This window comes from Passer montanus, unplaced genomic scaffold (assembly GCF_014805655.1).
Source record: "Passer montanus isolate IOZ18808 unplaced genomic scaffold, ASM1480565v1 scaffold1, whole genome shotgun sequence".
Taxonomy (NCBI): Eukaryota; Metazoa; Chordata; class Aves; order Passeriformes; family Passeridae; genus Passer; species Passer montanus.
In genome coordinates this window covers 2,299,321-2,362,477 of record NW_024356504.1, presented here as the reverse complement: position 1 = coordinate 2,362,477, position 63,157 = coordinate 2,299,321, and the positions used below count along the sequence as shown (strand labels likewise).

Genomic DNA, 63,157 nt, shown 5'->3' with positions numbered 1-63,157 from the left:
GTGAAGGAAGGCTGCCTGCCCCTCCAGCTCTCAGTCAACCCAAGAATAATTTTCAAAAGTCATGTTATATCCCTTTCAAACTGCCAACCATCCCTTTGAAACACCTTCATTCACCCTGCTCTAGGCTTAGCTCTAGTTAGTCAACCATTTCCCACTGCTAGTTTTGGCTTAGAGTAACCCCTATTGGTAAAATGCTCTAAGGATCATATATTTCTAGATCCTTCTGTTCTACAGGTCTCATTGTTTTGCTTTAAGTGCCATCATCAGTCTGGCTAACTCTTCTTTCTGCATTCAAAATACTCAAAGCCTCTATCCTTACTCTAACTTTAGTTCTGGGATTTTGGTTTTGCTTTATCAGTAAACAAAAGATCCATTTTTGGATGAATTACCTCCCTTACAAAAACTGGTGACCCATAGTTCAGGCTCTACATAAATGTCTTTGATGCACAATTACTCCTTACAGGAGAGGCTACACAAGCCTCAAATCTACTGTAAAAAGATAAAAGGTTTGGGTCTCAATTAAAGACCTATCACACTCCTTATTTAAGAATCACCATTTCTCTGTACAAAGAGGCTGTAATATTTCCCAGCTATAACTGTAGCCTTTATTATTATTTTAAGGTGCAAGACTACATGAATGCCCAAGCCATCGTTTGTGGAAAACCATGCATGAGAAAACCAATCTTACCAGCCTGAACTGATAAGCAACCTGAAATGCAGAGACCTGTTCTACAGTATGCAGCCTATGACCACTGTTTATTTTCATTGATCATATTTAGCCAAGCCATCGTTTGTGGAAAACCATGCATGAGAAAACCAATCTTACCAGCCTAAACTGATAAGCAACCTGAAATGCAGTGACCTGGCCTATTTTCATTGATTATTTATCACTTAAGCTGAAGACACTTCCCAATGTTTCAGCAGTAGCCCTTGTGGATATGCAGCTCACTGTTCTGAAGATGAGGAGTTTAACAGCTCAAACCAGAACCCAGAGTACTAATCCCTTTACCTGCTTAAAAGAGGTGATGACACATAAGTGTATGGTCTATCCAGCACTGAAAAACTTCAAATTTGGTTTCCTCTTCTCCATCCAGTATTTCTGGGTCACATTTTGAAAGAGAATAAAGTAGAAGCTCTAGTTAATTGGGCTCCAGTGGGCTGCCTTTTGAGATGGAAGCTGATCTGCACTGGACATTGGCTTCCAATGATAAACCACTAAAATGTGCTAGATAAAGAAAGAGGAGAATTTCATTCCCTTGTTATCAAAGGAATAAGCAGAAGTGGCCATGCAAAAATAACCTCTCCATTTCAATCCCACTGATTAGACCTACTAGCAAGTGATGTTCATATAAATTTTCTGATTAGGGTAAATTATACATGACAGTTTCTTGAACAGCACATACATAATTTATCTGATATGTTTGAAGAAGCAACTGCATTAATAGTTCAGAGGAAACTGAACTTTATGTTTGGTAAGGACTCCTGTTTGAAAATGCATTTACAATAAGAAAACCTAAAGGCACGAATAGTCAACTCTTCTATTTCATTATGAATACTTTTTAATACCTTTGCTGCCCATTTAAACATTTCAGCTTATATTCATCTTACTTGCCTACCAAAAAGCAGATAAACTGGAATGGTCTCAGTATGCCCAGGCAATCTCAATCAGAGCAGCTAAACTCACTGCAACCTTCCTAAGGGGAAAAAAAAAAAAGCAGTTCACATTCTTGATACTGATAGAACAGTGCATTAATAACTTGCTACCAATCTTGTCAGGGATCCACTTGCTCTTACAGGCCATGGGCAGCTCAGTACCACAGAGCTGCTCAGTAATCAGCTCCAGTATGCCAGAGAAAAACACCAGCTACACTGGCTGGAGTTACCAAAGGTTACTCAGCTGAAGAAACTCCTTTTTGTTCAGGTAATACTCTACCACTACACAGGAGGGAAAAAAAAATCTTCATAACAATTAATAAACTGAGTGCTAAGTACAGTTAAAAAAAGTTTCCTTTTGCACCATAAGAGCTTTAGAGTATTGATCACATGATGCTACTTCAGTGCATCTGTATTCCCACAAGAATGGCAGAATTAGCAAACGGCTGATTTCTGCTACTAATAAAACACTTGTCTTTTCCGCTTCATTATCAGATAGCTGAAGCAATTTTGCCTTGGGTTTGGCTTGGTTGGGATTTGGGGTTTTTTTCCTTGGATTTTTGTTTGTTAGTTTCAAGGGTTTGTTTGGTTCTTGCTTTGTTTTTAAATCAAGTGAGGGAAATTGCTACAATCACCATGAAGCAATTTCAAAGCTACCTCACATTTGTTCAAAACATGCATCTGAATTTTGTTAGCCAGTGCAGCAAAACCAAAACATTTGGAAGATAGTTAAAAAAGGCTTTAACAAGAGAACTACAGTGCAGACTCAGTAACACACCTCAACTATTCAAAGCACCTTTGATATCATACACAGATATTTGTATCCAATCTATGGAAAATTTAAGGATATTACAACCTTTGAAATCTTTAAGAGAATAAACTGCAACAGAACATTTACACATTTAGAACTTTAGAACTGATTAGTAATTTAAAACAATACATCTCAGAAATAGTCCTAATAATGGCTAGAAAAACCAGCAAAGGTTTAACAGACAGAGGCACAAAATCTCCATAAAAATGTTTTTATTCCTTATCAGTGGAGACTGGTTGTGCAAAGAGGATCTATTGTGAGCTTTTAAACAAAAGAAACCAGTAATCCTCCTAGTTATCAAGAGACACCAGGGTATCCTGTTCCAGGGAGAAGACAGCTATCAAATCCATCTCCTTGCCCTCCTGCAACACAGGGAAGTTAGTTTTCAGCAAGAGGCTAAACAAATTATGTTAAGAAATGCTACTCCAAAGCAGCTGTCCAAGGGCCAGTGTTTTCCCCTGTTCCACATCAGTCTTCAACCTCATCTTTCATTTTCTTTTTTTTCTTCTTCTTTTTCTCTGTATTCTGCAAACAAACAAATGTTGCCATGAACAAAGCATAATGGAAGAGCAAAGCAACACGTGTAGCTAGGCAACAGGGCTCCCAGCAGAAGCAGCACCCTGCTGCCATGCTCAGCAGAGCACAGCCCAAGCCATGTCCCCCCTCAGCTGCTGAGTGCACTGCCTGCTCACAGGGCCAGGGAGGCTGTGCCACGCTGTCACAGCTCAGTCCTCAGGCCTGCAGCTGACATACACAAAGGGCACAAAATTAAACCCTCTGTTAGGAACAGGACTTTAGAACTGAGCAAAAAGCTGGGTTTGGTCGCATCTGCTCGACTGTTGCTAGAAGGTATCAAAGCAGCAGGTACAGCCTCTGCTCCCTGCAAGTCCCAAAGTGGAGACAGATGCCTGTGGATTGGCACCAAGGGACACTCTTCCCACTAGAAAAGAGGCAAAGAGGGGGAAGACTAGAGCTGGAGGTGGGCAGAGGACAGGAGGAGAATGGAGGCATTGCAGCCACAAACTTTACAGATCTTATTTTGTAATGCAAATCTTCTTGGACATTACAGTGACGGATATCACAAAAAGTTACTAGAGCAAAACTATTTGCACGCCATGGATTATACATACAAGAATTTCTCCCAACCCCTCACACTACACTATGTTTGGGAGAGAACATTCCCAGAAAGGATCAGGTAGCTGTGCAATTCTCACCTCAGTTACAGGGCTGGTGGGGAGTTCCTCACTCACTACCATCTCTTCTTCAGCTTGCTTTTCCTTATCCTTTTTCTTTTTCTTCTTTTTGACAGGTTCACCATCTTCTACAGCTGTCCCTTCTGTACCACAGAAAGGACAAAAAGAGAAGGCAAGTTGTCAGTTATTAAGAATGCAAAGGGAAAAACTGCAAGATGTGAGAGGATGCAATGACTCCTATTTCCCTTCTGCATTAGCTCACCTGCAGAACTACTCCCTGCTATAATCAAAATACACAATTACTTCAGACACGAGTTCCAGTGTTCAGGCAGCACTATTCACATCTCCTGGTGAATCCACAGCATGCTATTCCTATATGCTGCTCCCAGAGTTTAAAACAAGCGGGCATGTTTTCCTTTGTTTGCCAAATTACCTTCAAGTACTTCATCGGAAAAGCAAATGCCAGAGTTTAAAACAAGCGGGCATGTTTTCCTTTGTTTGCCAAATTACCTTCATTGGAAAAGCAAATGTCCAGTTTTTTTGGACAAAATGGCAAGTATTTTTACCACCCACACAGGAGCAGCAAAAGGACTCTAAATGTCCCCTTAAAAATACATTTAGCCAGCAGTAAGCTTGTTCACAACTGATTTCTCCATCTTGATGTTGGCAATTTGTTAAGAAGCAGGCCAGTTTTCTTTACTGTTTAAACTGGCAAACACAAAAGATCTCAATGCAACTTCAAGCATTTAATGCAGAAACACTTTCCTATCCCGGACAACAGGAATTATTTATAATATTATTTATATAAGCTGAGAGGAATGTCAACCCAGGGAAAGATTTACTAATGACCTTACAGTTACTTTTCAGAACAATTCATCAACAGCTGCCCTATCTAATCACAGTGGTAATGGAACTGTGATTTACCACTCACTTCCTAGAATACATCCCACAGTCTTAGGAATCTCGAGGTAAAGAAACCAAGCAGAAATCATTACCAAGCTGACAGCCTATGCAGCAGCCAGGCTGTTACTGGAGCACACCCAGGTTAAATTTGCACAGCTGAGTCAGTGCTGGATACCAAGTTTCACACAGTACCCATGACTAAGTTCATAATATAGCAAGCACTGTCCTTCAGTAGCTACAAAATTGATGCTGAAACCAGTGGTGTTTGTGGTATGTATAGCTAGCTGCTACTGGAGGTATGCCTCAAGATGTCATTTTCTCACCATATGTCCCCCAGGAAAGAATCAATTTAATTTTCAAGAACACTCACTCACCACTTACAAAAGAAACAAGTTCAATTTAAAAAAAAAAGACCCAAACCACACAACCTCCTAACATCTTGATTGTACTTTGTCACAAGTTCAGCTCCTCAAGCCAGAAGAAGGATTATATGAGTCAAAAATAACACTTCAACTCTGCCTCTAACATTAGTTTCAGATAAAAAAAGTTGGCTTCAGGGTAAAAAATTTCTAGACATGTCTACAGAAGAATACAGCCAACACATGCAGTTTTCTGACATTAAAAAACATACCAGAAGCAAAACAGCAAAAGATTCTAGATAAAAAAACCTGGTAAATATAACTTCAAGTGGATTTTGCCATACACAAAATTCACAGAGAACAGTGTGTGAGCATAAGGCATTCAAAGCAGGTATAAAAATAAGTGTCCTCACCTCCCTATGTATGACATGGGAAATTAAAAGTAGCTGAAAAATAAGCATAAACTACATTAAAGCCACACTGTATAACAGGAACATACACATTGTATTTTGCTATGCTACATGTTTTTACTCAGATGGATTGGTAAAACACGCAATTCCAAGAAAAATGTTGGGTGGTAACCTTGAAAAAATAATTTCTTGTTATTACCCTAGATGCCATCAAGTCTGAGACACCAGGCAGTGTCACAATTTACAGTGCAGATGATGGTGCACTGGGTGCTCACAGGCACTGTCACTTCTCACAGCAAGGAGTGCCCTTCCTGGAGATTTCAGCTGCTGCCTTCTAGCAAAGCTCATCACAAGACTTCACATATTTGTACCTAGCAGAATGAGGATAAAGGCTCCAGGGGTGCTGGTCTTTCCCTCTAGGTGCAATACTTCCAAGTCAGTCAAGGCCAGTGGGAGTTTCTTTGTGATAAACAGCAACTGACAAGAAAACCAATAGCTCTGACTGGGGCACAGAGGCACAGAAAGCAGCAGCCTCAAGAGCAGTTTGACTGATGGCCCTGGGAGTGATGAACATCACCAGCAGTGGTTCCACTCACCATTTTCCACCATTTTTGTCTAAGCTTTTACACAGAAGCCTGATGTCCTGATGTACCCTCCCTCCTCCAGACAATGCTCCACGTGTACAGAATGAAGTCACACTGCCTATCAGTAAAGAACACCCTGTCAAGCTGTTGTATCTTGCAGGGTTCACTCCATTAACACCCTTCACTGAAGATATTTCTCTTTTCAAGAGATACCTTCCCAAGTCACTAACTGCTATTATATCCTGATGCTAAATGCAAGCTGAAGGCTTCCCTGGGGACACTGGCTAGCCCTGCTGGTGGTACGCATTCTGTTTGGCCACATCCAACTTCAGAGACCACAGTCACAGAAACACCTGCCCTATTTCCCTTCACCAACATGAAAACAGGTTTTAACAGACAGCTCCTGAAGTGGATTATAACTTGTTTCAGGCACTAATCCTTCCACCTGGTTTCCTGACAGGTATAAAAGGTGTGTGTTTTGAAGTCACACCTCAACCCCCACCACCCCCTGCCAGCTCCCACTCAAAGTACTGCCATTCATGCACCCCAAACTGAGAGAAAACACCTCACATCTCATCTTGCAGTAACATTCATGCTTCAGGCTGGTATAATGCAAAATACTGACCCTCTTTACAAGATATTAAAAGCAATGGTTTGACCAAAACTTTTCAGTGGCAGCTTCCCAACTCCTTCCTGTCCTTTACCTTCTTGTAATACAAGCCCAACAAAAATTTTTGGCAGAAGAATGCCTTTTTTTCTGGGACTACTTTTCCCACCACCCCCATTTTTTATTCAGCTGCACAAACAGCATGGGGAAGGAGGAGGCAGAAACTTCTTTCACAACACACTGTCTGGATGTGTTATCTCTGACCAGGCAAAAGCTGAAGAGAGCACTGCAGCAAAAAACAACAGAGCCAAGAACAGCACACATTAAAGGCTCACATGTATATTCAAGTGGACCTGCAACATAAATCTTAATGCTGGGATGTACTCTGCACCCTTCTGTGTATTATGTGACTTGCTGAGCTCCTCAACCTTCTAGGACCACCAAGCCCCCACTAGCACACTGTGCAATCAGAGAAATCATGCTGGAAAACAGCAAGGCTATGGTTTGTCTAGGAGGTGTTAGAGAAATCCATGTACCCATGCTGGGTGCTCAAATATAATTTGCAAACATGAAGCAATGCTATTTTCAAGGGTACAAGAGGACAGGCTGAAGGGATTAATTCTGCATAGAGGTGACATAAGATAAATAAACTCTCTGGAAACATTTATTCTACAGTCTGAAGCAACTGGCATAGTTGTCACTAATGCCCAGGTAGTCAAATAAAATAACCCAGTTGATAGAAAGAACTGGGAAAAAGTAGGAGCTGTTAACCACACATTTGAAGAATTACCCATCTTTTAAGGAAGAAAAGCAACACATCTGAAGCCTGTACTTCAGGTTTGGGCAAATTTGAAAAACAAGCAGCAAAACAGCACAGATTTCAGCAGTCCACAAGTATTCTGGACACTACTTCCAGCTCAATGATATCTGCTAAGCTCCACCCAATCCCCAAATCTGGAAATAAAGTAAATGAAGCAAACATAAGCAGGTTTGTGAATAAAAGCACCAACCATTGAATAATATAACTAATAACTGAAATATCCTCCTCAAACTATAAAAGAGGAGGCTGGAAAGCAATGTAATATTTCACCTGCAATGAGCTCCAGCCTGTGAGATGCCAACACTTGCTTTGATAATGCAAGGGAAGCCCAAGGGAACAGTTCTGGCTGTAGCAGGGGAAGTTGGTTCAAAAGCAGTCACTGTGAGAACACCCACATTCTCCCAAAGCAAATGGGCAAAGTTCAAGCCTCCAAAGTACTCATGTCCTTTGCTCATTATTTTAAGTATAAGAGAACAAGGTGGAGCACAGATCCCAGCTTTACAGCACAAAGGATTCTCCTGCCCTCCAGTGTAACTTTTCTCAGCTATGTTTAGACTCCTGCAAGTTGCTCCCTCCATGAACACAGACACCATGGACTAAGTGGTGTCTGGAATGATCACACCTACCATCACCTAAGCAGGAAGAGGCATTGAACCAGGATTTCCACACTCTGATCCCCTAGAACAGAGCAGCAGAGATGGCAGAAAGGGAAGGCTCTGACAGCCCTCACCTGCTGCAGCTGGCAAAACATGTGAGTAGTTTGTGCCCAGATCTGGCTCTGGATCTCACAGAAATTACTAATGGCATCTTTTTTTTCCCCTCTCAAGTTAAACACTGGTGAGAATAGAATGTTTCTTAGAAGGAACCATAATGTTGAACTAGGTTATTTTGCAGTTGCAGTTCAAAAATCTTTCTTGCCACAGTAACTTATCAGAGAAGGAAAGAACAACTGTGGACATAGTTCAGTTTTAGCTCCCCAGAGAATAACAATTGTTCATGTATTACGTAAATTCAAATGGAAATTTCCAAGTGTCATTTCACATCAAATTCTGACCTTTTTATATGTTGAGAAATGCCAGAAAACACTTCTACACAGAATAAAATAGTATTCTTGATAGAAAATAGGGCAAGTTCTGGTTTTACAGAGAGCAGCTTTTCTGTCTTCAAGATACTAAATACAAACCTGCTGAGCAAGAAATTCTGCAAGAAAATGAGTAGAATTTTGTTTTTAAATGTTCTTATACATTTACAACTGCTTGTACATTGATTGCAGTCTGGTGTCAGTCACTTTTTAAAACACACTGCCATTCTGAAGGAGAATACCCAGGTACTGTGGCTGGCTGGAACTGCTAAGGCCAACTGCACAATGCAAATGGTGATATGGCAGCAGCACAGGTACAGCAACCAACCTTTCATCTCTGCTTTGAACTTCTTTGCTTTCACTGCAACCTCTGTGTCTTGTTCATCCACCTCCTGAATTTTGCGCTTCTTGGAACCCACAGGAAGTGTTGAGTCACCAGAGGGGTCAAACACTTTTACTTCACTGTAATGAAGAAAAAAGTCAGTTTATGTATTAAGAAGAGCAAACCTTCAGGGAAGACCCCGCAGTTGAACAAACTTTCCAAGGCAACCTACCAAGAATATTTGAAATCAATCTTGCTCAGCTAACAAAGCATCTACAGGTAGTGAGGCCCTCCCTCCAACACACAGTGCCTTTATCAGTAATCATGACTAGGGAAGAGATACCCCACAAAGTACAACTGTCTGATCTGAAAAGAAAACACCAGTTAACTAAGAGTTTGATCCTGATTTATACCTGTTCAAGGCTCCACAGAGCACTTGAATTAGCCATTACATTGATTTCTCTGATGCTGAAAGCCTATCCAGCATAGCCATATGTCACAGCTCCCCACCATTTGGTGTATCATTGTATTATATTTGGCATATTACCCCATAATTGTACCCTAGGGGTAATAATAAACACACACACACAAAGCATTAGAAGTAGCTTTACTTCTGCTTTTACTACACTGCCTCTCCACCATTAGAAGGCAAACTCACAAGGCAGGGTAATGTTATGGCTCATTGCTGTAGCACCTGTATCACTGAATTTATGTGATAATATAATATCTGTGTCTGAAACTGCCTCTTCTCAGTTATTGCATGCTCATTTGTTCAGTTCCAAACTCCTCCACAGGCTGTAGAGAACCAGCCACCCTGAAATCCAGTGCTCTTTAATTGGAACTTGTAATGGGCAACTGAATCATCAAACAGAAATGAAGCAGTTTTCTTATTCAGAACAGAATTCCTACTGAAGAAAGAAGTTTTAAAACACTAAGTCTAAAATATTTTGTTCCCAGCCACATAATGGACATCTGAACTTTTCTAAAATAATCTGAAGATGCCTTGCACAGGTTATAAAAGCAACTGAAGCTGAGTAACTGAGCTGGGAAGCATGTGGGAATGCCAGCAGACAGTACCATCAGCTCATCCTCTACACATGGCAAATTATTTTTATGGGTATTAACACTGCATATTGATTTAAAGAAATTGATTATGCAGCCTTTTGCAAAAGGTGGTTCTGCTTCAGATAAACCCAAGTGAGTGCTCACTGGCTTCCTTGTCATTATCATAATACTGCTAATTAAAAACAAAACAAAACAAAAAACCGGAAACAAAATCCCAAACCCATAAATAAGACAAATACAGCATCTCTTGCATCTTTTTTGGAAAGCATACAGAACTGTTTCACTTGAATCTCATCTCTAAAAACTAACTCGCATTTAACTTCTGATACATTACTTTAATTTAGCTAATTCATACAAAATCCATGGTTCCATACAAGACTAAGATTCTTGCTCATCTCCTTAAAACACTATTTTAGCCTTTCATGCCCATGCAGCAGTACTGCCATTTTTGTACAAGGACAATTTGACAAGTACTGAATTAGTTTCCCTTTTAGGTAGCTAGACTATGCCAAACAGCCAGGAATTATCTTCAGATTCTCCCCAAGCCTAGACATGTTTGCAAAGCATGTCTAACAGCAGAAACATGTCCTGGCAGGAGTTCCTGATTCCTCATTTCCAGAGGTCAAACCTCAGCATCTATGTTGTCTCTTTAACAACCTCCTCCCTCAGCTCCTGCCTCCTGCCACACCCTGATGCTTCATTTACTGACTGACACTGTCTGCAAAAGCTGCTCCAGAAATCACAGCCGTCACTACGCTTGGAAATGCCTGGCATATGGAAATAGAAGTTACAGCTAGACTCCAGAAAGATGTTTGGGGGCTGCAGATGGGTGCAACAGTGCTGATTTTTCCTCACAGAATGAGCGCTGAAACCTGATTTTGCTGAGCTCTTGCTCTCTCTACACCAAAGGCTCAGCAAAATAAGCAGGGCAAGCTAAGCAAGAAGCCTGCAACCAAATTAAGCAATAAACCCAGATGTCACAGCACAGACTAATAATACCTTGTTCAAATCCTCAGATGTTCAGCTGCCCCAGTTGCAATTTACAGTGTCACTCTGGGCACCCGAAACTGTTCTAACAGTGTCCAGAGTACAAAAACACCTTATCTATTGTTTAACACATGTTACTTATAACATGCAAGACTTAAATAAGGAGATGAAGATTTGCTCAGAACAAGTGCTGTCTAGTTTTTTTCCTGTTTTTAAGAATAAGATGCTTAAGTAGGTCTCTAGGACAGCTTCCATGTCAAAGAAATTAATTCAAACTCTGATTTTCTCCAATTTATTTGGAGAAAATTTGGAATTTTAATAAATAAAGCTGCTATACATTAACACCCTGCTTTTTGGGGGGCTGCTGGTAGCACTTAAAGTACTTGCTATCTGATGATGTCAATAATTTACTATTAGAAAATCTGGAAAAAGGAAATTCTTATTACTGACAGAACTTATTATCAATGTTTAAATGGCACAGAAAATGCTTTCTGGATTTTAGGTCAACCCAACCCACAACCAAAAAGCTTTTCAGAAATAAAAACATAGAGAGTTATTTTTACTCAACCAAGCTGAAAGGAAAAACTATTCACCTCTTGTTTTGATACTTGTCTGTCTTGGCCAAGGCTTTTCCAGTGCCACTTATTCTTCTTATCTACAAGAAAAATTCAGATATGAAAAACAAATTACTCATAAGGAAAAGAATTCACAACGCAAGTTATTCAGCTCTTGAAATGGAAATAAAGACATGTATTATGGGTCAAGCTCTTGTGTACTTGCATTAGCTTTACACCTGAGTGTAGAGCAGTGACAGGGAGTGTAACTAAGGTGAAGAAGGCTGAGGTGAGAATGGCCTTCCTAATGCTGCTCTTCAAGGGCCCAATTCCAGGAAGGGACATCTACTACTGGATCAAATATACAACAGCAACATGACATAATATTGTACCTCCAAATTCCCAAAAGCAGCTCAAATTTGTGCACTTTTTTCCTTTGGCAAGAATAACTGCAAGTCAGGACAGGTATCACCCTATAGCTGGCATAGAGCCACCCTTAAAGCCACAACACAGGCCCCAAACTAAATTAAATGTGTACTTGTCAGGTGACTGGTTTGTGTTTTGGTGTTAACATGTTGCCTTTGTTCTGATGGGAAGTTTCACCTTCCATGGAGAGTGGGCAGGTTTTTCTGGACTGTTCTTTTCTGTTCTAGTGATGCCAGTAGTAGAGCACTGGCATCAGATCTAGCTTGGAAGGCTGAACCTAGCTGTCATTCACAAGATCACATGCAGCAGCTGCCTAAAACAGGAAAGGGTCTCTGTGTTCTCCCATCACCCTGTGCTGATGGCAACACGGAACAGCAGGTGTGGAGAGCCAGGATATGCATCAGGTGGTCGGAGGGCAATGCAGCAATTTGCAGAATAACATCTTGCTTTAGCTACAGAGAAAACTCCCCAAGCACCACCAGATTCTGTCCAGATTCTAGGAACCAGGGTGGAAAAAATATTGACACAAATACTCCTTCTAAGGTAAAGAGAAAGAAACTATGAAATAATAAGCCTGTCCTTGGAATTCATAGAGATGTAGGGAATGTAAAGGTATAATCTTAATAATCTTGGTCACTATCAAGATTCTTCAGTATAAAGCAAATAAAGACAACCCTGTAAACAAGAACAGCTGACACACAAATGCCTGCAGCCAACTTACACACCTGGCCACTGCAGCCAAAGCTGGGAAAAACTACAGGGTAAGAGTGATATGCTACTGAGAGAGAAGAGTCAAAATGCAGTGTCAGGAAATCACACCCTGAACAAGAATGACAGCTTCATGCAGCTCTCTGCAAGACTTACCCCTCTCTCTTCCAAAAGCCTCAGTCTCGTCTCTACTTTTAGTCTGTTCTCAGCTCCCATTTCAGCACTGGTGTTCTCTCCCAGGGCATCGTAACGAATAGTCAAGGCAGTCTTTGCTGCCAGCATTCGAGAGATCTGGAAAAGCCAAAAATAATATTAAATGCTAAGACTTAACATAAGGCAATGATTCACTCTGATCTGGAAATCATACTCACGTACAAAAGAACAAAGTAACCATTTACTAGTAGTGTTTAGTCCAAAAAGTAATTAGTGTCTGATTCTTTCAACACTGAAATACTGTCAATGTAACACCTTGCTTCCTTGATAAACAGAGGGAAATGTCTGAGACAGCAAGTCAGTTATACATATCCTACTCTACCCCAATGTTTAGACCAGGTTGGTCTGAGGCATAATTTCCAGCTTTCTCTACAATTCCAACACACATTCATCCACCTGCATTATGAAAGAACAAGCATTAAGACCAAGCTGTAAACAACCACTACAAAAAGAGTCCAATTTCCAAGCAACACTAAAGCCTTTAACACCTTAGTTTTCTATCACATGGAAGAAAATAGTAACATACCCCTTGAGAAAGCTGGTGTTACATCCTAACTCATCTGGAATACACCTGCTAGTGCTCAGGTATGTCAAACAGACAATCCTATTCCCTTTATTTGAACAGGAGTGAACAATAATCAAAGATTTGTAGGACAGTGGTATTCTCCATGTCATCATAAAGCAATACAGTAAAGCAAGCCATGGGAAAGCCTCACTGTGAAGCTCAAGCCATCATGAAGCTCAAGATATTAATGCCTTGAAAAAAGCCAAGCCAGTAAAGAACTATGCAACTTACCTTTCCTTTATTTTTGGCATTGCTCTGTCCCACCAGGGAGGCATGATAGATAAGGCCAAACTTAGGTGTGTCCCTTTTAGTCTTCAGTGCTCTGAAGAGTGCCTTCTCAGCACCCAGTAACTGAACTGTAGAAGCTGGATGTTTTGCCAGATTCAGGAGGGAACCTAAAAAGAGGTGACAGAGCAAGAGTAATTTGTCAGAAAAGCAGCTAGGCTAGATTCCTGCTTCTGATTAGTGTAAGAAGCTCAGATCTATCTGTTTTCATGTGAGCTGTTTCCCATTTGTTTCCTGAAGGACAGGTAAACCATTTCAGTCTTTCATGCCTCAACTGTCTTGGTTTGAGCATCAGGAAAGAAGTCTGACTCAATAAAACATATTCCATTGGAATAATGCCTACTCCTGACAGTCTGACAGCAAGAACATTTCATCACGGAACTGCAGCACAGATAACTGAAATAAGGCTGCTATCTTGAGCCAGTCTGACTATAAATACTCAGTGTTGGTTTTTTACCTCAGAAGTGACTGAACAATCAGCAGGAGGCTCAGTAAGCGTCTCAGAAGAGGTAGTGACTTAAGTTGCCCTCATATTCCAAAAAGAATTCAGGCCAACTGAGAACTTTGTCATCATAGACTACTACCAAGCTCCTGCTGGTATTCTCAAGATTCCTGAAGTGCTGCATTCACCCCATTTACCACGATATGTTCACCAGGCCTTACATAATGCTTTTAGCTCACCAGCTCCTTGGAGAAAACCTCTGACGAGGTCACCTAAGACTTATTTATGTTGATCACTGTAACCCACCTGCATGAGCAATGAGCCTTGCTCCCACTAGCTCTCCCACCATGACAGTGAGATTGGGAGCAATGGCCATCATTCTGTTCTTCAGGTAGTCATAGAGCTGCGTCCGATACTCAGAGATTTCAATCACCTGGCACAGACAGAGTTTGGTTACAGGAGTCAGTATCAGCCGACCAAAAAATAGTAAGAGATAAATATACTGACACAAGGAAGTGCTGAGAATTCCAATGTAGGAGACTGACAAATTGCAAAATGCAAACAGCCAAGAGCCAGAGCTGCGGAAAGCTTTATACAGGGCGTATTCCCAGAGCAGAGCTACATCCACAAAGAATATTGTGAACATCTGTTCTGCTTATTCCCTTATGCAAGTTATTTTCTCAGCAAAACGCCTGATAAAGGAGCTAACAACATGCCAAAGACAGAGAAGCAGAACAAAAATACTTAGTAAGGACATTTTCTTTAGGACAAAACCCTGAACATATTTTTACATAAATCTCTGCCACCATTCTCTTGAAATGGGATACATGCTCTTTACTTGTTTCATTCAATTATACCCAATTTGAATGCACATAAAAAAGCAGCCTGGTCTAGACCAGGAACTCCTAACCCTGCTGCACCTGGTTAAGTCACAAAGGGATCCAACTGGCACAACTGAAGTCAGAGGGTGTTTTTTCACATGCAGCCCACATGAGAATAGGGTAGACCTCCTAAATCTTTTGGGGCTTCAGTGGTCCATTTTTAACCCAGGGTTTATCACCCAGCTTCCACAGTGACAGATTAAAAAGAGGCTATACAATGCTATTATCTCAAATACTTGAAAGTACAATGATAGCAAAATTCCTCCCAAAAATAAGACTGCCACTTTCAGAAGGCCTTGTGCAGATATCAACAGCCTGAGATGGCTCAGATGAGGTAGTGACTGTGCACCCTCATGTCTGAACATCAGGAAAGCAACAATATAGGAATCATCACTGCCATCACAAGAGTTAGCACTGCCCTGGGAAAAGCTCTCCTTGGCACAAGTGGCTGTGAAACAGCTGAAATAAGAGTCCTACTCCTATCCATTCATGTGTACATACCTGATCACAGAGATGGATTATGTTGTTTATATCTTCTTCTGATACTTCTGTCCCCATGGAAATCTCAGCGGCAGCCTTCACATCCTCCTCAATCTCTTCTGGTAGGATGTCAGAAACATCAGAGGAAGCAAAATTGCTTCTGTCTCCTGTGGGGGACAGATGAAAGCATGTTTGTGCTGGGGGTGAGATGAACTAGTAAAAAAAGCACAGAAACAGATGAAGATGAAAGGCCAAAATAAAAACAGTGAGTCAAGTCTGCCATCACACTATTCCGAATTCCTAAAATATATGTCAGTGCTCTGACTTTGTGCTCATACCAACTAGGAATGGTTGGAAACATTAAATTTGAAATTAGAAAAAGACGCAGAAAACCTATACTGCATACTTCACCTTTTCAGTAGCTGGTTGCTGCAAAATTTTCATTGACAATATTAGAAGAATAGAATTCCAGGAAGCAGCCACTTACCACTAACCAAATCCATTTAATTGTTTCTACAACTGGGGGGAAAAAAGCTCCCTTAAAACCACAAGTCTCTCTCTAGACTGCAAACTTCAGTATTACAAAAAACCAACCAAGCAAAAAAATAAATCAATATAATGCACATGAACCCAAGAGGTGAGGCAAGTGTCCAAAATATAGCAGTCATTCTTCCTGCTCTTACAAGTAATTCTAGTAGCTGCTCTCTTCAAGAACATAAAGAGACAGGCAACACTTCTCTTTACATCAGTTTTTTAGGACCTCATTTCCAAACTGGTCTGCTGACTAATTATGATCCTAAGATGTGCTGGTGGTCCATGAAGGACTGGTTGGTGATGTGGCATTAGCTTTCACTTAAGTTTCCAAATGGCAAATTGCACCAAGATCCAGATGCAAACATACCCTCCTGTATGTACCATGTACCCTGCTGCTGAAGGCAGCACCGCTCAGGGCGATGAGCGGTGAGTGGGTGTCACACCAGTGCCACTCACTGGCGCTGTGCCCGCTGCCAGGGCCAGGCTCTGCTGTCCTCTCCACTCACCGACTTTGCGCACGCATTTACAGTACGTCAGGTTGTCCGTGATGATTTTGCCCAGCTCAGGGAAGTGCCAGCCGTACCACTCCCGACAGCGCATGATGTAGTTATTCAGCTCTTTGTCCAAGTCATCAAGAAGCGCTAAAAGAAAGGAGGACTGAGTTCTTTTTCTAAAAGGGCAACCTAAAAATGTGGCACTCTCAAACCAACCAATTTAAATAGTGTAAAGAGAGAATACCTGAAGTATTTTGCTCTGTAAATATTGGATTAAACCAAACTGCAGTAACTAGAAGTCTTTACTTTTCAGAGAACTGCATAATATCAGGCAGAAATGTTAGAATTCCCATGAGTGTGGCCTCAAAGTTTTATCACTGGGACCATTTTGGACAAACTCCCTAACAGCTGCAAAGCACACTCCCCTAGAAGGAGTGAAGCAGCCAGTTCTCCTTCCTCTTAGTTAGCCAAAGTGCTACACACAAGGTTGATGTAAAATCTAGGCATCCTACTAAATTTGAGGAAAAAGTGTTTTACTGGTAACTAATTTATCTTGTATTTCATTAATTGATTTAAAAGAGCAAGCCTTTTAGTTGCTGTTGTAATATAAATGTACCAAATTCAAAACCAACGGGCTCACCATTTACTAGATATGACAAGTAACCAGATTTATAGTTTATTAGATATACCTACAGTATATATTGCTAGAGAGCCCTGAGGCTAAAATATTTCCTGCTAATGCAATACCAACATTCCCATCTGTTGTCTCAGTGGTAGTGACGAAGGAACTGAATTACATCATTAATTTCAGTTTAACTATGTTTCATCATTGGCAACAGTTTGGGAATTAATATTCCAAATAGGATTCCTCACCACTGCTTCAAAGCAAGCATGCAGATTACCATGTGTGTCTCTCCAAGGAAAAATGAGGAATGGGCTTTCCTAGCTGCTTTAACAACTTCAGTCTGTTTTCCATTCAGGAAGCAAGGAGACAAAATGCAGCATTACACATTGCAATGTGATTTACACACCTAATGTAGGAGTCTATTTCTACATTGCCCTCTATGCAAGACACCACCTAAATGATGGGTCAGAAAATGCTACCCTGTGGGGCCCATTCTCACAGCACCACTCAGAAGGGAGGCATGTTGGGAAGGAAAGCCCTTAGAGGACTGAACTAACACTGCCTGTAGTTGAGCTGATTTCTATGCTAAGAAAAAGTGCACACCAGTTTATGGTATCGCCCTAGAAATGCTCCTGCTTGTGGAAAGCCCTACTGAGGAAACACACTTTAAACCTAGATGAGCATCAGTGCCCAATTTAGTAAGACATCCTAGGAAGAAATTGACAGCACTACTTCTCTTTAGCCAATGTAAAGAAAGCAGCTATCCTAAGCCAAATCCATTAATAATTTAAGCTCTAAATATACTTACAAATTGCCTGGATAATCATGGTATCTACTTTGTCTGGGCTGAATTTCAGCTTGTATCGGGAAAGGCTGAGGAGACACAAATACAGTTTCATCAGCATCCTGACATCCTGTTGCAGAATATGCCCCACCTGCTCCTTTTTAACATGAACACAGTTGTTCACATGTCCACTGAAACCAAGCTCAGTTCTGTGCCACTGACTGCTCTCAGCTGTGGCCAGAAGCCACTGACACAAGCTTCACAACAGCCCTGACAAGTGTCCCTCCCACCACTGTCACCAGGGTGAAAGTGAAGGTTATTTGTACCACCTGCTGCACACTGAACATGAGTGCTGTGGCAGGAAATTAATTGGCTCTTGGTTTTTCTGCTTGGTTCCCCACAAAATGTATTTGTCAACTGCACTTCCAGTTGGGCAGCAGCTGGAAGCAATCCACAAAACTGCAGCTCCCTAGCAGCAAATACCAGCAAGACTAATGTGAAGCAACAAAAGAAACTTCCTGGAACAGATTCTCACTGTCTGAGAAAGCCCATTACCATCTGGCTTTAATGTCATGTTAACAATTTCTCTATATGCTACAGTGAAAGACACTTGGTATCAATGAGGATTTGCATCTTAAAAGTCCTTTTTCAATATTAATGCCCATTTTCTAAGCAAACCCACTTTTAAGGAATTGGCTACAGCAAAGCATTTCTCTAACTTGCCAATGGCTTGTGACAAGACAAGCTCATGTCAGAATATGGATTAAAATGTTACTCACTAATGGATGCTTGATCCCTTGGTGATCCAACAACTTTGTATTTAACTACTACTCCATTAAATCTAAAAAGCAGCAAGAACAAGGAGGGAAGAACAACCCTGCCTGTAATATTTGCATTATCTATGATATGGGTATTAATTGTAGCACAAATCATCAAATTGTGGTCTCCACCTTGTCTCTTAGTGGCAATGGAGCTTTAAATGACTCCCTTGACTGCTCCAGACACATTCCAGAAGTATATCTGAAGTATATTGAAAGGAAAGCTACCAGCTTCAACTTTGGGTGAAGATGAAGCCTTTCCCTAAAGGGCGGGTGCAAACTGAAAGCCCTTCCTTTGTAAAACAAGGTTTCACATACAGAAGTATCTTGACTTAGAGTATGAGACCATGCCACATACTCAGGAACACTTCAAGCAGCACAGCACAGCCAGGGACACAGAGAGGGGGCAGACAGGATGAAACAGCTGTAGGAACTGACCTGTGTGCCAGACCCAGGCACATAGCTGCCATCTCTCGAGAAGGAAGGCCTGTTATGAGCCCTTCAACCTGGGAGCGGATTCCTCTCATCAGCTCTGTAACCATTGGGCTGTGTATACAACTCAAATTCAGCTTCTCCTGCAGTGTGGAAATCAATGGTCCAAAGTCAGGCACAACACAACATTCCTCTGAAGTCCTTCTTCCAGCAGCCTTACATCATTTTAACTGGTTTTCCCACTGCAATCCTGTGATCACACAAGTTTCATCCATTTTTGATGCTCAAGGTAGTGATACCCCCAGTTCCCCAAAGTTAATATTCCACTTTGAAGAGCAGATTTATAATTAATGCTCTATCTGGTATGTAGAACATTCAACTTAATATTCAAGATTTTGAAGTTTACTACAAGCAGTTTGGTCACAAAAAGAAAATTTGGAAGTAGAGGATTAGGGGCTTTGTGTCTTTTTCAGAGAACAAGAGTGAATAATTAGTTCAAAGTCCTTGCTATTATTCACTTTAACATTAAGCCCCCATCTTGCAGCCTACACAGTCTCCTAAGACAGCATGAGGAGGTTGTCAGAATAAAGTTCAGTAGAACAGGGAGCAATTGGACATGAGATGGGAAACTGGTATTTGACACCCAGGAGACATTGGAGAAAGCCATCCACCTTCACTGAACCTCTGGGCAGGCAAGGACTAAGTGGTGTGCACAGCTGCCTGCACACTGAGGAAGGCACAACAACGTCCACTTCCAGAAAGACAATAAATCATCACCCTACTATTGTTGCATCTGTTAGTGAGGAATATGTGTCTGCCTGGCTCAGGTTTTTTGGTTGGTTCCTCCCACCAATCTTTTTCTGGATTGGATGATTAGAAAATTAATTTTTCTACTTGCTGGGTTTCTAACCAATATTTATGAGAGAAATCAAGCAAACCTGAAGACCTCAGTGCATTCTTACCATATGAGTCACCTGTGCTCTCAAAACATCTTCCCTGTAAACATACTAGGATTAACTATCCTCTATGCTGCAAACACAGCACTGGCAGCACAATCCATTGCTAGCAACTGCAAAATCTCTGGAATCTGACTACAGCATTTCAGTAGCATGAGACAAAAGGAAAAACAGCAAAATCAGTTATCACCTTTATAACACCTCCAAGTTTGGCATCTGCCACAGCCAACTGCTCGTGGGCATCTTTTGCCACTATCTTCTTGAGAATCTTCTTCAAATTCTTGCTGAGCTTGCCTTCTACAAGAGCTGTGGATGCTGTATAAAACAAAAAGACCAAAGATGTTGTTTCTTTCCTCTCCTAAAACCTGTAAAAATATTACTCCTAACTTAATGTATTTATTTTAATTGTCCCCAGTAGCTCTAGTCTGAGCTGCAATATTACTTTATCATGCAATAGCTAAAACTCAAAATAGAAGAAAATTATACACATCCTCCTCTGAAGGCCTAAATGAAAAACCTTTCTCCCAGTTGCCTCTCCTTTCTCCATATGTTTTCAGTTCTATTTTTGCCAATTTTGTTTAAGGATCTCTACAAACAGTATGCCATATGCTTTAGATACATGTTTAACATTTCCAACGGCAAAGTTATATTTTGTGTATCATTTAATTAACCAACCATTTGCCAGGTCCCTTAGGCAGCAATCATGATATCCTAAATTGAGTAGTGGCTTATTTGCATTCTCTGGTGATGATAATGTACTGTCTAAAGCCCAGGAATGATGCCAAACTGGACAGTCAGACAGACCCTTTTAATACAGCATGTAGACAGGAGAATCTTTAAAGGCTGTTCCTCATTCTTAAACATTAATAGCTCTGTAAAAGCTTTACAATCCCACACAATGTATTTTAAGCAAGCACTTATACAACTCTGAGGGTCAGCTCTGTGCTCCACTGAACTTCTGGGACTGCTAAGTCTCCATCACAGTAACAGAGCAGCAGTTAGTGATTTTTGGTTTCCAGAACCTAATGACATGTAAAAGTAAAATCAAAGTGCTGTGCTGAGTTTCCTCTCAATCCTTCTGCAATGCAGATAATTTTCTACCCTGCAAGCTGGCCAATTATCAAGCATCTAACCCCTTGAAACAGTACATATATAGTCCTGCTTCAAAATAAATGAGCCATAAGAAGGCTGAAGATCTGCATTTCACAGATAAACCAACTTGAAGCAAAGTAGTAGAAGGTGTTGGATGTTTTGAGATTTTTTTAAAACAGCCTAACTATACATGAACTGAATCCAAACCTATGCAAAAGCAACATAATCCAAAAAATATGCCACAGAGAGGAGCATACAACAATTCTTTTACTTGTATCTCATGTTTGATGGTTGCATCTTCATTCTTGCTTCTTTGCTTCCTTTATAAGCTATCCCTACTGCATCAGAATATGAAGAACTGATCTTTAAATGTGACCTGGAACATTCACCTACTTAAATCATACAGCACATTCAGCAGTAATTGTCACACCATTTCTGAATTATTGTCTAGAATTCTTACCATTTCTGTTCACACCAGGCCACACATCAAGCATTTAAGTGCAGAATTCGTAAAAATTATTGAATATAAGGCTTTCCATTTTGCTTAAACTCCTGAATTTGAGGAGAACACAGACTTTTCTTAAGCTGAAACAGGCACAACATGTATCCATAAAACCCAGGTGGTTGTAATAATGAATGTTCTCTAATACCTGTCTGTTGTCTCAGTGGTAGTGACGAATTGTTGACTCAAATCACTGATATTCAGCTTCAACAAGAATCCATCATTGACAACAGACAGGCTACATGTGTCAGTCACAACTTATACAGTGCTCATTTGTAAACTGCTTAAAAATATGGACTGAAGGAAAAAAACAGACTTTATTACATCTTTACTGCACTACAGATAGGTGACCTCGTAACCATCAAAACCAGCTCACTTTTAAAACCCTGTAATTTAAAAGCTAAGAAAAGAAAAAGAGCATGGACACAGACAAGTAATGAGTGAACTAGTGCATGACAAAGATTTGATTTTTTGTAATAATAGTGTTAACTCACTTACCAGCAAGTGCTTCTGTTGTGTCCTGAAATTTTTCAAAGTGTTTCAGCTTTACTCTACAGAAATAAAATAGAAGTGTGTAAACAAGTGTACATAAACCACATGCTAGAACCACTTTTTCTGCCACTGCTACTACACCTCCTCTCTTTTCCCTATGGCTTCAAGAGAGCAAAGATCAATATGCAGACCCTCAAAGAGGACTGAGAGCACTAAACTGACCAATTGAGTCTGGTGTGACATTTCAGCTGGGTCCCACAATAATTATAGAGGAAGGAAAAAAAAAAAGGAATTTTGATTTGGTATTTCTTGGACCACCACCACCAGAAAACCTAACCCCCCTTTTTCCTTTGTAGTTCATATTTAAAGACAGATATCATCCATTTAAATTTCAACACTGCACCCTGATTGACTGATGATAGCATCTTCCCACTCATCTTCAAAAGGAAATGTTCTGCCTCTGTGGAATGCAGAGCCTGCACAGCTCAGATTTAACATGCTTTTCAACCAAATACATCTTCAAAGACTTTAAATTTGAACTGATTCATTGCCCATGAATCCTCAAGTCCTCCCCTGTAATTAGATGTTAGAATACAAGTTCTGGGCTGAGCTTAAGACAAACAACAAAGATTTCTTTAATGCCCTAAGTGCTGACCAGAGCCAAGACTCAGATGAAGAGTGTTTAACCACACAGTGTCAGATCTTTAGGCTCAGCTTCCCCCTACCCCTCACACAGTCTGTGGTGCTGAGATATAGTTACAGTTAAGAAGTTATCTCAATCCAATAAATTCCTTGTCAGGGACAGGCATTTAACTAATCCAGCTCTGATTAACCACTGCTGGTTGTGAGTCAAGTATCAGCAAAGGAAGCAAGGTCACAGATATAGCTGAATACTTGAGTTAAGCATTTGCAGATCCAGCAAAAGCTTCAGGCTTACACTGATGCCTTTTCAGAAAGGCAAAAGAGGAATTATTTTTATCAGAGTAGAGATCCCATTAAGAGCCACATCCTGTATAACAAGTGGCCAAGACAATGTTTCCAGGATGAGATTAACCACACTACAAACAGGCAGATGTGGGATATTCTGGCCTCTGCTCTAAGTACTGTTACAGAGCAGGATAAATATGAAATGCATAGCTTGCCCAGATGCATCCATTATAACCAAAGCTGGTTAGAAATCTTCCAATAAAAACACCAGACAGACTTGGAAGGAATCCACCATTGTCCCCAGCTTTAGGGCAATTTGCTAGAAAGGCCAGCTTAATTAATGGATGCTGCAATCCCTGTGCAAGCCTGCAGTGGTGCTAACTCTCACCGATGGCATGGGCAACACCACTAGCTCTCAATTCAGTGATTTACATAGTTCCACCTGCATTAAGCTTTATTTTTCCCAAAAGAATTTCCTGTGAGCACAAAACCCTGTCATTTCACTGACACTTGCAGCATGGCAAGCTTGGATGTTCTTGTCAAAGCACCCACATCACCTTAAAATATTGTTCCATTTTTTTGCTTTGGTGACACATGGTAATGACTTCTGCTACTTAATTACCCCATAAGGTATTTCCTTCACTTTGATATTCCATTGTAAGCATCTCAGAGTATCTAATTTCACATTATCATTGTTCACAGCTTTTACAATACTGAAACCCAAAAATCAGTACTTCATTCTGAACCTCAGCTGTGTGCAATTACAGGCAGCCATGACTTCCCACAAGCCCAATCCACACTGCTATCCCCACATAAAGCTGCTTACATTTTGTTTGCTTTTTCAGGAGTTTCAAATTCTTTCCACAGACTGTCAACTTCTTGAAGCTTTTTCTCATTCAGAACCTGCAGGAAAAAAAAAAACCCACAACACACAACTATATTTAGTTCTTCAAGCCAGGAGACCTGAAACATTTACAGTAGTTAACACTGTAGTTAACACTGATTGAGTCAACAAACTCAACTTCAGTCATCTCTGTTTCACCATTCTCTCTCAGCAGCTTTACCCTACTAATAGACAATAGTGCAACATTTTTACTTTCCCCTGAATTACAGAAGTTCTTCAATAATGGCTGTGTCCTCCAGGACCTGGCACATTAAAGTAAAACCCTCTTCTTCTTTATTGAAATTGGGCTTGCTCCACCTCCTCTCCAGGATTCACTCATAACCACGGTGACCCAAACCCAAATTTACCAGTGCTTGGGAAAAATAAAACATCTGGGAAACTTAACAGAAAGCAGTGATCCCCTAAGTTACTTTCACCAATCAGAGCTAACCCAAACAAAAAAAGAAAACATCCCTGTAAAGAACAGTCGTCACCACAGCTTGGTCATCAACTGCACCAACAATTACCCAAGAGGCAGCAATGGCTTAATCCCATCTCTGTACACAGGGAACCCCCTCGGCTTTTAAACAGCACGAGATTACTTGCATCACTCTTGGAATCTACATACATTTCACAAAATGCAGAGTGCACGGCAAATTCACAGAAAATTGCTCAGGGGAATAGTCGAGATCTTTACACACAGTGTTCTTTACATCTCACTCAAAAATCTTGTGGTTTTGTCCCCACGACCCAAATGCAATGCAACTGCAATTTAACTCCATGCAGAAATCATTCCCAGTATTATGAATTTTGCTCCCTGGCAGATTTTTAAGCCCTGGTTGAAGGAGAATGTCTTTTTTTGAGCTCAATTAGTAGCTAAGCAAATAAACCTAGCAATTAACGTCCCACATGACTGTGAGGCACAGCAAAACCCTGGGGCAACTCTTCCTTTCCTCAGCCAGATGATTCTTTCCTGCACTTCATTTTTCATACACCAGGACCTACAGAATTGTTAGCCTCTATAAACAGACATGGGCACATAGGGAAAATTAAAGACACAGAAACTGCTAAAACCAAGACTGTTAGCATATAAAAATGACACGCCTGTGGGTAACTGCTGACACCTGCAGCAAACACTGCAGCACCTCTGCAGACACCTCCCTGCAGTTCTCTCTGTTTGCCCCTCCTCCTACCTTTGCTTCATGCCTAGCCTACCTTCAGAAACTGAAATATTAAAATTTATATTTAAATACTGCCTGAACTGCACGGCTTCACCCCAATGAGGAGAGAAGGTTTCAGGGCAGAAGAGTGAAATACTGTGCGCCACAAGCAGCAAGGGTGCAACTGCAATTCTGCTGCAGGCAAAGGAAACCAGAGCCTTCCTCTCTTCACACTTACACTCACGTTCACACAAGCTAAACCCTAGGACTAAGTTGGAGGGGGAAAAAAAATAAGGATGTTATGATCACACTGTGAGCAAGCTGGTAAAACTGTACATGAATCAACACCCGAGCACGAGAAAAGCCAGAAAGGAGCACGACACTGCAGCAACTCTAGTTTAGGCTGGCTCAAAGCCCCAGGAAGCTGCAGCCGGAGCCACCCGGTCCGGAGGCTGGCAAAGCGCTGGGCAGCTGGCCGCGTGTCCCTCGGGGAGAGCGGGAATCCTGCGGGAATCCCGCGGGCACGCACCCTCACCTTGCCCCGAGCCCGCACCCCGCGGAGCTCCGCCCGCCTCCCGCACCGCGGGGCCCTGCGGGAGCACAGCTTCGCCCCGCACCCCGCGGGCAGAGGGGAGGAAGCGAGGGCCGCAGGCCACGCTTGCAGGCCCCGAGGAGCTCCCCTTCTGCCCCCCTTCCCGGGGCCCCGCTCACAGCGCGGCCCCTCGGCTCCCACCGCCGGCCCTGCTCGCCCCGCAAGGCGCCGCACGGGATGCGGGGGCCCTCACTCTCAGCCCCGCCCGTGTTTGCCCGTCCTGCCCGCCGCAGGTGGCCCGGGCTCACCTTGAAGATGGCGTAGCCGGCGGCGGTCTCGAACAGCACCAGCATCGCTGCGGCGCGCGGGGCGCCACGTGCGCGCCGCCACCGACCCGCTCCGGCACGCGCGCCGCGCAGCGGAACCGGAAAGGGGAAGCGGCGGCAGCGGAAGAAAGAGCGCGCGGGGAGCGGAAGCGGCGGGGCCGCCTTCCGCCCGCGGGCCACGTGGCGGGGCCGCGCCCGCGCCCCCGGCCCGGCGCGGGTTCGAGTCTGCTGTCCGCAAAGGCGCGGGAGCCGCCGGTGCGCCCCCTGCCCTCGCTTCCCCAGGTGCCGCAGCTGGCGGCAGGGTCCGCCACCGTAGATAGGAAGCGGGTGTGTTCCCCGGGCCTTTGTTTTCCGAGCAGATCCCGAGGCAGGTGTGAGCGGGTGGCACCCTCGGCCGCGGTGTCGGGGTTCAGCCGGCGCTCACGGCGGGTTGCGTTCTCTGCCCGCTCCGCTCTCGCTCCCGCAGCCTGACCGGGAGCGAGAGAAAAGTATTTACGTGAAGAATTGTTGGCAGAGCGCGCCTGTGTGTGTTGAGAAGCTTGGCTTCGCCGACAGACGAGCACCAAGTGCCGCTCGTGTAAAACAGGCGCTGTGAACGCCGCGTGTTTCCGCAGGCTGCTGCGGGCGCCCCGCGGCACGGGCAGGCCGGGGGGGCGAGGCAGGGCCACTGTGCCCGCTCCTGCTTTGGTGCCGATGGGGCACAGGCTTTGGTGCCCGTGAGGCACAGGCTCTGGTGCCCCCTCCTGCTTCGTCCTTGTCACAGCCGGGCGCGCTCAGCGCCGCGCCTCGCTGACCTACTTTGTGCCGCCGTGCTGCGGGCAGCCGAGCAGCTGCGTGCCGCTGGGAGGGACAGCGGCGGGCCTTGGCCCTTAGAAATCCCCGCTTATTTCACAGGCAGGGTTTTCTGCACTGAAGACAGGCAGAGGCTTTCCTGCCCGCAGGAAGAGCGGCTCCAAGAAACGCTTGGGTTTTGATTTCTACCAGGCATTCGTTGGTGCATTTTATGCAACCATCTCTATGAGTCAGCACGCCTTTGTTTCCTCCATGTAAGGAGTCTGCTGGAAAGCCAACAGTGAGAGAAATCTGTGGACTTGAATATTTCTGAAGACTTTTTTTTCTCAAAGGAAAGACTTTGGTACTTCACATTACATAACCAATTTTCTTAAAATCTCACAACCAGTAATATTGTCAAAGAAATTAGGTTCAAGGAGGTAGAGAATTTCCAGATTCCACCTAGTTTTAAAGTACTGTTTGTGGCCCTGCTGGCAGAGTAGTATTATTATGTAAGAGCTATTTCTTACTTAGCTGGCTGCCCTAGAATACTGCATCCATCCTGTTTGCTAGCACTAACCCCTCTCAGGCAAGCAAATTGGCATTATGAGATTACAGATTGTTCTTAGGTTAAAGTCTGCTTTTTAAAGAAATCTGTTTCTGATGGACTGAAGAAGCTTTGCACAGACGGTCTGTGTGGGGCACTAGCTTTGAGAAAATCTCTTACAGCTATTGGCTCCTAAACTATACAGCAGCTTTGGAGAAATCCATCAACAGAGGTGAACTTTATTGGCTTCAGGTGACTGAGATTAAGTGCAGATAGGGAAATAAGAGACATTCTAAAACACGTGAGAATCCAGTGGGGTTATTAGGGCAAGTACCGTTGGCAGTGTGTGCAGCTGCAAGGTTGACTTTGGGTTTTGTAGGAAGAAGCTTGTGTAAGTATATTTGGTATTTTTAAAACAGCTTTTGTTGCTTTCTGTTTAAGTGCATTCTGTGCTGAATTTGAGCTGTTGAAAAAGAAAAGATGGGCCCTTTACTGCTGTGCATCCACAGTTTTCACAGTCTCAGTGGAGATTAACTTTAAAGGTCCTGTACAAGTCTAGCTTGTGTCTCGAAGAGCTGATGCATCCCCAACTGATGGAATAAGAAGGGAGTCAGGGAAGGTGGTGCTGCTGTTAGTGTGTATGCTGCTGAGCACATTCTGACCCCGTGTCTTTATGGCTATGTCTGTGGATAGGTAACTGCATTCTGACTCATCTGAGTGTTGGCTTTATTATGGGATTACTTGAAAAGACTGGGTTTGTGCCAGAGTCTGAGACTTTGGCCTTAGTACATTAAGGCTCTGTTTTTAAAAAAACCCCTTTAGAATTTATAAAAAGCAGTAATGTTCAGGGTAGAATATTTGTCATTTTCTGTTTTGTTAGTATTGTGTGTTGTTGTGGAGCTCTTGCATGGCTTATTTTGGTGCTTTGTGTGTGTTATTAAGCTCACAATGAGCTCTTACTGTGAGCTTGGCATAGCATGAACGTATTTGGCTTTTCTGACTGCTTGGCCTTGCCTAAAAAAGATCATCTTCATTCTGTAGCTCTGAATAGCATTTGTTTTGGTTCTCTTTATTTATTTTTCCCTCCCTTGTTAATTCTGAATTGTTTTAACAGTTGTGATTAATTCCCATGAGTCTGGATACTGATGGTTCCAGTGGCTGGTAAAAGTGCACCTCTTGGTGTAGCTGTGTTGGTAACTTGGCATTCGGTGACAAGCAGAAATGCAGGCACGGAGTGCAGCTGCTTTGGTGTGTGGTGTTATTGCAGGGGAACATGGCACAGAGCATTGAGCTGTTTGTGTTAATGAATGCCCCCTGCCCAGAGCTAATGAATGTGCTCTGCCCTTTCCCAAAGGTAGCTGGTAAAGTTGAAGCTCTGTTTAGTAACATGAGGATAATAATCTCCTATTTCAATTGAGCTAATTTCTGTTGATTCATTGATTTTACATTCATGTTATTTTATGGTTCTCATGTGTGCTGTTTTTCTCTCTTTGCTGGCCACTTAGAGCTAAGCATATGCTTGTGCTAGCAGCGATGAGCAGTTGAAGAGGGGATGTAGGACTCCGTGCTATAGTCCAAACAGCTTGCAGCCTAAATGTCATCTTTTAGGTAGAGGTTACTTCTTGTGCAGACCTCTGAATAGCCAGGCTGTAAAGCAGGGCACCTGTTCTGTTTTAATGATGTATCGTTGTAAATTTGTTCAGATGCAACTGCCTGGTGCAGATTTGCTTAACACATGCAGATCCTGTTGCTTGCATGGTTACAATGACTTAAAAAAATGCATCGTGTCTAAACAGAAAAGTGAGTTTTGTTATGGCACATTATCTTAGTAACAACCTCAGCAAGATATTAGAGGTAGGCGGAATGAAAGTGACTTTTGCTCCAAGCTCTGCTGTTGTGGAAAGGATCATGTGACTTTACAGAACTGTCAGGGCTGGAAGGGATCTCTGGAGAGCGTCGAGTCCAGCCCCTGCCACGGCAGGGTCACCTGCAGCAGGTGACACATGGCCAGGTGGGGTTTGAATGTCTCCAGAGACGGAGACTCCATGACTTCCCCGGGCAGCCTGTTCCAGTGCTCTGCCACCCTCAGTGTAAGCTCTTTCTCAAGCTGAGGTGGAGCTTACTGTCTTTTAGTTTATGGCCATTACTCTTCGTCCTGTCACTGAGCACCACTGAGCACCGTCCTCTTGGCAGCCGCCTCTGAGGTATTTCTGTGCATTCGTGAGATCCCCGCACGATCTCCTGCAGGCTGAACAGGCCCAGCTCCCGCAGCCTCTCCTCAGAGCAGAGGTGCTCCAGGCCCTTCATCACCATTGTGCCATCCGCTGCACTCCCCGCAGCTGCTCCGGTCGCCACGGTGCCCTTAACGCTCATCGCTTCTTCCAACGGCGCTTGCCGCTCTCCGCCGCGGGGCCGGTGCCGCAGCAGCCCCGCGCGAGGGCCGGGAGGGGCGGCAGGCGGAGCCCGGGAGGGAAGTGAGCTCAGGCGCACCGGAAATCCCGCCCGTGCCGCGGCCCTGTGTTTGCGCTGCGGGCAGAGAAAGGAGCGGAGCGCCTGCAGCGGCCCAGCCGAGCCTGCCGCACGACACGGGGCCGAGCCATGTCTGACCAGGTACGGGCAGCTGTCCCGGCCGCGGGGGGACGGCACGGCGGGCGCAGCGGCCCCGGGGGCGCGGGAGGAGCTGCCTGCCCGCCCCGCCCGCACTCTCCGCCGCCGCGGGGCAGCCCCGGCCCGGGGCGAGCGGAGTCGCGGTCGCCCGGAGGGCGCCGGGGGGGAACGTTCCCCCAGGGGAGTGTGTTTGTGTGTATAGATTCCGATCGCCGACCTCGGCCTGATTCGGGCCCCTCTCCCCGTGCGTTTTAATCCTTTTTTCCTCCTCCCTCGGGGTGTTTCGCGAGGAGCGCGGTCGCGCTCCAGGCAGGGATACTCGGGGGTCGGGGCGGCGTCCGCACGGAGCGGGATCGCAGCCGGGGCAGCCCCGGCCCTGGAAACCCGGGAATGTAGCGACGGCTGAGCTGCGTTGCACAACTGTTGTTTCCTTTCCTTTTCCATTTCCCGGGTGTGTGGTAGGATGGTTGTCTCCCGGAGCGGGCTTTGTGCGGGTTAGGCTAGGCTTGCCAGGTCCTCTGTTCGCCCTAGGAATGCGAAAGCCTGGTTTTCTCCCCCTCTTTTCTCAGCTGAGCGTTGCTTGCCTGTATTAAACACCCCGTCCTTTATCAAGGCTCTGTCCTGCCTTCGCTCTAAGTAATATTCTCGTTTCCTTCATTTCTGTCTTCTGAGCTGGGGACTTAAATAGTTGCTTGTACCGCAAGTTGCTGGGTTGCTCGGCCTGGCGTGTGTACAGTGCTTTGCTTACAACTATTGCTTTAGGCTAGGTGACCTGCTGCTGGAAAGTTAAAACAGCGTTCCGGTTTTAATTTGTATTCTGTTTTGCTTTATTTTTTCATATTATCGTCATAGGGCACTGTTTTCTATCTTTGATTTTTCCCTAAGTGATAACCATCGTGATAGTGTCAGTACCTACAAACGCTTCTTGTAGTGCTGTGAAAGTCAAGAATAGCACTGGTGCCAGCCAGGAAATGAAAAGTCCCCAGAGACAAGGCTCAGCTCAGTGCATACCGTGTCTGCTTTGGGAGTAGCCTCGGTGCAGTGCGAGCGGTGAAAAGAAGCCAGCGCTGTGTGCGCTGGTGGTCTTCCTCCCCGCCCCCGACTTGCCAGCACAATGCCGCTGACAATGGTGCTGCTGCCTCTCTGTGCCTGCGCCGGGGAGAGAGAGGGGCAGCTGCGAGCACAGCGATTGCTGCCTCCTAGGAGGACACGTTGCCCCCCGTAGCAAAATACGTGAAAGTGACTGCGTTTTAAAAAAAGCCAAACAAACGCACCAACAATTTCTGAACTAGATTTTATGGACAGATGTTCACGTGACCTGCTCTGTAGTTGTCTGCATCTGTGAACCAAGGCATGTTTTAACAAATAGCAGCTTTCATTAGTTAGGTAAATCCTTCCCCAGGCAACTTCTGCTAAAACACATGTGTATTCTGTCTTTGGGACTGTTTGAGGTATGTAAAATTCCATGTATGTGATAACCTGTTGTGGTTATGTGTTTTAAAGGTCTGTGAACAAGGAGCCTGCTGTTTATTTTTAATAGATAAGCAAAACACTGTTAGATGTTGTGTCATTAATTTCTGGGGGACTGTGCAACAACAGCTAAACAGATGCTTAAATAGAAGGATAATGTAAGGTTATGCAGCACTGTAAATCTCATTCCTCTGTTTATCAATCCTACAAGAATAACTGGATTACCGAAAATTATGAGTTGCTTAGAGTATCGTTCTTTTTGGCTCTGGAATTAAGAGGGGGATAATTTATCACCAGTAAAAGAAGAGTTACTTTATTTTCAGTGGGAAATTGACTGTTATGATAAGTAAAAAAAATGCTTGAAAGAAGGTCAGACTTAAAAAAAAAAAAAGCACATGGTTGCTTAGTGGGATCTAAGCAAAAATGAAACAAAACACAAATTGTTTTCCCCTCCAAGTGTTTTTGGTTGTTTTTGCATTATTTGAATATAAATGTTATCTTTTCATGTACTCCTAATGAAGAATGCTATAGTTTGTATTTGCTTTGTTAGGAAGTATGTTGTACATCTATTCCTCTAGTCATTTTGGTTTTGACGATTTTTCTTTATAATGCTGGGTGTAGAGTTTGTTTTTTTAAGGTTAGACATTGAAGTTTGAGCCCTTCTGAAAATTGGAGGAGGAAACTTGCAATATGTTGCCTCACGATGTTTGTTTTGTGTGTGTTTTGTTTTTGTTAGTTGCAATAGCAATACCAGTGTGTTTCATCCAAGAAACTTTGTGTGCTTTTCAGGGTCCTTATAGAAGTGTGAGACAGTGCTAGGAGCTTTATTTTGTGCTCTTTAGGAAAACTGCAACGAAACCTTTAAAACCTTAGGCGTCTAGTGACAAGATAGAAATAGGAGTGTTGTGGTATTTCTGTTCTCTTTGTATTGGTCTTTTTTATGTCCTGTTCCATGAGGTAGCCTAAAGCACCCATTCTTTTCACAGGGCAAGAAGTCTGGAGGCTTGCTTGCTAATTGCTGATCCAGGATTTTGTTAATGAATGCTAGTAGTTTTAACAACTTTGCAATCTCCTTCCTTTCTTCATTCCTAAGTGTTTTTGTGTTGCCTTAACCATTTGGCATTGAGTGGCAGTATAGTTCACTGACAAACTGCAGAGAGCATTTTCAGACTTGCTGGGTCTTGTATCCTGATGTAAAGTATTTTACTCCTATTTTAAGCTTTGATTATTGGCACTTCTATTATTTGATTTGATATTATTTCTCTTTTCCTGAAGCTACAACTTTCTTTCCTCTTATTTTGTGTGTGAGAGGTTGTGGGGCTTTAAACAAGCATCTTTATGGTTTGAAGACTTCAATTCCCTCTGCTTATTCTACTGTTTGGTGCTTTCCCTATTTGCTTTTAATACTAGAGCCCTCTTTCCTTGAGGGTAGAAATCAAATATGAATCATAGTTTTATCACTCATATTGGCCAGAGGCACTGTCATAGTAGCAATGATCATTAGAAGTACCTTGTACAGGATGATTTGGTTTGGAAGCCTGAGTAGGTAGATCTGTTAAATGTACAGAACTATATAACTACTACAGATACCTCTACTGCTGGCACAATGTGCTTAATTTGTAAAGTAAAGTAAATTTAGGCAATTTGTAAAGTAAATTCAGACAGTGACTGCCCTGAAATGTCATGTAAAGGGACAGAGTGTTCTTAGAAATTCTTTCAGTAATAGTGAAACAGGAGCAGGTTTTGATGCTACAGACCAGATCAGTAGGGATCTGAATCTTGCTCTAATTCCTAGAAGTTAGTAATGCTGCGTAAAGACATTAGAACAGCTGTGCAAGTTACCAGAACAAGTTGCATCTTCTTGTTTTTCTTTCTGGTCAGGATTGAATACCAGTGTGTTTCTATTCCTGCAACTAGTCCCAGAAGCTTAGAGTCCAAATGTGTTAGGGAAAGCTTTGGTGGGGAACACAGGTGATCTCACTGTGTTACCTGTGAAGAACTCCTTTCATGCTTCTGAAGTGGCTTGCTTGAAGGCCTGTATATGTCAGGCTTCTTGAAGGCATGGGTTGAGTTTTTGGATTTGAGCTTGAAGGGTGATGAATCAGTCCCTGCAGTATAGGTTGTGCCTGGATGGGTATTAAAAAAATAAAAGGTATTCAAACCAGGTGGAGTCTCTGGCTCATACTTCTTTCCATTGTAGCAGCTGAATTGATCTGGGTTGAGGCAGCGAGTCAAACTGATAGAAAAAACACTTCCTCTCTTTCTTTACTCCAGATTGAGACTGGTACAGATGGGAAGGGTGTTTGCTGACTTACCCTGTGCCCTTTCCTTTTAATGATCAAAGAAGTTGTGTGTGTTTTAACTTCTTTAGGGAGCAGGGGGGAAAAATTAAACAGGTTCTAATCTGGAGATAGAGACCTATTGGGATGGACTGGACTTAACAGAGAAGGATTTCAAGTCCAACCATACAAAGGATATTTCTGTACATTTAGCAAAAAGTCCCTTTTGGGATGGGAGCCTGTGATAGGCACCTGTACATACTTTGTTTATTTTATCTACAATGTTAAGAAGTAAAATATAAAAGGATGATTTCAAACATTATCAGCAGGGTACCTGTGGTTATGACTACTTGGGGAGCAATTCTTTGTTGAGCACATCTAGACCTGATGTCTGTGTAAAATCCCTTTGTCCTGCAGTGGAACATAGCTAAAGGCCTGATGCAGGATATGTAGTGACAGGCAAGGAATGGGGTTAATAGTACCTGATTTCTCACTTGTTTCATCTATCAACTGGTAACATGAAAACTCTGATGTCCTTAATTAATGTCTTAGAGTGTATAACACTTAAACCCTTTTGATGAGCTTTAGTGTTCAAGCTGTTGAATCAAACTTGTCTGTACAGTTAATTCTTACCCTGGAAAGATATCAAAACACTGTAGTGCTTGGAACTGCACCTTTTTAAACTTTGAAGTATTGTGGTCTTAAAACAAATGTGTTAGAAGGAAGCTCTTTTGTTGTCATAGAAAAGAAGCTAGCTGACCAGCCTTTTGAAAGTATGGGCTACCTTTGATGCAGTGGGTTGAAAATGTTTGCATGGGTCACTCTCTGTAAGTCAATAGGGTGTCACAAGTACTTTCTGTTTACTCTCCTCACAATGTTCCTTTTTTCTGTCAAATATCTGAGCCTCTGAGTACACTTCTTGTGGGTTTTTGCAGTTTGTTTATTGTCTAGGAGTTAGAGGTATAAAATCAAGCCTCTGATTTTTGTATGTCATCTATTTCCAAATGCTTCTTCTCTCATTTCTTATGTTCTTTGTGGTTTCTTTTCTCTCATTAATTAAGCTTCTCACAGGTAGACAGACAACCTTTCATATTACTATGTTGCTGTTATTTTTGTGCACACACACACACAAAGAAAGAAAGAAGACACCTTGAGTAGTCTGATTTCACACAGTAAAGAAGATGACAGCTGCTATATTGTCCAGTGGAAATAATGAAGTGTTGAACTGATCGGGTTTTTAATGTTTTTCTTGCAGGAAGCAAAGCCTTCAGCTGAGGACTTAGGAGATAAGAAAGAAGGGGAGTACATTAAACTCAAAGTCATTGGGCAGGTGAGTTGTTTACATAATTGCTTGTTGACATTTGATGGAGGTGTGACTTCTTGTACAGTAGAAATGATGAAGTGCAAGTTGATACTTTCAGTTCTTCAGTGTGATCCTCCCCTGCCATAAACTACTTCCAGTTGCCAGAAATGTGTATTAAAATACTTTGGTATGCTTTTTTTTGATGCATTGAGGGATTAATTAATCCAAGGGTATGAATGAAATAAGTGGTAAGCTTGATAAATTCAGGTCCTCAAAGTTTGTGTAGTACCCTAGGCATGAGGTCAGCTTCATTTTTCAGGGATAGGAAGAGGGTTGTTGGCTGTCTTGTTGGTAGATGTAGCAACCAGATGAATGGTGGATTAGAAGTCTGTATTCTGGCTGCATTGGAATGTGAATGTTGAGAATGTTGGAATCTTCTGTGCAAAGAACCTCTAGCTCAGATGACAGCTAGGATTGTTTGTTGGAATTGTATTGTTTGCTGCAGTTGGGTGGAGACAGATGACTTTCAAGTAGGACTAACAGAAACTGCCTTACCTCTTGCTGGCCTAATCAGCAGTTACGAGAACACATTGAGAAGCTGGAAGTGGCCCACATGCCTTTTGCACGGAACCTCTCTGTTTTATCTGTAGCCATTCTGACAGTTGCAGCTACTTGCATCTTCTGGCTAGTGGGAAAGACTACAGAATAATAAGACCTGAGATTTCTCCTTAGGTTAGTCTTGTGTTGCCAAGACTGCCTGTATCCTAACTTCTAGATAATTACTCTTAATTGAACAAGGTTTCGTATATATTTTGAAGTGCAAGCTTTAACTTGTCTCTTTAGAATCTTAGAACAGAAATCCCCTGCATATGTATGTTTGTATTTCATAAGTATATCATCTGGGTAAAGATGGTAGCACAGACTGAACCATGTATAGGTTTTAGTCATTTGAAATCCAAAACTCCATGTTGAGCCTAAGGCTATAAAATGCCATCTGTTTTTTTAAAAAAGAGCTTCCTGTGGAAGTACGTAGCAAATTTAGTGACTGATAAATTGTCCTGGAGGTTCATGTCATGATGCACCAAAGTGTGCATGGTGATAGTTAAATCCCATTCCATGTTTCATGTAAGTTTTGTGTCAGTTTTCTTCTTAATGAAATGTTTAGAAATAAAGTTAGCAGTTACTACAGGGAGAGTAATTTTTTTTCTTTTCTGTCCGTAGGACAGCAGTGAAATTCACTTCAAGGTGAAAATGACAACACACCTCAAGAAACTCAAAGAATCGTACTGTCAAAGACAGGTTTGTGAAACAATGACATTCTTTAAAAAGAAAATAAAACCCAAACCACTTTTCTCACTGTGCTTTCAAATAAAGACTTTTGAGGTATCTGATGGTACAAACATAATGGATCTCCTCATTTCTTTTGACAAGTAAAAGTACTCCTATGTAAGACAATTGTGAAGTTATACCCAAAGTTAAAGAAATCTGCAATAATAATTGTTGTGTATGTAGGTAAATAGTAACAATTGTTACAGAACAAAAACATATTTTCACTTCCAGATTCTGTGATGGATATTGTGGATTCACAGCTGCTATTTCCAGAAGCCCTGGCCTAGTTTGCCCTCAGCTTTGGGGATAGATGCCTTGTGTGGCCTTTTCTTGGATAAGTGTGTTTGAGTTCACTTCAGGAGATATAATCATAAGTAATAATACTTTGGGGGCTTTTTCCTAAGACTTTGAGACAAGGTGATCTTGTCATTGAAGTGTTCTTGTATGAAATGTGTTATTTTTTGCTGCCTTTCTGGAGTAGGAGGAAAGAAAAGATCAAACACCAGATACATTTGTAGCCAAATCCAAATGGCTAAAATTATGATTCATTTTAAAAAACCATCTTGGAAATCATGCAGCATTCTTACTGACTAATGAACATGCATGTGTAGAATTCTTTCTTAAAGAAAGAAATAATTGTTTGAATGAACACACCTGTTATCTCCTGAGCTGAATTCTGGAGGGTCTGTGATTTCCTTTGCAGCAGTCAATGCAGTTTTTGGTGTCAAGTAGCCTTTCTCTGGTAAGGGACTATGGACATTTCTTCCACATTGGCCAGAGGGATTGTTGAAACAGTGTGAAGATCTGTCCTTACCTGAGAAAATTTTCTGCCTCGTTATTTGCAAGCAGTATTTGAGAGCTAAGTGTTAAAATTGTGTCATATTCCACATGAGTTTGTTTTGCTCATAACTTGCAAGAGAAGGAAAGATGAGGTGTTTGCATTATCTATTGATGTGAAGTATGACATTCTGCCAGAACATGGGCACATTGTGCAACAGACATACTTTAGCTTAACTCTGTTTACCTTTGGGATGTTTGTTTCACTTTGTTTGAATGCTGTTCGTTTTTCTTCCCCTCAGCTCTGCTCTTTCTTGTTCCTAGTGCTGAGCATTTTCAGAACTGATAATGGTAAAGGTTGTGATTCCTTCCTGTAGCCATAGAAGATTGGGAAAGCAATAGGAGTTCATGGAGTAAACATCATGTTTCTCCTGTTGTCTTAGGATCCTTAAATAAGGCTGATGCGCTGTTCAGAAAAATACTTGTGTAACTATATCTTGGGAGAGAGGGCATAGTCAGTACTTGATTCATAAATAAAGACAAGTTAAAAAAGCTAAGGAAACTTCCAAGTTGTTTAGCTACAACTCCAGTGAGACTCTGGAACAAACATGCGTTTTGGCACTATCACACTTTTTGAGTCACTTCTTGGTAGTCTATGTGAATGCAACAGAATATCTGAGCTCCCTGTGTAACAGGAACTAACACTCTTTTATGACTTTCATGTGTTGTTTTTATTTAAAATGTTTTTTCCTGTAAACCCATATAAGATTCAGTAAGTTGGGTTTTATTCTTATATGTGTGTTTCTTTTTTTAGGGTGTTCCAATGAATTCACTCAGGTTTCTCTTCGAGGGTCAGAGAATTACTGATAATCATACCCCCAAGGAGGTGAGTTTCTTCCTAGAAATATAGTTGGACTATATTTCTTTAACTAGGATCTTTTAGTAATGCAGGCAGTTTGGAAGGAGCCTGCTTAGACCTCCATGTGTAACGCCTCAGAAAGGAGGGTGTAGTCACTGCTTGCTAGGAAGGGAAAAACATGAAGGGAATCTTCCCATTGTTGAGCTTGAACTTCAGTATGACTTTGGAATAAATATGTATTTAGTTCACATTTAGTAGATCAAAGTGTAAATAAACAGAAAACAGTTACTTCTGTCCAGTGACTTCCACCAATTGTTACGAAAAAGCAGGAAGAAACTCATAATAATGACCTTCTGGAAATATCAAACAAACTTGTTGACTGTGAAATTGAACAAGTTGCTCTCTGAGAGAACAGCTGTAAACAGGCTTTGAGTTGCAAGGTGTAGGTGTTAAGCTGCACTGTGAGCTAGTAGTGCACTATAGTAGATGTAATTCATGTGGCTCTCCAGCTGATGCATTCACTGTGATGTTGGTGATGTCCTTGTTCCCTCTAAACAAGGGGTTTAGAGAAAGGTAAAGCCAGCAACTTCCAGGCTGATGTGGGCTGTGCCACAAGTGGGTCTTTGCTGTAAGGCTTTTGCTTTGACTCAAATACCTAAGACAGAAGAAAAATTGTGAATGTTGTCTAGTGAGATGGAGACTGAAACTTCCTTCACCCTTTTGATGAATTATGACGGGACAGAGGAACAAAGCATTGTATAATTTGTCTAGGACCTGCTCTGATTTCATCACACCAGATATATACAATTATTAATAACAATTATTTGCTTTTTTTTCTCTGTTCTCACAGCTGGGGATGGAGGAGGAAGATGTGATTGAAGTTTATCAGGAACAGACGGGGGGTCACTCAACAGTTTAGATCCTTCTGATTTTCTTCCCCCTTAATCCTTTTTTATTTTTAAATAATAGTTCTTTTGTAATGTGGTGTTCAACACTGAAACTGGCACCCCATCTCTGGGAGTTTACTTTCAAGCGTCTGGTATTTTGAATTCTCGTGCTCATTATACACTATTGTTTCTGTTTTCATTGTGCTGAACTTCTGTGATCCAGCTGCAACCTTGCTCCCCTCTTCCCTTCTGCCCTCCCCTTTAGGAATACATGTACTCACATGCATTTGTATGTTCACTGGGTTCGTGCATTTCAGGCACGAATGCTGTAAGATCTGCCAGGTGGGCGAGTGTTCTTAATGACTTCCATATCTGCCCTGAAGTTTTGATGTGTGACTGTCTCACTCCTGGACTATAACTTTCAGTGCGAGATGAAGTTTTTCAGAGAACTAAACTGTGGAGAAGTTGTGTATCCATATAACTCAGAGCTATTTTGCTTAAATTATGCTGATGGCCCAATGAAGAAGATCGCCGAGTTGGAAATGGAAAAGCTAGAACTGTTGTCATCTGTTCCTTGCTCCAGAGATGGCTTTGCTGAAGACGTGAAATTGAAAACCCTAATGATTTTTAAATATTACCAGAAGAGCCCAGAAGCATTTTAACCTCATATAGCAATTAGTACGCGCAGGTATCCATGCAAGAATGTTCACAGCAGCCAACTGGTGTTACTTTGACACGCTTGTTTGTACCTTTTGGCCTGGGACGTGGGTTTTGAATGGACATTGTCTGTACCAGCTTCATTTAAAATAAACAAGAAAACCAATTTTATAAACAACTTGCATTTTCTTTTCAAATGATTGGAAATGAGCAAAACCATTAGAAGTTATAATTAGGGTATGCTTTTCCAGTGACTATAAGTTGAAGGCAGAAAAAAAAATTGTGCTCTGTAAATATACCTCATAAAATTTTTTTCTTTTCCTGCTTGCCCTAGTAAAATACTTGATCTGCTTGTTTTGCAGGTGACTCTTAGAGACTACTAGCCATTTCTTTTCTTGAAAGAGACTAATCACATACAGTTACATAAACCTTCACTTCATGCACAGAATTTAAACTGAAAATGCAACTTGGAAGTAAATAAAGATGGCTTTTAATGTCTACATTTCATATGATATGGTACCATTAAATAATCTATGATGGATGACATGGAGGTGTCATGACAGTTCATTGGGCATCATTATCAGGGTCTACATGTTCCAGCTACCTGCAGGTTCTAAATGGTCAGTTTGAGGACTTGTTACTTGATATGAAAGCTGAGGTGGGAGATAGTGGGCAGAGTAATGTGAAGAGAAGATTTCACGGCTCTCCCTGCATCACCTCTTTTGCAGGTGAGTAGGACTTGTTTTGTAAATCAAGTTCCATATAAATGCCAGCTTCAATTAAAGACACATGCTGGCATACTTGGAAAAAAGAGCAGGTTTTAAGTACTTTTTTAAAATTACATTTGCTGTAAAGCTAGAGTGCATTTTCTTTCATGCTTGTGGTTGTCCTGTTCCTGATTTAGTAATAATGTTGTATGCATAGTTGCACTAAGCAGTTTTTTAAAGATTAAAATTTTTGTTTACAAAATGTCAGAATATGGGGTTTTCTTAAAGTATTCTATGTAGCTCAGCTCTTAAGGAAAGAGGGATTGCTACGATGATGCAGAACGACACGGCTTCTCTGCATTTACCTCCTAATGCTTTTTTAAAATACTAAATACATTTGCTTTAGATTACCAGAAATAAAACAGCCTTGTGACTATTACCAGATAATCTTTTAAATTAAAATTGGTATAATGCTCTTTTTTGTAGGCAAGTCCCTATTATCTCTGTTCTGCAAACCTAGGAACTGAGGTGCAGCTACTGGGGTCACTGTGGAAGCTGAAAGCAGAGCTGAGAACTGAATCCACATCCCTGGGGTTTGATGCTAGTACTCTAGTGGCTGCCCTGACTATCTTTGCTTCTAGCTGTTCACTTTCCTCTTCCAAATCTGTTTTTATATGCTCATTTATATCAGCTTTCTAGCTGAAGCACTTGGTTCTCTTGAGACTGTGGAGGAGGGTTTTCTGCAAAATGCAGCTTCAGTAGGATGAAGCTCAAGGCGAAGATTGCTTTTTGTTCTGTAACCTTGTCCTAAAATACATTTCTTTATAGAGTAGATGTGGAACCAGTGACAGACTGATTTGACCTCTTTCTCAGGCTGGTTGTGAAGCCTCAAAGAGCCTCAACAGAGCTGCTGGTCCAAAGTCATGTTTTTGCTGATAGAACAGTAATGAGGGGAAAACTGTCCCCTGCCTCAAAGATTAATATTGAGAGCTCTGTGCAAAATGAGAAGATGCATGTGCTACAGATCCACTAGTACCCTTTTTAAATAAGTTAATTCTTGGGAATTACAGGCTGAAATAAAACCTGAATTTTCAAGTAAAACCAACCTGAGTTTTGAAGTCAAGAAGCTAGGCTTGACTTTTTTTCCCCCTTTTCTTTCTTTTTGAAAGAGCTAGTACTTTTCCAAGAATTTCTTTTTAAAAACATGGTCTAGAGTGGAAGTTTTAAAGCACTTACAGTTTCAAAGGCTCTAACTGGAAATAAGGTTGGATTTCATATGTTTGAGATAAACAGAAAGTCTTCCCTCTTGTAATTTTTCTGTCTTTGCTTACCTGTATATTAGGAAAAGGTTGGTTTTAACTGCTTTAAAAGGTGTTGGGAGAAGAAACTCATCTTCACTGAGTCAGTTAATGGAACAGAAGGTGGAAGCTAATACTTTATTTTGAATTGTGACAATATATTTAGTGTTCACTATGATGATGTATAAAAGCTTTATTGAAAGGCACTTTACAAAACCATCAGTCTTAACAGCTTTTCTCAAAGCTGCTGTGCCTAGAGGATTTGTGTAGTCTCTTAAGTATAAACATGTCTGCATGATCACCAGTTTGATAAAATTTGGATGTTTTTAAGTTAAATGCATAAGTGTTGGCAGAATTTAGGCTTCAGTTAATTTTAGATAAGGCTTAAACATAAATTCTGCCATGAATTTGACTAGCCATGTATTGTTTTAGAAATGCTACAGTTATTTACTGTAGTTTTTATCTTTTCCTAATATAAATTGAAATTATTTAAGAATACAGTATTAAGATATTTGTGTTGACCTGTGTTGTGCATCTTTGTGCACATTTGAATTACTGCTGTTCAGGTAAATTTTCTTAAATGAGAAAATCAACCTCTGAAGCACTCTACAGAGATCAGTAGGAATTGTGCTGGATGTTAAAACTGGTTTTGGTTTGCTTTTAGAACCAGTACCTAATGCATATCTAATGAAGTTCAGCTCCAATTTAGAGACTGCAGAAACTAAACACTCTTCTCCACAGGAAACTACAGGAACTGCAATATGAATAAAAGCTACAAGTGTTACACTTTGCTAGAAAATATCAAATGGGGGGGGGGGGGGGGGGGGAAGATAACCTGGTTAATAAGGAAGATAAGAACTTACCTTGCTACAGTTTCTCTGTAGTCTTTTTATTGCTGAATCTGAAATCTAGCTGCTTCTTACAGTAGCATGTTTATTGCAACTTACTGTTTTGGATGATTCCTCCTGAAGTCTGAAGCACTGAGGTCTTCATAACTTTTTGAAACCTGGTGATTTTGTTGTTTTATCTCTTTACACAAAATGGACCGAAGAATCTATTTGGCACCTCAGGAGGTCTGTCTGGATTCATTTCTACTGGCTGACCAAACATGAATGCGTTTACTTCCTGTTGGTGGGATGTCAACACAGACTAGTGCTGCAGTCTAGGAAAATAAATATGTGCATGAGTAGCACCTGTGCCAAAAGGTTTCCCTTGAGCCAGACTGGATCCTTGAATTTGAGTGCAGCTGAAACAACTCACTGCAGTGACCCATTCCTAGCACCAGGCATTTACTTACTCTTTTATACTTGTTTGAGGCCTAGCTTTTCAAACAGGTGAACGTGAGAACACACTAGTGGGTGAAGGACATGTTGAGTATGTTCTGTTCTGGTACCTTCCATTAGTCACGTTCCTTGGACTGCTGAGGTGGTTCCAGATTTGTTCTCTGCCTCCAAACAGTGTTAATAAAGGGGATGCAAGACAGAATTCCTTCTGGGCTTAGAAAGCCAGTGCATTGACTTGACACATACACGCTTGGTGAGCTCATTGCCGGTGCACTGGCACTTTCTTTGATTCAGCCATGGTGTGCGTGGTGCCTTCTGTAGCACTGGGCAGGAGCCTGGGCTTCCCCTGGGAGTTGTCTTTGAGCAAGGTCTGGAATAGGCTGTGGAAGAACATGCTGGCTTGTGCTGATACCTTCTTGTAGGCCAGCTTGTCCTCCTGTCACAGCAATAAGCGTAGAACATGTGGTAGGTGCTAATTGCTGCTCAGCTGTGGTTCTTGCCTGGCCTCTTATCCCTGGCAGTGCTCTGTGGCTCATAAATTGACCTACAAAGCCTGTTACACAATTTGCAGTGTTTTAATGTGTACTATGCAGCCTCCCAGTTCCTGTGTTCTGAGGTGCTGCAGGAAGTTGTGGAAGCTCTGGAGACTGCTCTGATGGGTTGTGTAAAGGTAACCATAACTTCAGGTGTTCAGGGAAATCCAGTTGGGTTTCTTTCTGTAATATGTTATAAGCTAAAATAATTAGACAGGTGGATGTCAATTGCTGGTGCAATTTGGAGAAATACTGAAAAACTGGTCAAGTAGAAAAAGAAGAGCATTGTGTCTTGGGGCTGGAATTGATGGCAGTTTAACTCCTGAGGTACCAGTGGTGCTCTCCAGTGTTAACTACACTGATTGAACTCCTGCTACAGAGGTATTTCTGTATAGGATGGCACTAGGTATAAAGATGCATTAATATAACTGAGGAAAAAAAATTAACTTTACTCTTTGCTTAATAGCTACATCTCTGATTAAATTTAAAAGCTGTGCTTGTATTTTGTATTCCTCTAGAGGTCGTCTAGCATCTTCCTCTTTCTTCATTTGCTCCTTAGCCTTATATGTTGCAATTTCTTAGTTTTTTTCTTTGAATTCCAGGTCTTCTATTGCCATGTCAACCAGCTGCTGGCGCTCTTCCTCTAACCACATTGCCCCTTCTTTTTGTCTGCATTTTTGTCCCTCTTAGAAACATCGCCAACAATTATTGGTTGTTTACATACTTTCTATTTAGAAATAACTTTATCAGTTACAGATAAAAAAATACTGCTACAATACTGTCATTACGAGCATTTAATACTGTCTCACATGAGTTTTTCTTAATTTGTAATTGGATTTTTGTTCAAGCCTTTCTCTGCAACTATTTGTTTTAATCTCTCTTTTTTTAACTGTAGATGCTGGGAGTTGGGCTTTCAGAGAGAAAACAAACAATCAGATGTAGTAGGAATGTTGTAATTGCCAGGAATCTTGCACACTGCAGCCTAGATAGGCTGTGGAATTTTTTTCAGGCTGCAGGGACTGTGGCAGAGAGGACTATTGTTACCATATCTGTTTAACAGAGAAGCAGCTTAGGTACTGCAAATTTGGGATGTAGTGTCACAGGAGTTTCAGGCAGATGCACAGGCTAAGTCTTTACCAGAAATCATCCATTCTGATGAACTATCTACTGCTAAAGTAAGCATTAGTCTTTCTAGAGACCATCTGCTACTCCCTGTTCCTCTAGCTGTTGCTTCTTCTGGAACTGCAGAAGCTTCCTGTGGTAATCCTGCTGCTGCCAAATATGTTCTTGTGCTGTTTTCTCTAATTGTGACTTCTTTGCTGCCACCTCCTCCTCATGGCACCTCCACTCCTCTCGTTTCTGTTTCTGTAAACTAAAACATAAATGATTATTAATTGCTATAGCAACCTTGGGTTTGCTGAGCATTCTTGCCAGAAGAGCAGATCCCAGCCAGAGGAGCTCAGCAGATTGCCAAAGTGAAGGGGAGACAACTGAGAATAAAGGTGCTGATTAGTGTTGTGTAGCATGTATCTGGTTGGTTCAGAAATATTTAAAAAATTGCTGTCTACTTTCCTTGACACTGTTTGTAAGGGGAAAAAAGCCCGTGTTGCATTTTTCACATGTGCTTTTGAGAAGGAATGAGGAATACAGGATATGAGTATGTGGCTAACATGGAACAAAGATTTGGAGAAAAGGGATGGAGGAGTACATAGGAACAGTTACCAAAGTTCAGTAAGTAAGAGCTGGAAGAAAATAATTGAAATGCATCTTCTTGTAACAAGGACATAAACCCAGAACAAGAACTCGGGCTATGCAACAAATGAGGCAATGGAAAGCCTTGGCTGACATTTAAATGTAAACAGAGTGACAGTAAAATGATCTATTTTTGCAGAAGGATTCACACTGGGAGTAGGGACCATCAAAGAAAATCAAGGAGGTTCATGAAGCAAAGGAATATTCTCCTTATTTTGAGAATGGGAAGTTAAGGAAAATAAAACTAAAGGTCTTCCACCTCATGAGTGTGGTTCAAAGTGTTTTCCAGTCATCTTGGCGTTCTCAGTCCAGCAGTTTGATTTGAATGCATATTTGCTTTTCCTGAAATAAAGTTAAGCAGGGTATGGCACTAATTAAATAAATAAATTTTTAAAAAATTAAGTCTTTCTTTTCAGACATGTGATTAAAACATGCTGCTCCTGCTACTGGGGCTCTCGGCGATGCCTGTTTTCCCGGGAGGCGCTGCAGTGCGTCCCGGCCTTTCCAGGTAGGCTGCAGCTCCTGGAGCCCACCCGAGGAGGTCGCTGTTGTTCCCGGGAAACGCCGTTCCAATGGCAAATTACCAGACGGACGCGGAGCGAGGAGATGGTGTCAAATGAGCTGTTTTGTGTAAGCAGAACATTTCAAAAGGTGATTAGAAATGTGATGATTATGTTCCACAATAGCTTGTTTCTGATACTGATCGGTTTCCCAGAGCTTTGCCTCAAGTATTTGTTGGGTTTGGGTTTTTTCCTAAAGCTATGTCAGCAGAGGTAAAGAACAAAAATGCCCTTAATGCTTTTTTTTTAATTTTAATATAATATGCTTATATAATTAAGGAATAACCTACATTGCTGCGAGATCTTTATAACCTTTTCCTGAGGTTTTTGTCAGGCAAAACGCTCAGTAGTAGGTTTAGTGTTATATGGAAAGTGTGGAATATTGTCTTCATGAACTCACTGTGTAAGCTAGGTACAATAGGTTGAAAACCTAAATTTGTTTAATGACTTTGATTCACTGTTGATACTGATTTTTTTCATTATCAACAAAGACTTTGAAAAGTCAGAATTCAGAGTAATGACAAATGGATTAAAATATTTTTTAAAAGTTAATTTAGTAGACATGCATGCAATACTAAGCTTAAGAAAAATCTAATATTCTGCTAAAAGATGGAACTTTATCTATGCACGTGTTTGAGATTAAAAGGTTTGTGTTATACTCTGGTTCGGAATTTGCCCGGGAGTGCTGAAGCGTTTGCTGGTTTCTTCACACTCCGTTAGCCTTCTGTAATGTTAGAAAACGCTTTATTGTTATCTCTATGCACGTGTTTGAGATTAAAAGGTTTGTGTTATACTCTGGTTCGGAATTTGCCCGAGAGTGCTGAAGCATTTGCTGGTTTCTTCACATGCTTTGTTGTTATCTATATGTTTTTTCATGCTGAAACATCCTTAGGTGTAGATGCACGTTCCTGGCTTGCAAAGGAAAAGCAAAGACAACAGTAGTTCTGTTGTCATTTCATTGAAATGTTCCCTTCTCAAATGACAACATTATCCTCACTAACCACATGTCTTCCGTGCTCCTGTTGTTCCTTTTCCAGATCTACCTTCACTTTTTCCATTTGTTCCTACTGCTCTTTTTCCATTTCTGTTCTTGTTCCTTCCTCCTCTTCACTTCTGACATTGCCTTTCTGCTTTTTTTGTTCTCTTTTCTGTGCATATTTCTCTTCTTGGCATTTTTCAGGAAGAATCTGAACAAGAATGTCAACTTTAAGAGCATTATTAATTATAGTCTGTAAATTATTATTTTTCTGTTCTTAATGGACATTTAAAATTTCTGCAAGATATGATTTCTGTACTTATTAAAGTTGTTTTGGCTTTTGTGGGAGTTCTCTGGTCACTGTGACCAATGCCACCTGTTTTCTCTATATGACAAATGTTTTAGATTTATATTTTATTTTTTTTTGTTTCCAGCAGATACTTGCCAGTGTGATACCTGATGACTCTTATGCTAATTTGCTAGTATTTATTGTCCCAAAATGTTGCTACTTAAGCTGTATTCTTGAACCTCTGCCCACTTTATATTTCTCCCTGTATTGTTTTCTAAATGTTTTTGAAGTCATAGCAAGGAAGGGGGCAGGTACAGGGATTTCCTCCAGCCCCACAAAAGAGGTCACTAAGGAAACGGGTAAGGTCTAAAAAAGCATAAAACTCTGTTAGCTGGGTAAGGGAGCATGAAATTGGGGCAGGTGAGCAAACAGCCATGGATACTGGCTGTGAGGGAAATGCCATACCTGCCTGTGTGAGTGATGCTGAAGTACATTTAAAAAACAACACAAATCCTCTTGCTAGTGAGGGTAAAAGAGAGTTGGAGTTACCTGAGCTTGGCTACACCTGTGCTTAGGGTGAAAAATGAGCTGGGGCAGCCCCAGGGGCAGGTCTTGTGTTGAGCGATGCCGGCTGTGAGGCTGTGGGATCAGCCGAGAGGGAGCTGGGGATGAGCCCTCAGTGCCTGCCCCGGGACACAGCCCCCTGCTGCCCTGCAGAGGGGCCTCCATGAGGGGTGGGAGCTGCTGAGGGAGCTGGGACAGCACCTGCGAGGAGAGCCTGGCTGTCCCTCACTGTGGCTGGGACAGCACCTGTGAGGGGAGCCTGGATGTCCCTCAGTGTGGCTGGGACAGCACCTGTGAGGAGAAGGAGCCCGGCTGTCGTCCATGGCGGGCACAGGTGCCCTGAGGAGGCAGCAGCCATTTTGTGTGGCGGAGGATGGTGGCAGAGTAGCCACAGCCAGAAAGGACGCGCCACAGCCAGAAAGGACTGGGTAAGTCTTTGTTCTCTTTTTTTCTCCTCATTTAATGGGAGTTTCTTTAGCATAAGTCCCTGCCAGCACCTGCAAGCACCATTTCTCATCTCCACAGCCCCTCTTCTCCTGCCTGCTGCAGTGTGAGAGGTACTCTGTGTGGCTCTTGGAGGCGAGATGGCCTGAGCTAGGGAAAACTGGAATGTTGTAGATACTGTGGTGATTGTTCCTTCAGGGAACAAACATTTCAGTCTAGAAGTAAATGTGGTCCTTTTGTCAATATTTTTATATTTATGTAAGATTTTTTTTGTAGTGCAGGTAAACATGAGAACAAATAATAAATAAGACCCAAGTGTTGCAGCTTTATCTAAATCTTGTAAGATAATTTTCCCAACTATATAACTTGGTGACTGTTAAAATGCATATTCTTGGTCTTTCTGTCCCTCTTCTGTTTCTTACTCTACCTAAATAATAAAATACACCAAAAAACTGGTTTTGAAGTTTCATTTGTTATGGTCAAAAAGGATGCATCATCAGGACTGTAATGGACTTCAGACAGAAAAACTGGGGAGAAAATATTAAGGCCTTCATGCACACAGCTATTAATCTGAAACAGATGATTTTGTCCTAATCAACACTACTGATGCCTTGACTGCTTTCCTAAAGTCTTGACTGCTTCTGTCTGTCTGTCTAGATCAAATGTTTGCAATTAACTCAATCTCTACTGGGTACGAATGGTAGAAGGCCATGCTATCCAGTAGAGACAAACTGCAATATGAGACAGGGGAGTTGTGAGCTTTGTGCTGCCTCTGAGTAGTTGTTAGAACAACAACTGAGGGAAAACGGGTGGCACCTCAGAATGTGCTTTGAGACAAGAGCTTTTCCTTGGCTCCCCCAGCTGTGCTTTTTCAGTGCTGCAGGTCCTCGGGAGGGGCTATAAGGAACAGTGCTGTTCTACCATTAGTCAGTAGTGCCTGCACTTCTGTGTGCACATACATCACTTGAGAATCGACTGTATACAATTTCTGCAAGTGAGTGATTGTTTAGCCACCTTAACTTTATCCTGATGGTACAAAGCAGACAGAATCTGTAACACAAGCCAGACAGCACTTAATGTATTGCCATTGGTGTCTGAACCATGATTGAAACCAGTTTTTAACAGTAATAGTTAGTCAAAGACATTACAGGGGAAGAGGCAGGAAGTTTTGCTGCCACAGGACTTACAAGATCAAAGCTGCTGTCAATTGGGTATTTTCTTTCCTCCTCTGTGTTTAGTGGTAAGTCCCCTTATATACTGCTTTTCAGAGTTACTTTTTATTCCAAATGTCTCCTGCATTTCCTGACGACTGGGAGATCTCAACTGTTGTTCCAGATTCAAGCTCTGTATCCTGTATTTTAAAAACTGAAAGATCATCGAAAGTAACAATAAAATGAACAATCAAAATTTAGATTTGATTCCACTTAAGAAAAAGCTTAGGAAGGTGCAGAAAAATCCTGAGGTTTTGCTTTACTTCCGCCTTAACCTCTCAATATCAGGGCTTACAGATGTTTTGCACATCTGTAAGCCCTGAAACTCTTCAGAATACCCTGTCAGTGCCATCTAATGAGCAACCTGTGTAACTGTAATGGCTTATCAGGTTGCAGCTGCTCTCTTTGCAGATCATTTGCCTCCTCATTACTAAGGTGAGTTCCTCTCTCTTTTGCTGTAATGAAGATCCAAAGACTCATTTGCAGATGCTTTGCATATTTAGTAACGGTGAATATTTTAATAATTACAGTTTGATTTCTGTAATAGTTGTCATCCAAAGATCTTGAAATATTTGAGAAACTCATAGTCTGCTTTTTATTTTTAGTTTAGGGGAGATGTGAAGCCATAGCTGTCAGTCACTTTAGCAGCATCAAGTGCTCAGTTTCTCTGAAGATCAAGCTACAAATATTGACATTTCACACTTTAAGTTCTGTATGTATGTTCTGGGATGTCCTGTTTGGTTTTTCTGAATATAGGTCTAAGATATATTTTTAAATCAATAGCATTGGAAAAAGGAAAGTCTCTATTTTGCTTCCTCAGAGATGGGTCTGGGGAGACCTTCCAGTACCTCAAGGGGCCTACAATTGATCTGGAAAGGGACTTTTTACAGGGCATGTAGTGATAGGATAAGGAGTAATAGCTTTAAGCTGAAAGAGGGTAGGTTTAGATTTGATATTGGGAAGAAATTCTCTGCTGTAAGGGTGAGACACTGAAACAGGTTGCCCAGAGGAGTTGTGGATGCCCCATCCATGGAACCCTTCAAGGCCATGTTGGATGGTGCTCTAAGTAATCTGATCCTATAGAAAATGTCCCTGTCCATAGCAAGGAGGTTGGAACTACACAATCTTTAAGGTTTCTTCCAGTCCAAGCCGTTCCATGATTCTTAAGGTGAATAGGTTTAGAGCAGGCAGTTGATTCTGAGAGGTGTGGACCTGAATGTAAGAATTTTGTACCAAGCATTAGCACTCTTAGGGCATGTAAGTGTGGCTCCTAGGGACATGGTTTGCTGGGGGACTGGCTAGTGTTAGTTAGTTAGGGACTTGTTAGTGTGGTTGATGGCTGCATTAAATGATCTTAATGATCTTTTTCAACCTAAACAATTCTATGACTCTATGGTGCATTGCTTTTTTTTTTTTTTTCCCTCTCTGTCATAGTTTTAAGAGGTCTTCCAAAAATGCCCTCTAAAGTAATTAGATGCTGCCACAGTCAAACGTTTTAATGTGGGGACTCTTGACAGGAGATCTGTCTCTGACGGTAGAAATAGGAGGCAATGCCTGTCCCTTCTGGCTGGGAACACGGCCCTCAGAGGCAGCTGTTGGTGGGGCACCATTGCTGAGAATTTCCATTCACATGTTTTACTCAATTAAGGCACTGTGATAACACTAAATTAAGATGCCTGACTAGAACAGAAACAAATACGGTAGAAACCTGAATCTTGTTTGCAGAAATGAACGTGAAATAGAAAAACCCTCTGTCTGTGTGTAAACTTGTGTCTTTTTACTAAAGTCTGTTGTATGGTCAAAACTGACTTCCACTTGTGCAATATTGGGTTCAGGTTTTCTGTCCATTTGCTTGTCTGAATCTGTAAAAGTGAAGATCAACCCTTGATCATGTTAGACCAGATTCAGATTTGTGCAGAATAACTTCCTTTGCCAATCGTCTGTGCTGCAGCTGTGATTCAGTGCCATTGGTCTCAGTAAAGAAGTAGCCAAACCATAGGAGAGAATAAGTCTAGTTCTAAATTTGATGCTGGAGGAAAAAAAAAGTGATTGTGTTTAACTTTCTCATCCGAAAAGAAATTTGGAACTTGATGTTGCAGTCTCTTTTGGTTTCAGTTATGGATTTTTGATAGTCACATCAAATTTAATTTTCCTCAGTGTATAGGATGGTTAAAAGAATTGTTAAATATATCTTAATAATGATTAAATAAGGTAAGATTAAAGACTTACTAGAGGCAGAAGTGACAATATTATGGCCATGGGAATGATAGGATTTCCCTCCTTTTTGGTGCTTTTGGGTAATATTTTGGAATTGAAGATGTGAGGTTCAGATGTACTTCCAAAGCTTTGAACCAGTATTGAGCCTGTAAATGATATGATAATTAAAAAGTCTCCTGAAGTCTTATATGAGACAGCAATATTAAAGAGATCGGTTTTTTAATTTAAAATCCAAGTTTGCATGTATTCTGTGAGCTGGACTGAAGTTGGTGGATTAACATTTCTGATTTCAATTATCAGACCTCAGCTATTGAGTAAATTAATAATAAAAAAGGGAAGGGGATCTATAAACAACAATCTGTCTCTCTTCCCGACGAAGCCCCAGTTTTCTCACTAGGTTTAGCTGAACGTACAAGAGTAAACTGTAGAAATAAGCAATTCCTTAGCAGTAGAAGATTGTACTCTCAAAATATATTTTAAGGGCACTACTTTGGAAACCTATATTAAAAGAATGAACTTCAGTCCTGGAGAGGACAGAGCAGGATTCTTCCTGAAAAAAGGGAGCCATTCTGCTTGGGGGTATTCAGTGCTTTTTCCCGCAGAGCTGGCCTGTGGTACAGGATGTTAAGGCACCAGCAGAGAGAGCCATTGTTTCAAGGATGTGTCGAAAGCTGCATGCACGGTACAACTTGCTGGCAAGGCACAACGCTGAAGTGTGTGACTCTTAAAAGCTCACATGGATTTTAAAGGAGGTAATTCTTGTAGAGAAGGATCTTCACTTTCTAAAAACCTGCTTCCCCTCCCCACAATATCTGGACAAATTTGCACAGGGATCACCCAACATTAAAGGCCCAGATCCATGCCTCAGCTGTTTTGATACTTCCTGCAGTGTATAGGTGTTAATAACTTACCCAAGGTATGTGCAGAGCTTGTCTCAAAAGAATTGATGTGGGGGGTGGCGATCTCATGTGCCATGGGATGTTGGTCAGGAAAGGGCAGAGAGAGAAACACATGAATTCCAAGTATGTAGTTATGAGTCTTGGAACTGATGTCAAATGTGGGGTGTTCAAATTCAACATAGCAACATGAACTCTTCTTCTTTAAACTGTCAACTGTACTGGAAGGGGTGCATCCTTAGGTGGGGCAGTTGCTGTCATCCTGCTCTGAGCTTCCTTCCAAGTGTGCACCAGTCCTTTTTGGCATAAGGCTATTGCAAGGAACAGCATTCCCAGCTGTTCTGTTGCCCAGTAGCATTTGCAAAGCTGAAATGTGTCTATTTACTTTTGTTGGGGTATGTGTAGTTGCTCGACAGCTTCATGGTCCATAAGCAAAACCCTGTAAGAATGCAAAGCCTAAACAAATCTCAGCAGAAAGCTTGACCGAAGCTGAAACTTCTCATCTTGCTGCATGCTGGAAGATTCCTGAATTCTTCATGTTATGTGTTCTTAATTGGCAGAATTTCTTACTTTGCCAAACCCTTCTACTGTGGGGGTAATGAAATCTGAAACCAGGCAAGTTTAGCGTGGTTCTGAATTTCATCACAAATCACATCTCACACTTCTTATTTCTTGCCTGAGGGAGAAAAACTCCAGTATCTTTGTCTCCAGAAAGGAGGCAACGCCTGCATAGTTCCTCCATGCTGGCTGATTTTATTGACTCAGTGATAATTGAGGAAGGAGTCAGGTATCAGCTTGTGTGTGATACTGGCACATGGAGCTCTGTACAACCTAAGGCCGGCCCTGATGAGACAGCTAGAAAGAAGCAGTGATGGCAGCATGAAAAACAGCATTTTGCTGACATATTTTATGATTGTCACTAAAGGTTAAAGTGCAGAGGGAAGAGCAAGGAAATTGCATATTGCTAAACAGTCTCCTTTTGTTGTATGGAGTACTGACTTCAGGAGAACAATTTCAGGTATCCAGAGTCAACAATATATGCTAAGAAAAGCCAAACCTATATTATGCAGGCTATGTAATAAAAATACCAAAATGGGGAGAAGACTTTAAAGGTATTTTTTCCCAATGACAACCACAACAAAAAAAGGAAACTTCCTGAGACAGTGGTTTTTTTTTTTACATTTGTTTGATCCTTCAGAAGCTTTTAAGCCTTGTGTGAATTCTCACTAATAGTTTTATATTTCTCACTAATATTTTACATTTTATTTCTTATTATTTCATATTGTAGTAAGTATGTGAATTACTTTTTCACAGAGCTGACCAGCTTCAGAAAGTATCAGGAACAATAAAAACATGTATGCTTGCTGCTCTGGATGTTTAGGTCTTATTTTTCTCAGAGGCTATATACTTCTGCTGCCTTGCTGCCCCCATCTTCCTCACTAGAAAAAATGCAGATCAAGTCTTTTTTTGGTAGTTACTGTCAGTTCTACCAGTTCTATCATGCTGCTGCCTCTGTGGTCTCGTGCTGTCACCACTGTGCCCTGACACAGTGCAGAGCAGATTGTGATAATGCTAGGTATGATTCTAGCACCAGCCTAAATCTGCTTTGCTGTAGTGGGGGGTATGTACTATAGAGTTAACTAACATCATCCTTTTTCTTCATCCTGGAAGCTGCACTACCTTCAAGAGTACTAGCACTGAGAAAATCACCAATGCTTCTCTGGCAAATGTGTAATTGAGAGGGAAAAAGTCTGTAGTTGTCCTGCTCTCTATCTGCAACAGCAAATAATGGGAAACACTCATGGAACTACAATAATGGCAGAGTTCTCTGAAGTTATCTCAGATCAGTGGGTTTCTAAAGCATCCCACAAAACCAGTATGGCCTATAGTAAAAACTGTTTATTTACATTACTGGGATCCTGCAATATTTTTGGTGTGTTGGGATGTACCTTATCTTTCTCACCTGTTTTTCAGTCTTTTAAATGCTTTTCACCTTTGTATGACCTTCAAGATTTGAGGTTTCAAATCTTCAGCAACTTCAGGTCCTTACCACAGTATCTGCACTGCAGGAAGTGGTGCTTTGCCTTGAAAGATCTAGGGACTTCTTGGAAGGTTGTTGTGAGGAAAAGAAAAGGAAAAAGAACTAACATAAAAATGAGTTCTGTGGAAACAGCCCTGGAGGGAGTTTTCAGAGCTGGGATGTACAGTCGTTACAGGCTTACTAACAAGAAATTCCCTATGTGTGGAGCTCAGAAAAGAGAAATCAACTATGAGATGAAACCCATGCTGTGTGAAAAGGTGTGCTTCAGGAACTTCCCTGGTGTGAGCAATGGGTAGCCAGGAGAGTTAAGAGCTTTAGCTAACAAATGCTGGAGAATAACAGATAAGAGAGTGAAACTCCCTCACTAATGCACTGGACTGTTTTCTTTAGTGTTCAAAACAGCAGGAGAGAACTCGCCTTGCTCAGTGTTAGCAGTTCTGGCCTGATACACACATGAAAGTTTTGTACATGTTAAGTACAAAAGGGAACATGTGATTCTTTTCCATCAGTTTCCTTTGATGAACTTCTCTTTAATCTGTTTCTTCTTTCTTCTCTTGGACTTCCATATGCCTAAAGCTAGGCCTAAGTTACCAAAGGCTGCATTGGTGCCAGCATGGCCCGATCTGAAGTGATGGTGGGAGCAGATTGAGCCCACAGTGACCAAGCATCAGCAGCTGGACAGCAAGGATATTATGTTTTACCCCACATCTTATCTTAACTGAGATGTATGACAAGGCTGAGGGGAACCTCACTGTCACATGAAGATCACTGTTGCATAATTTTAAGCATTTGATCAGCATTTTCTTGACATCAGGGTGATGCTGAGCTTCTACAGTCAGTTCCTTGGGCAATAGTTATTGCAGCAGTAAAAGCTGCTCAAGAGAAAAATGGATCTGGGAACAAAAGCTCTGAACAGCAGGTAACTGATCCTGCGCAGAAAGTAACAACAAAGGCAGGTGAATGCAGTTAAGATTCTAGTCAGAGCACCAAAATTAAGTGGGGCATAGGAGAGTAGTTAAGGAGTTAATAAAGCTTTTATTGTTCTTAGCAAGAAGTGACTTCTGATTTCATTGTTGTCATTGCATGACGAGCCCTTCTTACTCAATTATAGGTAGTATCTGTTCCTTGATCCTATTTAAGCAATGGAGAATTTAATTTGTGACACTTAAATCCAACAGCTAAGCTATTTTAAGACTACTCCATGACAATGTGCATGGGATGATAATATGGTGTCTATCTTTATAGACTTTTATGAGAACAAGAGGAAAAATTTGTTTTGTGGTGACTGTTCTCCTGTTCAGAAAAGTCAAGGTACGTCTAGCTCTTTTTAAAAATATGATTTTCAGCTTTTGAGCTGCATTTGTGAAAGAAAATATTGTGTTTTTTTCCTCACAAATTGCTGAACAGATAACATGACAATGTGCATGGGATGATAATATGGTGTCTATCTTTATAGACTTTTATGAGAACAAGAGGACAAAATTTGTTTTGTGGTGACTGTTCTTCTGTTCAGACAAGTCAAGGTACATCTAGCTCTTTTTAAAAATGTGATTTTCAGCTTTTGAGCTGCATTTGTGAAAGAAAATATTGCAGTTTTTTCCTCAGAAATTGCTGAACAGATAGTCAAGGGAAAAGAGGGAGTGGTAAACTTTCTTTGATTCAAGTCTTGAGGAATTAAATTGAGCATTAAAATAGATTTGTACCATCAGTCTCCTTAGACATGAACACTGCTAGGCTTAATGAGAACGTACTGAAGCAGAATGACAGCTTCTTATTAACTCAACAAGACTGGTCTAGCTATTTCCACACTACTTTTGCTTGCTCATTAATGATCTTCTGCACTATAAAAAGAACAGTCCAAACACTCTAAGCCCCTGGGAAGACCTTTTTATATGGTCTATCAGACGTTAAATGGCCTGCTAGCAGTGAAGAAACAACCCCGTGAAATGCTGATCAGCGCTTTTGTCTTGTTCTGGTGCCTAGACAAAAACCTATAATTGATTAAATTGTCTACTGCAAGATAACAAATGCAGGTGACACGCTAAACCTGAGTCACTGATGTCTGCACTTCATTCCAACCAAATCCAAGTTGACTTCAAAGTAATGGAGTCACAGCTGTAAGTAGCTGAGAAAAGATAAAGCTGTCAAACTTACCATGAACACCACTATAAATGAGTGAACGCCTAGAAGGGAAATGTTTGTCATTGACCCATCATTCTAAAAAAGCAGAAAGTATAGCAGGAAGTTAAAATACCATGGATGTGATTGTTTCCTTTGTGTGCTGCCTGGTTACCTCAAGGAGTTCTTGTGTCAAAATCTGAGCAGCTTCTTGCAGCTAGAGCTAACACTCAAATGCTGGACAGGTCTGCTTTGTTAGCCTAAGCCTCACCTCTGCAGTCACTTCCCTGCAGCTGTGCAGCACTGCAGAAAATTGCAGATAATTCTGGGTAGTGCCTGGCTATGGGTAGCCAGGTTTGCTGAAACAGGGCTGCTCACTGGGGTTGGGGAATTGATAAATCAGGTTGTGAACTTTTGGCAGTGAGTTAACTTCTTGTCTAGCTGTTTCACTGAGTTCAGTGGGCTCTGCTCAAGCTTGTCTGTCAGTATGGGGGATTGCTGTGGTTGGGGGAAGCAGCTCACACAACTGAGCCTCAAGGTACTTTGAACTCAGTGCAGTGAAGCCTTCAAACACACACCACTTTCTGCTCTGATTGTTCACTGTGTTCCTATAGCTTGGGAGAGTAGAACTGAATGCTGTGTTAATGATTTTCAAACATAGTCCCTGACTTTGTCCAAAACAAATCTGAGTCTGGAACAGTTTTTAGAAGGAGACCAACTTCAAAATTTTTTGTTTGTTCTGCTTTGTTTTTGTTCTCTGTTCATCTGAGTTGGAAGTTGGTGGATATGCAGGGAATTATTTCAGTAGGCATCAGCACAAGTCTGTTGTGTCAAGCAGTATCAAGGTACCTATATAAAATCACAACAAATGTCTGCACAATTCCCTTGGACAGAGATTAATGATTTGACTTGATATGAATTCCCTATCCTCTAACCTGGAAAGCATGCAGCTGAAAAAGGAATAGTATTTAATAATAGACCGAGACTTGATTTCAATGGAAGCATTGTCTGAGTAGGGACATCAGAGCTTGGTTCCAGAGCACTAGTAAAAAAATAAAATAAAATAGGCTTTTTATTTATTGGGCACTCAGACTTGAAGACTCCCAGGTGCCTATTAGTCTAAGGGCTTGTCTGTACAGGAAAGTTAGTGTGCAATATGTTGGAATATGAATTTACAGTGCACCAACTCCTCTGTGCTCTCCCTGTGCTTGGATATTTTTAGCACACAGTAATGGTGCCTTTCTTCATGGCAGTTCATTCAGCTTTGAAAATAAAATAAATCACATTCTGCTTAATGCCTGTGTGGTGAGTGAATGCCAAATAGCCAATGCCCTCTAAACTTGTACCTGAAACTCCTCCTCTCAACTAGTACTTGATATGAAGTACCAGTTGAGAGGAGGTGCTAGTACCAAGGATGATGCTCAGTGGGGTTCTGACTTTGGCCAGGAAGATAAGTGTGATTCTGCTTTTCCAGAAGGGAGAAAAATAGCATGGTTTCAAAAGTCCCTCTATATCAGCTCTCAATAAAGGTTTGAGAATGTAGCAGTTTAGATCAGAGTGTTCCAGTATAACTCTTTGAGAGTTATTTTCATTAATATTGTGCAGCTGACACTAAATAACTGCATCCTTTGCCCAGCCAAAAGGTATGTATGGCTTTTTAGTGAGGTCACATTGAGGTTTACTTGAGGTTTGCTTTACTTTTTTACTTGGTTAGTTTTAAGCTCAAATCCATTCAAGTAAATGCTTTTGCTGGCATATATTCGTGAGGCAATATCAGAGCGAGAGCATGGAAGAGAAATAAAGAAGGGAGGATGGACATATAGGCACTAATCTGTGGGGTTTTGTTTGCTTTTTTTTGTGGTAGAACTGCAGTTTGCCATGTTTTGAAACTGTCAGTGGGAGGTGTAAGGCACCTGGAGAACCCTCAGTTTGCTCACAGTGCTGGTAATGAAAATTTGGTGAGGAAACCTGACTGTTGGTGAAGCTTTGAAAGATGGGATGTTTGTTTTTTCTCTTGACCTGGAAAGAAAAGTGCAGCAATGACCCTCAAGATAATATCTGGTTTTGAGGGAAAAGGGGAATAGGAGACAAAAATCTTGCTAATTCAGTCTAATCCATAGTTGATCTATTCACCTTACAAAGTAAATTCCTTCACCCTTATTAGTTTGAGAATGTGCCAGCTTGCATATAAACATTAGGAACTGATGGAAAATCTTGCACCTTTCACAGAATTGATGCTACCTTGTTGTTCTGCCTCAGGTATCCATGGCATGTGAGAGGAATGCAGCAGAGAACCAAAGTCCAACTTAATCTCTTTATCCTGCATTAATCTGAAACTCCCAGAGAGAGACAATCCTGACTTTGAAGCTCTCTGAATTCAGCACCAGTACTCCTGTTTCCTAGAATAAAAATGAGGGAGAAATAAGTTATAGGCCCATGTACCTAACAAATGGTACATGGTGCCACATGATTTAGGCTAAATTTCACACAGCTTGTTTTTAACTGGCTTGTTTCTTGAGAAGGATGTATTTTGTTGAGTTCTGCCCTTCTGTATGGTAAAAACCTGTTTTTAACTGGCTTGTTTCTTGAGAAGGATGTATTTTGTTGAGTTCTGCCCTTCTGTATGGTAAAAACCTGTTTTTAACTGGCTTGTTTCTTGAGAAGGATGTATTTTGTTGAGTTCTTTAGGCTAAATTTCACACAGCTTGTTTTTAACTGGCTTGTTTCTTGAGAAGGATCTATTTTGTTGAGTTCTGCCCTTCTGTATGGTAAAAAGAAACATAAACATTAATGCTGAAGTGAAGCATTGTTTTTTTTCCCCCAACTCTATTGTTAAACAAGTGAAAATTATTCCATCCAGTTGGAAAACTAAAGCAGGCTGAAAGCAGCATTGCTGCTGTTTGTCATATATGTGTGAAGAGAAGATCTAGCCATCTGATGGCAAGGCTGGAGTTCTCACTGGGGAACTGTACCTGGAGTCCACACATGTTGTTGGCTGCAGAGCCCCTTTCTGTGGGAGTTCCTTCTTACTCCCAACACTCTAAGACAGAAGAAGAAATGTGACTTGGATGTCAGCCACAGTAAGTTGTCTTCATGGGTGGACTGTGGTGCACCAGTCAACACTACTTACTGCTGGGGACTGGTGTGTGTGATGTTTGCAAAGACAAGTCAGATCAGAAAAAACCCCCATGTTCTTTATTTCAATCATGCTGGGAGAAGGCTCTCATCCAAGTCAAATTGTGCCTTGACCAGCTGATGTAGTGTACACAGCTTTTCCCTGCCTGTGGTGTATTTAAAGCCATGATATGCATTGATGTGATCACAAAATATTTTAGCTCATGATCTCCTGTGTTGTAACTGTGGTGAGGATAAACCTAAAGGAAGTTTCTGCTCTTCATGAAAGGACAGCATAGCTGTAGGTAGGAGCATCAGTGTTAGTGTAGTTAACCTCTTCTTCTATGCAAAGGAATTGACCCTCTACTGAACTTGTGTCTTTGTGGAAGAAAAAATACTTGACCTTAAATGACTTGCTCAAAGACCAAGAGGGAGACTGTCAGGCTGGGCCTTGCAAGCAGCCTGACTCCTGATCCTCTGCTGAAGTTGCTAGACCAAATGTCTCTGTCCATTCATGCTGAATGAATTCTCAGTCTGTGCTACATTTCCTCCTTTGAATAATAATTGTTAATGAAAAGGAAAATGAGAGGACAAGGTAATGACAGATAGCACAGAGAAAACATTGAAAAGTGAAGAAAGAAATGTCTGGGAATAATAGCAATACTGTTATTCCCATGTTAATGATTCAAGAGCTTTCTGACTGTCACAGAAGCAAAAATGGTACTTGCTGCAGTCTATAGAGATTTGGGCAGTGCAGGGAAAATTTTGGAATTGGTCAGTATTGGCCTTCATGTTTGTTCTCAAAAGATACCTCCCCCCACTCCTGCATGGGCGTGAGGTGGTCTCTGAGATGCAGAATGCCCCTTTGTGGGTTTAAACCTGTAGTTAATTAATCTGAAATCCTTCCTATCTGGACTTACTGGTTAAGAGAGCTTAATAAATTACTGGGACACTGATCTGAAAGAAAATAGGCAGAACTTCCAATTATATAAAGTTTATCTCTGCCAGGATTGCATGAATGTGTCCTTAGTACCTACTTTAGCTTCACATCTGCTGTTCTTTTCACCCAAACACAAATACTGGTGATTCTAGTAGCTCTTAAATCACTTTTTCCTTCAGACTGTGTGTTTTGTTGTAACTGCATTCACCTCCCCTGCTCCCTCCCCTGTTTTGAGGTCAGTTGCCTGTGACAGATACTCTGTTCCATTTGGTATGTGCAGCTAACCACTTCTGATTTTAGAGAACATGGATTTAATTAGTTCTCTTCCTCTCTGGTTGCTGAACAGAGTTGGCCTCAGGTGGAATTTTTTGATTGTGCTATTGCTGTTTGTTACACAAGCTGGAGTTCTGTTTCATAGAGTAAATTTGAAACAAAAATGAGGTTTTTTGTAGCAGAATTCACAGGACTGGTCAAACTTTAAAAAGTCACATGAGCAGCTTTTTCACATGTGTACAGTAATGTGCGCAGAAGTTCAGGGAGATGCTGACTTTCCTCTTTGTTCATCTGGTTTCACTACTTTAAAAAAATATTAACCAAATTATCTGCTGACACGTTTACATGATGTTGTGCAGTTGTGGTGCTGGAGTTGCCTATTTCTGCTACCTCTTTAGGAACTGGTGTCTTGAGATATTTTTGGGGAGCTCCCGGCTTTCCCTTCTTCCTTTTCTTAGTGGCATCAGTTCTTATATTTGACTGACCTCTGAGTGATTCAGTTTGCTACTTTGTTGGAGGATTTTTATTATTACTACTACTCTTATTATTATGTTGTACTTTTTCTTTTGTTTGTTTTGCTGGGCTAGCTTGCAGCTGCTGTGAAACAGCAGTTACTGGAGGACCTGACTGTTGATTTCCTTTGCTGTAATGCTTGGGAAAACAGCAGCCTCTCAGGCAGTACAGGGGAGAGCAATTCTCTACGACTTCATGGGCATTTGCCAGAGTATATCACATTGTTGGAAGGTTTTGGGGGTTTTTTGTTTGTTTTTACCTAAGACCTTGCTCTAAGCTATTTAAATACACCCTGGAAAAAGCTATCTGTAGTTTGAATATGTCAGCCCCTTATCTATAGAGGCCCCCAGCCTCCAGAATCTCCTATCTCCAAGGCCTTGGTTTCCAAGATTTGGTAGGATTCTTGTGAAGATAAATCACATCAGAGGCATGACCTTTATCCTTGGTGCTATTTAAATAGCTTAAATATCTATTGACTTCATGCCTTGTGATTTCAGTTGCCGAAAAGTGAACCCTAAAGAAAGGAAGAGTTGACCTACAGTGTATCAATTGAGTGATCTCTTCATTTATAGATCTCTACAAATACAGACGTTGTTTTTTAAAAAATTATCCCCCCAGCACTACTGTGTTGTTGCTGGTTGCTTTTGAGAGGGAATCTGTGCTTCCACCTAGCAAAAGAAGATACTAATTTCTGTTGTAGGTGCTAAAGTTGTTGAGGGAAATATGAAGATGAAAGTGAAACAACTGGGAACCTTCTTTGTCTGTGAATAAATATTCCCTAGTGGTTCTTATGAAAAGCCTTTAAATCATTTGCCTAGGTAGTTCTGCATCTTTGTGGGTATTTTCTGTTGGAAGAGAGGGTGAAGATAAAGAAAGGTATCTGCATTTCCTCACAAAGGGTAGTAGACCCAATGTATTACAGAAATCTACACTTAAGTGTCTCCTTGTGTTTCCTTCACTAAAGATGAACGACTCCATGCCTTCTAGATTTACAGTATGGTCCCATTTTCATTAAACTCTGCTCTGGAATAATCTATTAATAAAAAATCCCCTTTTTTATATTGAAAGGCCCGTGGGAAAACTATTTAATGTAAGCCAGTGTGATGCCATGTCTACTTGAGTTTGGAGACAGAGCAAAACTGTAACCAAAGACTGATTAACTCACTCACCAGCACAGATGAGTTAACGCAAGCCTGCTTACTGGACTGTTCAAAGACCAGAAACACCAAGAACAGTGCTCAGCTGAGGCCTGGGGGGCAATGCGAGGAATTTTAAAGATGCTTCCTTTTCTTTGGACTTTGTTCCCCATAGGAATATTAACCATATATTTAAACTGCATAAACTGGATTCTGTGTTGCTCTTTATGTTCTGATAGTGCTAAATATTATTGTTCTGGTGACAGATATAACTCTGCAGCTGTATGACAATGTTATGTGATTGTGGAGGACTTGAGTCTTTCTCATTCCTCTCAGTCACATAAATGGTGCATATTCTTTTCTTCTGATCAGCTCTCTCCAAAGACTAGAGTTTTCTGTAAAGATGACCAAAAGAGCCAAGATGTACTACGAATTGTATTTAATATCTGAATTATTAGAGATAGTTCTCATAACTGCAAGTAATTGAAGTTAGTTCCTGCATGTGGCCTCAGAGCTGTCCTTTTCTGGGCTTTGGATGGTGGTGTAATGTCACCATGAACCATTAGCTGCAATTTTGCATGGCAAATGCAGCTGCATTTCACTAGTGAGGTGATCCTATTTACAATCTGCTTTTATAGCTCAGGGTTTGTTCTTGTTAATGTTTTTTAAGTTCTTTGAATTAAAGGGCATAGAAAATTCTACTATTCTAACCTCTGTTCCTCTGTGAGAGCTTGTGCAACCTGAAGGAGGTGTGCAACTTTAAACCAACTCCATAGTCTGGGCCCCTGTGAAAGAATGAAGAAATACACTGGTTATGTTTCTGTGGTTCCACACTGCTGTTTGTATCATGCCTCCACTTTTCTATCAGCAGGGAACATCTCAATAAATTCTGTCAGTCTC

At 41.5% G+C, this 63,157-nt stretch overlaps 2 protein-coding genes and 4 non-coding genes across 6 annotated transcripts; 1 reads left to right on the top strand and 5 right to left on the bottom strand.

Annotated features, from left to right (window-relative positions):
• Positions 1 to 2,659: 2,659 nt before the first annotated feature.
• On the bottom strand, positions 2,660 to 26,041 carry NOP58 (NOP58 ribonucleoprotein). The gene is made up of 15 exons (XM_039718783.1): positions 25,889 to 26,041; positions 23,832 to 23,908; positions 22,085 to 22,137; positions 20,183 to 20,307; positions 19,043 to 19,179; positions 17,811 to 17,875; positions 16,390 to 16,524; positions 15,371 to 15,516; positions 14,295 to 14,421; positions 13,493 to 13,656; positions 12,640 to 12,774; positions 11,389 to 11,450; positions 8,750 to 8,883; positions 3,679 to 3,800; positions 2,660 to 2,989 (listed from the first exon to the last, which is right to left on the bottom strand). The coding sequence occupies exons 1-15, from the start codon at positions 25,931 to 25,933 to the stop codon at positions 2,933 to 2,935; spliced, it is 1,584 nt and encodes a 527-aa protein (XP_039574717.1). The 5' UTR covers positions 25,934 to 26,041; the 3' UTR covers positions 2,660 to 2,932.
• LOC120499347 lies at positions 14,042 to 14,127 on the bottom strand. Its single transcript, XR_005626855.1, has one exon. It is a non-coding gene; the product is annotated as a small nucleolar RNA SNORD11 (small nucleolar RNA).
• LOC120499353 lies at positions 15,188 to 15,271 on the bottom strand. The gene has a single exon (XR_005626859.1). It is a non-coding gene; the product is annotated as a small nucleolar RNA SNORD11B (small nucleolar RNA).
• On the bottom strand, positions 17,133 to 17,220 carry LOC120499368. Its single transcript, XR_005626863.1, has one exon. It is a non-coding gene; the product is annotated as a small nucleolar RNA SNORD70 (small nucleolar RNA).
• Positions 21,735 to 21,823, bottom strand: LOC120499362. Its single transcript, XR_005626862.1, has one exon. It is a non-coding gene; the product is annotated as a small nucleolar RNA SNORD70 (small nucleolar RNA).
• A 3,646-nt stretch (positions 26,042 to 29,687) lies between the features above and the next one.
• Positions 29,688 to 39,686, top strand: SUMO1 (small ubiquitin like modifier 1). The gene is made up of 5 exons (XM_039718913.1): positions 29,688 to 29,834; positions 34,836 to 34,910; positions 36,105 to 36,182; positions 37,804 to 37,875; positions 38,699 to 39,686. The coding sequence occupies exons 1-5, from the start codon at positions 29,823 to 29,825 to the stop codon at positions 38,765 to 38,767; spliced, it is 306 nt and encodes a 101-aa protein (XP_039574847.1). The 5' UTR covers positions 29,688 to 29,822; the 3' UTR covers positions 38,768 to 39,686.
• Positions 39,687 to 63,157: the final 23,471 nt, after the last annotated feature.

What these genes read in the sequence shown, in the direction of transcription:
- NOP58 (XM_039718783.1), bottom strand. Translation starts at nt 25,933, where the DNA reads ATGCTGGTGCTGTTCGAGACCGCCGCCGGCTACGCCATCTTCAAG. An exon ending in AACTTGGAGGTGTTATAAAG is followed by an intron (nt 19,180 to 20,182) that starts GTGATAACTGAT and finishes TCCACACTGCAG; the next exon opens with GAGAAGCTGAATTTGAGTTG. An exon ending in CCACCAGCCCTGTAACTGAG is followed by an intron (nt 2,990 to 3,678) that starts GTGAGAATTGCA and finishes GTTTGTTTGCAG; the next exon opens with AATACAGAGAAAAAGAAGAA.
- SUMO1 (XM_039718913.1), top strand. An exon ending in AACTCAAAGTCATTGGGCAG is followed by an intron (nt 34,911 to 36,104) that starts GTGAGTTGTTTA and finishes TTCTGTCCGTAG; the next exon opens with GACAGCAGTGAAATTCACTT. An exon ending in ATAATCATACCCCCAAGGAG is followed by an intron (nt 37,876 to 38,698) that starts GTGAGTTTCTTC and finishes CTGTTCTCACAG; the next exon opens with CTGGGGATGGAGGAGGAAGA.